General features: G+C 36.5%; 3 protein-coding genes across 6 annotated transcripts in view; 2 read left to right on the top strand and 1 right to left on the bottom strand.

The window, feature by feature from the left end:
* Nucleotides 1-16,277: 16,277 nt before the first annotated feature.
* LOC108986753 (5'-3' exonuclease) lies at nt 16,278-38,757 on the bottom strand. 3 transcript variants are annotated; one of them, XR_001995414.2, is made up of 7 exons: nt 38,238-38,757; nt 36,926-37,096; nt 24,220-24,454; nt 18,522-18,744; nt 18,200-18,355; nt 16,670-16,821; nt 16,278-16,552 (listed from the first exon to the last, which is right to left on the bottom strand). XR_001995414.2 is itself a non-coding variant. In XM_018959494.2 (6 exons), the coding sequence occupies exons 1-5, from the start codon at nt 38,610-38,612 to the stop codon at nt 18,226-18,228; spliced, it is 1,134 nt and encodes a 377-aa protein (XP_018815039.1). In that variant the 5' UTR covers nt 38,613-38,757; the 3' UTR covers nt 16,278-16,552; nt 18,200-18,225. The 3 variants fall into 3 exon arrangements, 1 of the variants encoding a protein (XP_018815039.1); XR_001995416.2 differs by having other exon boundaries at nt 16,670-16,731; XM_018959494.2 differs by lacking the exon at nt 16,670-16,821.
* A 4,763-nt stretch (nt 38,758-43,520) lies between these two features.
* Nucleotides 43,521-49,989, top strand: LOC108986750 (dihydrolipoyllysine-residue acetyltransferase component 5 of pyruvate dehydrogenase complex, chloroplastic). Its single transcript, XM_018959487.2, has 6 exons — nt 43,521-44,633; nt 45,397-45,588; nt 45,690-45,777; nt 48,963-49,033; nt 49,218-49,301; nt 49,386-49,989. The coding sequence occupies exons 1-6, from the start codon at nt 43,758-43,760 to the stop codon at nt 49,488-49,490; spliced, it is 1,416 nt and encodes a 471-aa protein (XP_018815032.1). The 5' UTR covers nt 43,521-43,757; the 3' UTR covers nt 49,491-49,989.
* Nucleotides 49,990-71,468: 21,479 nt separating this feature from the next.
* Nucleotides 71,469-72,089, top strand: part of LOC108986741 (histidinol-phosphate aminotransferase, chloroplastic-like) — a 10,664-nt gene continuing 10,043 nt past the window's right edge. The window contains exons 1-2 of one of the 2 annotated variants that reach the window (XM_018959458.2): nt 71,469-71,883; nt 71,975-72,089. The exon at nt 71,975-72,089 is cut by the window's right edge and continues 149 nt beyond it. In XM_018959458.2, coding sequence (XP_018815003.1) covers nt 71,981-72,089 — 109 coding nt within the window. In that variant the 5' untranslated portion in view covers nt 71,469-71,883; nt 71,975-71,980. The remainder of the gene's footprint in view (nt 71,884-71,974) is intronic. The other variant, XM_018959459.2, reaches the window with a different exon arrangement.

Raw genomic sequence — 72,089 nt, 5'->3', positions numbered from 1 at the left:
CTCTTGAACCCATAGGCTTCCTAAACAAGCTATTGAATTCATTTTCCTTCCCTTGCACTCGTCAGTTCTAAGGCAAGCCAAGAGAGAAAATTTCTCAAGCCCTAAGTGAAGCCCCTTCGTTCACACGAAAGACCCTCTCATCGAACGATTTCCTCTTCCTTCTTCAAGCCAATTTCTTCCATTTCCCAAGCTTAAGATCCAACCAAAGCTTCTTCAAGGAGGACGATTTTCGTAGTCGTGAATCTCCAGATTTTCGTAGTCGTGAATCTCCAGATTTCCTCTCCATTTCTTGTTTGTTGCTTGTTTCTGTGTCTTGAAAGGAAAACCAAGTCAGGTAATTCTCTATCCTCAAGATTTCTTAAGGATTGAAACTATGCTAAGCAAACTCATGCCATGTATTTGGGGTTTTTGAATTTCTGTGCTGGCCGATTGTTGTGTGGTAGTTTCTAGACTGATTTCTCATTTGTTTCCTCTAATAGTTGTTCTATTTGGGTGGTAACTGAGTAGAGGAATGATAGCTTTTATGTGTTATGCTCTATTTTTGTGTTCCAGCCGTGTGTTTTTGCAAGGCATTTTGTTGTAGCCCTTCCTTGTATTTTCTTGAGTTTAAACCATGTTTTAATTATGTTAAGTCTTGTCTTTATGTGTTAAATTAATGGAGTTGAAGTTTATAATTTTAGACATACTTTCTTCAAGGTTTATGGCCTAAGTAAGCCACCAAGAAATTTAATTAAACTAGTAAGCTTGCTTTGGGAATTCTAAGTTGCCGAGTGTTGTATCCATTATTTATGCTATGTTTTCAGAAAAATGTGATGTTTTTCTTAAGTTTTCTACAACTTTAGTATTGTTTAATCATGTAGTTGAGATTGTTGGTTAAGTGAGGGATGTTTAAGAGCATGAATGTACTAAGACCTGCTTGTTGCCCATACACTGCAGAATTTTCTGCAATGTGTTCTGTTTTGGGGCTTAAACCAGCCCATTTCATCATTTTTGATCAGTTTCACATTTTGTTCAACCATAGTTAAATTTTAGTATGAAGAACCATTAAAAAATAAGTGACAAATCAGCCCTCTTATAAGCTTTAGCCCTTTTGTTGGATTTACCTTCCATACGATACTACAAAGTTCAAATGCCCTCCTTGATGAAAGTTTCAGACTTGTAGCAATTCTTTGTTCATTTCCATTTTAAATAAATTCCTACCATCTATGCATTTCTAAACTATGATTTCCATCTACCCTTCATGTAGAAAACAGTGGCCTTTAAAGGGACAGCAAGCATGCTATTGACTTTCATGAGTTTCTTTAAAATGTTTGGAATGAGGATTTTAATATTTTGGCCTAGTGCCATGTATGGTGGGTAGCTAAATGTGTTAAAGTTGTACCTTGTGGATAATGTTCATTAAGTGAGAAGGGGGTCTAAGAAAACACTTTAATTCCACATTGGAATTAAAGTAAGTGTGTAAGGGTGTCGATTAGTAAAGTTTAAAGTGAGATGGGTATTAATGTGTCCATTTCATTTCATTGAATATGAGTTTATTTTCAAGTTCAAAGAAACCCATTAGTACAGCTCGCAGATAAATAGCTATGACCATGTTTCTTACACCAAGTTCTCTTTATAAAAGAATGTTTCTCTCTCTTATTGCAAATGTTCTTCTAAGGAAAAGAGTAAATAAATATAGTATGTACAAGCTCTTTCTTGATAGCCCTTGTTAAGAACCACATCGATTATAATTGTGTATATGTGTATAAGGTAATGCATGCATGTAGATTCTAAATCATGGGATTTTCATACATGCTCTCTCAAGAAACTTATTGATTATTCCTATATGTAGTATAACATGAAAATGTATCTTGTTCATTAAAATGCATATGCATCGAACTAAGAAGGATGATAAAAATGTTTTAATTGCAAAGGAAATGAAAGGAACGTCTCATGCCTTATGCTTTAAGTAATGCTTTAAATGCTGCGAAGAAAGCATTTTAAAATGTCATTATGAACTAATGCTTTATGGATGCCATGGAAAATGATGTTTAAACTCATGCTTTTAAATGATTTTTTTCCCATGAATGCACTGTTAAATGAAAATGACTGAAAAGAAATGATTGAAATGAATGAATGAAAGAAATGTAAGAATGAATGAAATAAATGTGAGAATGAATGAACGTCTTATTGTATGAAATACGTAACGGCCATATGAATGAAAATGGTACCAAAGGAATGGGCAGATTGCAATACCGAGTTAATAGTACTGGTAGTGCACCCAATGCTGCCCCCTGACTGAAAGGGATTCCCAACCTGTGGCCACGAGCGGAATCCAGGTCTAAAGGAAGACCGCTAACCCTAACACATGAGGCGTAATAGTGTGTACCGGCCAAAGAAAGTGAAACACAAAAAGCATGGTTATTTCTTAAAATGTTTATACATAAAAAGCATGGTTATTTATTAAAATGTGTATGCATGAAAGTATGGCTTATTCCTTAAACTGTTTATGCATGAAAGCATTGTCACGATTAACAAATGTCTATGTATGCATGTTTTCAAAAAGAAAAGATTATGTCGTTAATAAGTTAACAGCATGGTGTACTGCTTACTGAGTATTCGACTCACTTTTGTGTTTATATTTTAAACGTCTAGGCCGTAATGACGAAAAGGCTAGGGAGCAAGGCATTATTGCAGAGAGAGAGGCAGACACTTAGTATCTTCCCTGTTGGTTCGACTTTACATGGATGATGGGTTATGTTTATGGGTGTTACTTTTATGTTGGGACGGAGTCTCTTCCTAACTAGAACAGTTATGTTTTTATGAACATATGATGGACTCTAAGAGTCTTTTATGGATGGATGTTTGAATAGGATGTCTATCAGGTGTTCCTATTTATTAAATTAGAAATTTAAAGTACATATGTGTTATGTTCATGCTGATTGCATATTACTAGGAAAGAAAAAAAAATAACAAAAGAGAAAAGAAAGAAAAGGATAGGTATGCACGTACCAATCCCGCCCATCCCGGGGCGGGGTTGTTACAATTGCCCACTCGAATTTGATCAGAACCTATATACTCATCGGCACGAAGGCTCAAACTATTAAGATCAGATGTAAGATGATGGGTAGCAGCCGTGTCAGGATACCAAGTTTGCTCAGGAGGAGACTGGGTAGATAGAAAAGCTTGATAATTATTTGATTACTCTCCTTGGTATGCATGATCAAAGAGATGATAGCATTTTAAAGCAGTGTGTCCAAAACGGTGGCACACTTGACAAGTGGGTCGTGATCAATTGGAGGCAGAGAAGTGACCTTGGCCACACCCTTTTCCACATGAGCAGAAGTTTTGCTGAGGAAAATTGCGAATGGAAGAGCCCGATTGGTCTCGACCTTTGGTAAAGAGACGAGTATAAATTTTTCCTTTCGACATTGTGTTGACAGAAGTTGTAGTGATATCAAGTGTGGTGTTTTGTTGTTCCAAGCGGAGCTCGTATCTTAGGAGATGACCATACACTTCTTGAAGTGACATAGGATCAAGTCGAGTGGTAAGGGATGTGATGAGTGGATCGTATTCAGGACTGAGACCCGTAAGGATGTAACTAACTAATTCAGTGTCAGTTAATGGCTGACCAATGGCCGAAAGGGTATCACTAAAAGACTTCATTTTTTGGAAAATTTGAGCAATTGAGAAGCTGCCTTTCTTGGTAGAGGCAAGATTGAGTCTAAGGTGCATGATTTTGGCATTGGATTGGATAGAGAATGATTGTTCCAAGGATTGCCACGAGAGGTGTGGAGACTAACCACTTGAGCAAGAACCTCTTCTGAGAGAGAGGAGTTTATAGCAGAAAGCAAGAGTGATCCTACTAATACCAGTGAATATATTCTGGGTTTGGGATAGGGGCTGAGTTGGAGGTACCTAAAGACCTGAAAATTAGTGCAGGGGTGGCATTTTGGAACCATCAACGAAACCAAGGAGTTGTTGTCCTTTGAGATATGGGAGGAATTGAGCCCGCCACAAGAAGTAATTGTCAAGTGTGAGTTTGAGTGTAATGAGATGATTGATGTTTCTTAAGTGGAATGGTAGATGAAATTGGAGTGGTTGGCATGGTTTGAGTACTAGAAGAGGATGAAGAGGCCATCAGGAAAAAAAAAGGATGTTTGTCATTGTGCTCTCTGATATCATGGAAAGGTATTATAAAAAAATATTTTTCATTGATTAGTCATCGTATACATGGAAGTATATATATCCACAAAAGGAAATAAAAGCAGATCCCATAATATGTGGGATGTTTGACTTTGTACAATATAGAAAGGAAAGAATACAAAAGTTGTCAATATTTATGGAGGCCGATTCTTAGCTATCACATTACGTCTTGTAGAAGTCTTGCCATTAGTCTTGTTGTGATTCCTGTTAGAGTAATTATTCTTGTCGTGATGTGTGATATAGTGATCTGAAGGAGATACGTTAACACCTACTAATGAGCACTCTCAACAAAGTAGGCAAATGCAAATGTGAATTGGCAACTGTGAATTTGGGTCTTTAGAGCTAATAACGAGCACTCTCAACGGAATAGGCAAATGCAAAATAAAAAATAAAAAAATATGCAAATAGCTAATAGAACATAAAAACAAGTGGCATTAGATTAGGCAAAGTGATGTAATAGTGAGTTTTAGCTATAGTATATGCAAAATCAAAGTCATATTTGCTTTAAACTGTAGATGGAGCATTTTTTTTTTTTATTTCTTTTGGGAACACTCTCTCTCTTCTCTTGATATTTTCTCACAAAACTGCCATCAGTTTCTTTCCCTCTAAATTTTTTCAATCTTTGCTTCTTTTTTTTTTTTCCGTCCAATCTCTTTCTCTCTTCTCTCATATTTTCTCACAAAACTACTTCTTATTTTTCGGGAGAACATCACAAATTCATCATTGCACTACCGACAATGGCTTCGTCTGGTCATCGTGATGCCACCACACCACCCTCTCCCCTCTCTCTCTCTCTCTCTGATCCCACGTGTTCTCTTCCTCTCCCAGTTCAAGCAGGTAGTTCTTCTTCCTCAACACAAGCATTTCTCTCACACATCTTAACTCTCTCCTAAAATTTGTGTGCTCTAACTCTCCCTCATTTTGTTAATTAATTTATCATTTGTTATATGGAGAGAAGTTTGAGACTGAGGATTTTGGGGCTTACCATCTGTGAAGATCTTTTTGAGGTCTATGGGGGGTTTCCAAGGTCTATGTTTGCATCTGTGTTCCTTGTCTGGTGTTACAAAATTTAGGGCTTACAAATTGGTTGAGTTCAATCGGATTTAGGTTTTTTTTTTTTTTTTAATTTTAGAGGTTGATTTAGTTCTATGTGTGTGTTGATTTGCACATCGTATGGGTGGCACAGAGTTGTAGGAAATGCAATCACTACAATTAGGAATGAATAGAAATTGGGATGTTAATTTTTTTTTCCCATTGTGGTTGGTACCGAACTAAAATAGATTGGCAAGCTCTTTTCTATGCAATATTTATGCTCTATTTTTGTTTAGAACAGTGCGGAGTTGTTTCTTGTAGTTAGGCTTTCTTTTGCCTAGCATAGGTGATTGAGTTTAAATATCTTACATATTACTATTGTGATTGCTATGTGATTGAGTTTCATGATAGATAAGGGGAATGAGATTGAGACGATTTAACTCAATAGCTTGTTGTATCAAGGTTTTTAGCTAAGATGGTATCCAATTGTTGTAGCAGGTCTGAGACTCCGGCAAAAAATCTTAAGCTTTCAGCCCTCACACTTTGAATTTTAAGCTTTCAGCCCTCACACTCTGAATCTTAAGCTTTTAGCCCTCAAACTTGTTGCTTATCCTTTGGCAGCATGCTAGAATCCCATTGACATGCTTCTGTACTTCTTCATTATACTATATGTGGGTAGCACAGACATTATTAGATATGCTATATTGGATTGAACTCAGACTGTGACCAGTTACACTTTTTTATTATTTTTTTGAGGAGGGGAGATGTTATTCCATCTGATGACCATTAGTAAAGTATATACTTCTTTTGTAATGAGTCATGAAATTCCTTTCATGTATGACTTAAGAGTCTATCCTTGATCTCCTTTACCAGCTAAGGATGTTTAGTATTGTAAGCCAACTTTATTAATTATATTAACAAAGGGTACAAGGTCTCTTTTTGTGATATATTTCGTCATGGGGTGATTAATTACAAGTTTTGTGGTTTTGTTTTCTAGCCAACCATACAAGCTTTTTTATGGACAAAAGATTATATATATGTGGCTATAAACAAATTAATAGTTAGAAAACTATTAAAGTCTGTCTCATTTAATTTATCTTGAAAGTAAAAGAGATTGATTTTGTTTATCTTATTAAAGTCTGCATACTTTCTTTGACAAACACTGTGTCATGTTTGATAGCTGACATAATTTGCATATGTTGCTAAAGGGGTTCTCCTCACTTCATGGCTTAATGATGAAATCTGGTTATTTTGTATTCATGCTAAGGATGATTAAGTTGCTTCATTCTTATACTTTCTGCTATTGGCACCAATTATAGATGGTTAAGTTTTTGCAGGTACTACTCAGAACACTCAAAGTGGTTGGCTGACATTGTTGAAACTCTTTAATAACTATGTTTTATGCTGCTATTATGTGTTGTTGGAAGTGCAGATTTATGCGAATGTTTTTGTAACTTAGTATATGGATGTAACTTCTTGTTGGAAGTGCAAATTTATGTGGATGTTGTGTGTAACTTAGTATGTTGTTGTAATGGTAGACTTCTTTGGGTTGTTTTTTATAACTTAGTATAATGCAGATTAATGTCATACCGATTGTTGTTGTGTCTATTTCTTTGGGCTGTCTTTTTGTAACTTAGAATTTTACATGATTTAAACATTTGTGGTTATTAGTATAAATGACCATTGAAAATATAATTTTTTAAACAATAATTTAATTAGAATGTGTTTTTTTTTTTTAGAAAATAGAATGTGATTATTAAGTAACATATATTCAGTAGAAATATAAAAGATGAAAAAAAATTAAAATAATTTTTAAAATAATAATAAAATAATAATATTTTGTTATTATAAAGAAAGTAAATGGATAATCCAATGTGGGGATGAGATGTGAATGGAATAATCAAAGGCAAACTGAATTGTCATTAGCCAAAAATTGAGTTTGGCTTTAGTTATTCTAATGAGAGGGCTCTCATAGGAGTTCCTATCAGAGAAAAAGAAGATAAGGGTGTGTTAATTATTTCGGGAGTCTAGGAGTTGAATTAATGGTACTGGTGCTCGATTTCAAGTTTCTAGTTACATTGGGTTATGGAATGACTGGTTTTTCCTTAATGTGTCATATTTCTTATTGATAAATGTTATTCTTTATCATAAATTTTGTCATTCACAATTATACATGGTAATATATAACATTTTAATATCTTATTTATCAACCACATAGATTAATACATACATTAAATATGACACATCACTCTATGTCATTGGGGATGATAAGGATTAGGATAAACAATAGTATTACTCTTTTATGTTTCTTATCTTTGCATTTTAGTTTTCAATTTTAGTTTAATGTCAGATCTTGAGATCTTAGAAAAATAAATTTAGAAAATGATGTAATTTGATGCAATGCGTTGAATCTACTTTATAATAAAATATACATTACAATCAGACATACAATATCAAGATATGTCAATTTACAAGTTTGTTTGTGTAAGATCTTTATATAGACAAACATTTCTCATTTTTCATTTATAAATCAAGTTTTATTCCAACTTCTTTCACAAACATATAAAACTCTTAGAAACATCTCACTTAAAAGCTCTTTTGCTTCTCCAATAAAAATAACATAAAAAATACATAACTTAAAAAAAGAAAAAGAAAAAAGGCATTCCATATTTATCCAAGTACACCGAGTCAAATGTTATAGTATTCCCAAAATACTCGTATGTTAACCTACTTTATGCGATAATCTAAAATATATTAATCAACCGGTTTTCTTCATCTAAATCCATTACCGAATATAAACCATCATTCATCTCCCTCATTCAATCAAATTAACTTTGTAGTGTCTCAGCCAATGTTTTAAATTCCATTCTGATAATCATTCCGGTTTAAGTATTAGAACGAAATATTTCAGTACCGGTGCATTATGATGTACTGTTTCGGGATTAATTATATATTATACATAAATATTTATATGTATATATAAACAAACAACCAATAGAATAAATACATATACATATAACTGTGTATCATATATGTGTGTGTTTATATATATATATATATATATGTGAAAGAATTGAACATCTATAAAATGAGTTGAGACACAAACCCAAAGAAAAAATAATAAAAGAATAGATAAATTATTAAAAATAATGATATTTAAAAAAAGAGAGAATGATGAGACATATTTAAAGTTGCAAAAAAACTAAAATTATATAAATAAGTTTTATATTCTAGAAATAATTAAATATCATCTAGATTTAAAACTTATAAAAATGTCATCTAAGAACAACAAAATTACAAAAACAATCCAAAACGGAATAGAGCCCAAAATGCCAATTTTGGCCGAAATTTGATCAGAATGGCCGTAAACGTGCCGGAACTTGGAATGAAATGGAACGAAGAGGTATAGTGTACTAGATACTATATTGGAATGAAAAATTCTTGCCGGAACGGAACAAAATTTAAAACTAAAATATCTGCAGTCTTTCTCCATAGATAGAAGATTTTCATACCTCCCCATCTTCAACCATCAGAATATTAAAATTCTTGTTCATACGTATTTCAGCCATGTCATTAGCTTCTACCTTTTTTCCAACAATTTCATCCACCTCTTTACATCATCTAAAAAATCTTGATTTTCATAAACTTAAAGGATAATTATGGGTAAGTTTAGTTGTTGTGACACAACATTTTAAGACTGAGTAAAAATTCAAAAATCTGACTCCAAATCCGCTCAAACTCTTACAAAATGGAGTTAAAGTCGAATTTCTTTTTAATTTTTCAGTCAGAGTCGAAGGTGTCGTTGGACTAACTTTGACTCCGACTTTATCCGACTATGACTTTATCGTCCGACTCCAACTTTACTCTCCGACTTTGAATCCAACTTCGATATCGTACATATGTTATAAAAATATGTATTTACCTATATATTTGTCATATATACCAGTATAGCTATATAGTTATATAATTAGAACTTATAGAGTTAAATTCAATAATATATTAGTATGAACTAATTATTATAAAATAATATACTTATACTATAATATAAATAGATTAATGATAGTTTAGTATATGTAAACATCATAGTATTATCACCATATATAATTAAGTATATAACTAAGTTAGACACTAGTATTTAAATAAGTCTAGTATAATAAGTTAATAATACATATACTAATTTACTAAAATATAATAACATGTAATTAGACACTATAGTATAAATCTAGTATAGAAATAAATTAGACACTAGTATAGAAATAATTAATAAGTCTAGTATAATAAGTTAATAACACATAATACAAATTTACTAAAGCATTATAACATGTAATTAGACACTAGAAACAAGTCTAGTATAAAAATAAATTATAAATAAGTTAAACACTAGTATAATATAATAACATGTAATACTATAGTATACTAATATGTAATTAGACACTAAAAATAATATTTAATACTATAGTATGAACATGTAATTAGACACTATAGTATAAATATAGTATAAAAGTAAATTAGATTTTAGTATAAAAGTAAATTAGCAGTGAATGATTTAGTTTTAGTTTTTATTTTTTTATTTTTTTGAAAAATTGATATTTGAAAGCCCACAAAAGATTCTTTTTTAAATGAGCTAACTATGAAACTAAAAAAAGAAACCAAAACTGAAAGTTTAAATCCAGCTCAGCTTCAACAAGTTGGAGTTGGAGTTAGATCGGAGCCTACACAAATCAGAGTCGTAGTCGGAGTTCAAATTTGAACTCCGACTAAAGTTGGTGCTCACCCCTACATCATTTTCCATCCCCTACATCATTTCCCATCAATCAGCCTAGCATTAATCTTGGCCGTTCAATCCATTTTGACGTTGGATGTGGCCTAAAAACATTACTCCTACTACTCCTAACTTTACCTAAATGAGCACAAGCAAGTGTGATTTTTTTGCACTTTTATCCACATCTCGTTTACATCTTTGACATAAACATAAAATCCAATCTACTTACTATAATGCTTATAGTAAACATATAATCCATCCACGATAGCAAAGGTCATTAAGAATTTGAGTCTTTAATAATATTGGCATTTTAAACCTTCTCAGCCACATCACTATCCCATCCATCCACCTCTAACTCAACTTCAACATTAGTATCATCCTTTTCATTATTATCATTAACTACAAGTTCCTTGATATGATATGCATCCTAGCTCAAATTAATATTTTTACTTTTACCAATATTAGGTAAAAGTTGGGCATTAATAAGATATTTTTAATCATATACAATTTTGTAAGTAAAAAATAAAGAAGTGCATGAATTATTCATAAGTATTTATTATTCATGAACTTTACGTAGGGTGGTTGATGGTATGGACAAAAGAAGGATTTGGAGGAGGTTAAGATACCATGAAATTGTATTGGTAATGTTGTATTTTGGATAGAAGTATGTTAGGATAAATGGGTTATGCAGTGTATATTATGTGTGGTTTCTGCATGTGTCATGATTTGGAGATATGTATGAGTTGTTAGGAGGCATATGGATTGAATAAATGTATTCATAAACGTTGGATAGATTTGAAGTTAAGGTTACAACTTCAAATATATGTATTAGTTTATTGTATGTTGGGTAAATAAATGAGTTGTATTGTGTTGCGTATGGATAAAGCCTGACAGGCCATGTTTATGTATTAGTTTGTTGTATATTGAGTTTAAGTGGTAGATGGATTGAGTATATATATGTATGTATTGATTGTCTAATGTTGGACAAATTTTGTGAAGTAATGTAGGATTTGTCTTTATGCATAAATGCTCAATGTTTAAGTATCAAAGTTTGTTTAGAATTGTACATTTATAGTTGATTTTGCATTGTTATGTAATTAAGTGTAATGAATTGAATGAAGGTTGGAAGAATGTGTGAAGTGTGGAAGTATTGGGCTAATTATGTATGTATAAAAAAAGGGTTCTGTGTATTGAAGTTGGATTAAAATGTTTAGTACATTGGATGATAGAGTTATTGAATTGATGTATGGAAGCTTACTTTGATAAGTAAGAATGAAAAGAAAGTGTGATTAAATGATGTAAGTGAAGCGTGTGGCCATGAAGTTAGATGTAGCAAGTTGTAAAGTGTGATCTCAAGGGGTCATAATATAACACCATTTTCCTTAGTCTGGGGATGTCACATATTTTTGTAAATGAAGCCAACAAGAGATTGTATAATTATTTATTTCATAAAAAGAATTATTAAATAAATCATGTCTTGAATAAAAACATATTCAAAGTTTCCAAGAAAGTTCAATTGGAAAAATTGTTGTCATAAAGTAAAATTAAACTAAGACGCCTAAGACTAAATTTCATCATATTGCCCCATCAGGCCTACTTACCAATCACTTGGATAGTCAAAAACATAAAATAAAATTAAAATCAATAAAAAAACCCACCATAATAGTAAACATTAAATTTTTCATAAAAATTTGTATGCTAAAAAGAATGAAAATTTTAACTATTCAAAAATTATGCATATGACATACATGAAAGATGAAAACACACCTTTAACTCATTCAAAAAACTATTCAAAAATTTTGAAAATTCTTTTATCTTTTTTTAACTTATCTTGACGTGTCAACACAACTTAACCTCATGTGCAAGGTTATGCACCGGTTTCACATTCTGCGATCACAATGGAAACTGTTGATTATATCATAACATATTATGGTGGATCACACTTGGTCTGTGGCTTGCGCATCTATCCATAACTGCATTGGTATCATGCATCTCTATAGTAATCTTATTAATTTTACTCAATATCTTATAATCATCATATAAAGGATTACATATATTATGCGATGTGAGATGCATGATATGCGTAATGACATGTAACACCTCCTTCCCATAGGTTAAGGATGTCACATGTTTTCATAAAATAGTAAGACAAAATATTTCATAAAAAATAATTATTGAATAAAACATATATAGATCTCCAATAATCTCAAATCAAAGACTTCAAATCTTCAATAACTAAATAAAATGTCTATCATACAAATAAACTAATCTAAGAAATTTGAAACTAAAAAATTCTACAAAAATCCCCACCACATCTCAAACATCATCCTTAGGCTGTCCTAATCTCCCAACATCATTAAAGTGTTTGAGATATTGCATGTCCTCATCATCCAATAAGTCAAAGACCTTTCTATATTGTTGGGCTGTCTCCAACATAAAAAATGTTGAGTTCCATCTTGTAGGAACATCAAAACACAACCATTTTTTGCATTCAACACCCGCAACCCTCACAACAACTTTGAATTTATCAAGCCTAGCCAGTGAAGATTTCACAAACTTCACCACACTTCTAACTCTTGCAACTGAATGATTCACATATTTCAAACCATCGGTCACAATAAAATTTAGGATATATGCAGTACATCTCACATTATTGTCCTCTCTAACCTTATTCTTAAGATACTCCAAAGTGGTATCGTTAAAAAAAAGTATTATTAACCATTATTGTCACAACACACTCCAACTCACACTCCTTTATTGCAACTTCCAAGGCCTTTCCAATGGTCTCACCCTTGTGTTTGAAAATTAAACAAACTTAAGAATCAACAATCACAATCTACAAAATGGGCCGTCAAGGACATATAGTTCAAATTTTGGACCAATGTCCATGTATCGGTGGTGAGGCCAACTCTTTGGCCCCTTAATTGATTTCTCAACAATTATCTATGTATACCATATAATTTAATAATATTATTCCCCACCGTGTGACTAGAATGAAGGTTAAACCTAAGTTCCAAGTACTTAGAATATGATTGGAACCTTTTACCCTCCACAAACCAAAGGGGTAACTCGTCTATTTTGACCAAATGAGCTAGGTGTCTCCTACACTCCTTTAGATCATATTTTGTATACTCTTTCAATGTTTTTTTAAACCTAATCTCTAATCTAGATTGACTCTTTTCTTGTAAAGAATGTCTAATTTGACTCTTTTTGCATTGTTCTTCTAAGTAGGTCTTTAGGCTTCAATTGGGATGTACTACGTCTTTTATAATAATATCCATACACCTTACCACAATGGTCACACTTAACTTGAAGGTCATTGTGGTCACCACCCTCTAATTTGATGAAGTGAGTCCACACAACTGAAAATTATTTCTTCTTTTGTGGGCCCTTGAGTGTAGGGGTAAGAGTAAAGGAGCTACCACTAACGTTAATATTTAGACTTGACTCACTATCCATGGAGTTGACTCACAAGTACCTGACATGATGCACAAATCACATAACAATTAAAATCATACAATCATAAACATCACAATTGATTGGCGTGTCAAACTGAAATCCCAAAATTATTTGGGGTTTTAGTTTAAACAAATTGAAGTTTCAAAATTGAAAACCCAAAACTGATTGAAATCCCAAAATTACTTGGGGTTCTAAAATTAAAACCCCAAATCATATTAGGTTAGGGGTTTTAGTATGAGCTCCTACCTATTAAGATAAGATGAGTTGATATGAAAATTGAAAATTGAATAAAATATTGTTAGAATATTTTTTTTAATATTATTTTTGTTTTGAGATTTGAAAAAGTTGAATTGTTTATTTTATTTTGTGTGAAAATTTGAAAAAATTGTAATGATTAGATTAGATGAGATGAGTTGAGCTAAGAAGAGTTGTGAAAACAAACGAGGCCTTATAACATAAATTATGGTTTCCTACACTAATTAGACACCCTAAAATCATCTGAGGGTTCAATCTGAACTCCTAAACTAATTTAGAATTTCATATTGAAGTCTTAAATTAACAAGCACAAATCACAATCCAATCTCCACAGCACATAAAAGACAATCTCATCCTCTAAATCCATTGATCAATCTCATCCTCCATAGTTCAATCTATTGAAAAACTAAAAAAAAAAATTCTAAAGGGGTTTCAAGATACTTACAAAGGTTGAGAGCAAACGCAAAAATTCGAGAGGTGCTCAGAGATGACATAAGTTGCGGACGGTAGCGGTAGTGGCTAAGAATTGAGAGCGGATGGGCGACAACGTGAGAGTGCAAGAGAGAGGACGACTGAGAGATTAGAGAGTGAGATAGGGTAGAGTGCTGAATGGGTCTCGACATAGGGGGAGGGGGAAGTTTAGGAATATTACTGAAACGACACTATTTAGTATAAGTATAATATATATTTATATATATGCGAGCCAAATGGGGGAAAATATGGGCAAGTTTGGGCCCAATCAGCCCCCCGCCGCCCACATCTGATGGATGGAGCCCCTGCCCCGCCCAAGTGGGGACTGAACGGTTGAGGGCAGAAAGACGGGGTGCGGGGCCCCGCCGCTCACCCCTAAAATCCATAACAACCAAATGACTTAATAAAATGTTATGGTACCAATGAATGGACTAATTATAATGCCAGGACCAACGCATTGGTTGTACCTAGTGACACCCATTCAATGGACTGGATTCTTAGCTCGTGACCATGAGCAGAATCAAGGTCTTAGAAGGATCTCTAACCTTAACACACAGGCGTTATACTATGTAATGACCAATGAAAATTATAACAGTTAAATGCATATAATCAAATTTTGTAGAATTGTTTAGCTCTTTACAAGGAAATGTACAAAGTGAAGCAAATGTTTTTAAATGACCAATGAAAAGAAGTTAATCTCTTAGAAATGTTTTTAATAACAATATGTATGGGAATGAGTGATATTTGGCTAAAATCTATGCTATTATGTTTATAGGATGAAATAATGCTTATTAAATATTTGACTCATTTTAGTTTTATGCATGTCTCACCCAGAAATAAAGTGAGGACGAAACTACTAGATAGACATGGCTTAAGGAAAATGTGACAAAAACCTATATCCATTTTATATAATTCGTAAACTTATGAATTTATAATTTTATTTTAATGAATACAACTGCAATTTCTATTTTAATTTTTTAAAACATACTTGAATTTATTTATAAATTCTTTTATACCTTGGTGCACATTTAAGTCGGATAAATAGAAAATTCAACAGAGCTTTTCTTAACAGTTTAAAAAATCTGAAAGCTTCTTGCATATATATGAGAGCTAAAAGATTTTCTAGGTGGTTGTAAAACGATGAAGAACTTTAGAGAGAGAAAGTGTTGCCGGCTTTTAACACTCCCCCAGAGTCCCCCCTCAACACTGTCTCCTCTTATTGAGTAGTCATATCGACTTGGTAATTCGTTCATGTCTTGATCATCTTCATTTCTCCTTTTTTGTGACTCTTGATCTTCTATCTCTCTATATTGTCGCTTTCTTCAATAATGGTTGCACTCGCATACTCGGGATTCGGCCTTCGTTGTCTACCTGACCTTCTACTTCGTGGTGAAGATCCAGCTCTCCACTATCTCTGTCTTGTGTTCTATTTACTCGTTTGCCATGGCCTGCTACTCTTTCTCAAATTTTAGAAGAATCAGGTTATTGCTCACTTTCACCAAATAAGGGTACATGTTTCAGTTCCTGCATAGCTTTAGAACCTGATTGTACATTGTCTTTTGGCTCCCCTGATTAATCCCTGATAATTTTAGAAGCCTACAATGTGACTAAGGTAACTACCAAGATGATGCTTCACCAAACACTACATTTCTAGAAACATAACAATAACAAGTGGTTGCATCACAACATATCCACCATTTTCTTTTCTCATCGTATCCCAAAAACAAAAATGCATAGGCCCGTGATAATGAGATGAGAAGAGATGAATTGAGATGGTTTGTGAATAGTAGTGAGATTATTAGTTGAAATTAGATGAGATGATATGAGATGTTTCATCTCACCTCTGTATCCAAACCGGAAAGATTTACTCTGAAGATGATCAGGTACCAAAGACTTTGTAGTGACATACTGTAGGCTAAAGCTCCATAGTTTTTTTGGTAAGGTCAGAGAAATCTTAACCTTGCTGTGATGGTCTGTTATTCATGTAGGCTGTTGGTCCTCGTGCACTCTACCGAAAACCACTAACCGCCATGCAAAGTGAAATGGGTAAGGAAACACTGGCCAAAGTGAAGCTATTGGCATCCTGATCATAAGAAACTGGAAAAGAAAATCAGAGGAAGCAACATATGGAGCTATTGTCCACCCATACATATTTGGAAAAAGTTCCAAGTTTAATATATACATTGAATACTGCATCTGCAGGTATTACTGCATTAACATATTCATGAAATTCACAGTTCTTGATTTCCAACAGTCTAGAATTGTCAGAAATTGGAGGAGTCACTCAGCCTATCTAAGTTCTTTTCTTTCTTCCAAAAGTAAGAGTGACCACACTTGCAAACCACCATGCCCAGCAGCTTCTTCCTTCCCCTTTGTATATTAAGAATCCTGTGAAGAAAATAAAATATATCAACACATAAGAAACCAATTGCTTACCACTTGGAGATGGGGCCCAGATGGAGAGAGAGAGAGAGAGAGAGCATTAGTAAACAAGTGTAACCACACCTCACAGCGGAATCTCATCAAATTTCATTAACACGTTTCCCACCTTCAGTTTGAACTACTCCCTGCTAGAACATGGCAGTGAACTTTAAATTGCCAGTTACAGGTCCCTCAAGCTCTTGGTTATCGATAATTTTTCATCTGGATACATCAGACTGAATGACAAAATAGTTACTCTACGTAAGCATTTTATAGTACTACTAATCATGCAAACCCCCCTCCTGGTGTCTTCGTTCCTATATTCTAAATGAAATTTTCAACATAACATAAGAAACCATGACTTGCTTGTTGATGTGTAAAGTTCTCAATTTACGTGACTATCTAAACCAATTGATCAAATAACAGATACGAAATTGCTTTCACAACGTAGACATACCCTAATAATAGCCATCAAACAAATGGTGTAATGTTAAATTCCAGTTAGATACAAACCATCAAATAAGACAAAGTCCCAACTTGTAGACCCAAGTTCATAGCGATTACATGTATTTCCCAATGCACTTTGTGGGACAGGTATATTGTCGTACAAGTCATAGGGAGTATACTTTAGTAAGATTGAACAGTGTTAGGTATCTTGTAAACAAAACAAGATACCATCAACATTAAATATCAGAGAAATAATAAATTCGAATAATTCTCAAAAGAAAACTAAGTGTTAAACTTTTTGTTGTATTTTTATTTACGCCCTTTTAAGTAAATAAAGTAGGACACTCACGGTGAAACATGTACAGCGACAAATGATTATCAACAAGAGGCAGACAAAAATTGTTAATTCGGAAGTGCTACATACCATCACTTCTTCCCATTTCATATAATATAGGCAACAGTGCCTTGTTATTCCAGCCAAACTCACAATAAATTTTAAGTAAGAGATGAATTACATTACTCAAAAATATTTATACTAGACTAAGATTACTATATTTCATAGATAATATTTGAGCAGAAACAATAAAGATCTTTTAGTTAAACTTTTTTTTTATATAGGTAATTTTCTTGATAGTTAAACTAAACTCCTTTTTTAGACTATATTTCATAAATTTCTAGTAATATGTTCTTTTAAGTTTATGGATCAGGTCTCTTTTTTGTAAATTTTTTTTTTTTTTTTTTTCAAAAGCTAATGCTCAAGGTTTTAATGAACATCCTGGAGGATAGAAATGTGTACATAAAAGGTGAGATATGAAAGCTGTGTGACTATATTAACTTGTCATTTTCATGCATGACTTTTATCCATGTATTTTAGTGTTTTGGGCATTTGATTCGAGCAGATTGGCCTTAAAGTGCTGTATTCAACCCCATAAAATGGTTTGCACAGGAGCCATTTAGAGTTTCTTGCATGCTATTCCAAGAGATTTACAGAGTACAGGAGACCCCCATGATAACTTTAGCAGCCATCCATTTTGATTCTTTAAAGTTTTATAGCATAAACTTAATGCAAAAATAGGACCTCCACGAGACTCAAAATGATCCAAAAGCATTCGATTCAATCCCCAAAAGAAGTCTTAGCTCATCCTTTGAAAAGATGAAAGCGATTACCAGTTGGATCTTAACCATCTGAAAAATTAGATCCAGTTTGATGAGTGAGCTTCCGAGTTTCTTCCAAACAATTTGAAGAAATTAGATAGAATGGTCAAATCATTGTGTGTTTCTCTCTCAACTAACCACTCCTCCTTAAGTTGAATATCAATGTCCCTGCATAAAAGAGTGATTCAGGTAATGAGATACTAATGATGATTTAGGAGGAAGCAGAGGGAACAAGGGGACCATAATTGAAGCATTTTCTATTGTAGAGCCTCCAGGAAACAAAATTTCTCACAAGAAAAAGGCGAGGGAAAGATATAAAAACAAACCATGTTACCTCTTAAGGGCAAGAACCTCGTAATTCCTTCGCAGGTAATCAGCATACTTTGTAAGGGCTTCTTGTGCATATTGTTTACCCACAGTTCTCACTGCAGCAGCATTTAATAAATTTTCCAATGAACCATGCTTTTTTAAAAGCTTTAGGGCAGTCTTTCGACCAAATCCAGGAGCCATATGTTGGATCCCAGGAACTCCATCAACCTCATCACCCACAATGCATCCTAGCAGAAGCAGCTCTAGTTAGATGATAAAGAGAAGATAAAACACATTTTACCAGCAGTTTCAAATAATTGCAAGTGTGATCAGTCTTATTCGATTATGCGAGTGGTATATTCGATCTCTTTTCTTATTAGGTGCAATACAAATAGCGAAGACAGTTTAGAAAGAGGAAAAAAAGGTACGAATCTAATCTTCCTAATGTTTTTCCTTGTTTCTATCATACTTCACTTCAATACACACTAGAAGAATTCCAAACTCTAGGTTTTTGTATCATACCCGAGTGCCTACAATTTGGAGTTTTTGAAATTAGGGTTCCCATTTTCTGGTTTGTGTCATACTCGTACCTGAGTGCCCAAGTTACCAGCATATTAGACTTTTAGGGTTTTTGCTATTTTTTGTCTTCTTGTAGTTGGGTGTATCCTTTATATACTTCATGTGTACTTGGATTGAGCCCCCTTGAGCTTTCAATAAAATCTTGCATAACATATCCATGTAAACTTCTTTTGTACTTGGCCTTTGCCTATGGAGTGGGGAGAGTCCTCTTTGTCTGGCTTTCTCAGTTGCTTTTAATTTGGCTGGAAATCAGCAAGCCCCAGTTTCAGAAGTTCTATGCCATGCCAATGGGATGGTCACTTGGAATGTCACTTTTACAAGAAATGCTCAGGACTGGGAATTAGAAGAGCTGGCAGATTTTTACAGTTACTTGTATTCAGCAAAGCTAGGGGCCAATGGAGGAGACCATATGTTGTGGACTCACACGAGGAAAGAGAAGTTTACTGTTAAATCTTTCTATAAGGTTTTGACAGTCCTACAGCCCACTTTCTTTCCATGGAAGAGTATATGGAAGGTTTTAGTGCCTTCTAAAGTTGCTTTTTTTACTTGGACAGCTGCTCATGGGAAGATATTGACGGTTGACAATCTAAAAAAATGAGGTATGGTGATCATGGAGTGGTGCTACATGTGTAAAAAGAGTGGGGAATCGGTAGATCACTTGCTCTTACATTGTGAGGTGGCTGGGGAGCTTTGGGCTGGTATTCTTAGTAGAGCTGGGCTAAGTTGGGCTATGCCCAAAAGTGTGGTGGACCTATTAGCATGCTGGAATAGACCTCATAGTAGTGTCCAATTAGCAACCGTGTGGCAGATGATTCCTTTGTGCTTAATGTGGTGTTTATGGTTGGAAAGGAATGACAGGTGTTTTAATAACAAGAAGCGTGCAATGGGGGAAATCTGGAACTTTTTTGTATTCTCTATTTTCCAGTGGTTCTTTGCTATTGTATTGAAGGGAGGGAATGTTCATGAGTTTTTATCTTCTTTCTAGTCTACTAGAATGTAATTAGGTGCCTCTCTTAGTATATTTCCTGTGTACTTGGGCATCGCCTAATTTCATTCACATCAATAAAGATTATTACTTATCAAAAAAAAAAAAAAATCTTATTTTACCTATCAAAAAATTTTAAAAAAAAAAATCAAACTTTTTAATTCCAGCTGCTCTTGGACTGTTTTAAGGTGTTAATCAATGTCACCGGTTGCCTCAATTGGAAACAGACAAAAGGAGCTTCCTAGAAGCGCTACAAACCCAGTTTTTGTCAGCCTTAGGCTGTGTTTGGGTAGTGCACTACTATTCAATATTTTGTCATTACTTTTTCCTATCTTTTACTACTATTCACTACTATTCAATATTTTATCATTACTTTTTCACCACTTTTCACAGATCATCTGATACATCTCACTATCCAAACGTAGATTTAATGTAGCCCAAGAAAACCCAAACTGTTTCTATGAAAAAGACCCTAAATCCCATTACTTCAACTTAGCCATAATTCAGAAAGCATTTCATAAAATAAATCCAATCTATTGGCCTCCCTTTGGTAATTTAGGTGAGTTTTCCTCAAGTTTTCTCAATTCTTTTCATCAAAATTCAAGTTTAGATATCAAAAAAAAAAAAATTCAAGTTTAGATATCTTTTTTTTTATATATAAGTAAAAATATATTAATATCAATAGGAGTAACCATGTACACTGGGTGTATACAAGAGAGAACACCCAACCCATAATAGGGAGCCCCTAATGAACATTGACCAAGAGGGAGAAATTAGAAACCTATCCAATATACACCAAGCCCTATTGGGACAAAACACGCCTCCCCAAAGCAAAGCAAGTCACTGTAACTACCCCAACCCCTTATTTCCCACACAACGAATACTCCACCCAAATAATCCTACGAGGATGGAGGATGGCTTTATGCCCTCCCTCTAGTCCTCCCTTGACTAGTACTACCTCGCTTTGCATCGTTGATTGTCCAAGTAAGACGCTTTAACTCCCTGCTCTTCTTAAATCTTGATTTTGTTTCAAGCGAGTGACCTGCCTCAATTGCAGTGAGTAGTGCTATGAATTGGTCGTCAAATCCTCCATATGTAATCCCCACATACTGTTGTATCTCATTAACCTTTTGCAAAACTCAATCCGATGATGATCCAGCTATATTGTTTATCGAAGGAAGATATAACAAGGGGACAACATCTTCCCCAGACGCAGCTCCCAACTGTACACCAGGCCCTAAACATTCATCCTCACAAGGCACCAACGACAAACCCATATTTCCCCCCCCCCCCACCATATCTTGCATTCAAATCCCGTACCTCCTCAACAGCTCCATTGTTTCACTACAATAGTGAGGTCATGGCCACCATTGGAGGTTCTGGGTTGGCAGCAAGTCTTGGCAGTACATCAAGTTCCTTCACCTCCGGCGACCCTTTCTGTGCAGCTTTGACGGACCCTACATCTCCCTCTGACCTCGGCATTACACCATTTTCCTTCAACTCCAACATGTGATCCATAGTTTCTTTGGGGAGAACACGAACCAAAGGTGTACCACCGACTATCGGCCTTTCCTGTGTCACCTGTGGCGAAAGGGCATTCCATTACAGATGTCTCTATGTCGAAACTCGATGTAGAACCCACTTTAAATGACCATGTTTTCCTTTTGACCCGCCACACTCTCCTGGATCTAGTTATAGGGACTGGGCCGAAACCGATTTTCTGTTTTCCTTTATCTGATTTTAAAGGATTCGGGCCTATCTTGGGCTTCTTTCTTACAACCATGTCGCCTCCAGCTGAAAGCAAGTCTATTTTAGTAGACAAGAAAGCAATCGCTGCCTTCAACTCAACAAGCTGGGTTTCCATCTCCTTTAATGTATTGTGCATCTCTTTTTGAGCCATACCACCATACTCCTCTTTTTTAGAGGAATTGTACTCCTACTAGTTCTGAGCTTGCGTAATCTGCACACCACTTTCATAGTTCCCCTTCTTGGCCCTGATATCAAACTGAGTCATTGAAGCATGACCCGTCTTTAGAGCTGCCACATATGATTGCCTCACCACCATGGTTGTGCTTGGGTCTTTTTGTTTCAACTCCAAGTTGATGTTCTCATGACCAGATGTCCTCTTCTGGCTTTCCTTCCTTGACCCATCAACATGAATGGAGAAAAACATAGTAGTGGCTCTGCGTAATTCAACAACAAACTTCTCCCAACCCAGTCCTTCATACCCTTTAGGAATGACTACATCACTCCGCCGGACGACTCCACCATATTCGGTAACAGTTAGATACCTACCATGCACGTTGGAGCATCATTAAGCCATGAAGGCTCTGTTTCCTTCGAGCAAATGTTTTGTGAATTCTGAATTTCTCCCCGCCTATAACATTGCTTCCACCATAGCCACCAGCCACCTTATACCACTACGACCCATAGCTACAAACCTCCAAACCCTTATGCTCGTCTCCACAATTTTTAATGAGGACCTCCATGCTTCTAGTAAAATCTCAAAAACCTTCAATTCCACCCAAAAGCGCACCAACTGACCCATATTAATATCAAACCTTCGATTTCAGATGCAGGGGCTTCCCAAGCTTCATTCCTCTCAAAATTTTATGCAAAATATACGAGCACAAGCCTTTGGTGCAGATTTGAGGCAGATCTAAAGAACAGTGGAAAACGCGAGGAACACGGCTGAAGAAGAAGGATCTGCATGGTTTATCGATAAAACAGAGCCCAACTGCAACTCGGTGGCCCAAGAGTGTCAGATCGGCGATTTCAGTGGCCCACAAAGTTTAGATATCTAATGACCCTCTAATGTATTTCTATATCTATCTTGAATGGTTTCTGTCATAAAAATCAGTGCAGGATCCAATCTCTAATACTACAATTCGTAAAGAAATTAATACATAGCCACTGCATGGTGAATAAATTCAACGTTTTCTTCACTTTTGAATGAAATAATCCCCGAGTTCATTCTAGTAGTGAAAAAAGTACTCTAACCCTATGTTTTTCCCACTAACTTGACATCTCAATGGCACATCTTTCAAGTCCAAAAGGGTTCCTAGGGTCTGCACTCCATTGTGCAACCTGCAAACTGAATTTAATGCAAGTCTTTTGAAGCAATCACCTAGAACTCTAAAATTCATATCTTTTTCCACATCTACCCTAGTCGTCATTGTTTTTCATGCCAAAACTCGGGATCATAAGGCTAGATAGTGCAAGAGGCTGATAATCAAGGAAAAACACGTGGACACTTGATTTTCCCCAAGTAAATGGCTAAAAGGCACTAGGTATGAACTTGATTAGGCTTATTTGTGGTTCATGAATATTATCCTACGACAGATTGTAATTAGAAGAAATACTTTTTATCGTTTGTTTGAATTTCTATAAATGCTGTCCATAGTCAGCAAAGCTATTTCCTTGCAAGATTTGGTTTGAAAAAGCTGTTTAAAGAGAATATTTATATGATACATGCATGATTCATTTAATTAAATGTGTAGGAGGTTCAATTTCACTTGTTAGTTTCATAAAATTGTGTCTCGGCCCCTGCAGCAAAGTAATAGCCCATAAAGGCTGCTGTAGGGCTTTCCTAGGAAATCGCAAGTAGTCCTTAAGACCATGGCTTTAGCCCTTGATGAGTCACCTTTTCAATGAAACTTCTAGGAAGCTACAATGAACCGTCCAAAAGAGAATCCAACTTATTCTTTAACAGCAAAATGTAAATCTACTCATAGGTGAGTCTTTCTCTTTACCATTGACCTCATTGTTGGGAGCATATAAAAGAAATGCTCTGTGAGATATTGCTGCATAACCATTGTCCAAATAATCATCTTGCAGATGTTCTCTCAATTGACTGCTATCTCAATTACCGTCTCTAGACGATCATTGGTGAACAGAAATAACAAATTTTCAAACAAAACCAGAGAACACCATAAGCAACATAACATCTTTCAAAAGAGGTAAAGCCACACTAAACAAGAATATATAAGCAAAGAATACTCTCGAGGATGACATACATCAATCTGCCTAAAATGGAATGATCAATTGTACAAATTTGTTGGGAGAAAACATTTCAATGTCTATCAAAATAACACCAAACAGAGAACTTCAATAGATAATGGATAATATAATCTTCACATGAATTGTACCTCATACTTACTAAGGCTCAAATCACAGCGTGGCTCACAATCATACTGAGCAATGTAGTGCTTTATGGTGTAAAAGGACCATCGGTCTAACTCGTCTAAAGGCATAACAATTTGAACATCTTCTGAAATCAATTGCTTAAAGTCTTTATCAGGAGAAGCAATTACCACCCGATAGCCTTTTTGTAGAACTTGTCCAGCAAGTGTAGCTACAACATCATCTGCTTCATGGCCTTTAATTTTTATGACCTGCATGATTATGTTCATAACAGTAAAAATACAAACAACATATATCCATAAAATTGTGTACATGGGCCTCACGTATACATTTGTTTCTAATAAAATTTCTTCTTATAAAAAAAACATATATCCATAAAAAATTTGATATCAGTCTTTTTCCTAAGAAAGAAATCTAACAATATATGAGATAATATTCAAGCTTTTCTGGTCCACTTAAACATGCAAATCCCACATTGGGAAAAGGAATAACTCACATACGGTGCGTAAGTCATAAAGGTAGTAATAGATGCTAAACCCCAAATTGAGTCCTTACTAGGTGAAACCAGGCTTTATAAGTGATTTTAGGGTATGTTTGGATGTAAAATTCTTGGAAGTTTTTAATTAACAGTGAAGAAATTAAGAAGAGATGAAAGTTCTATAGGTTTTTGTGTAAATGTGGGTCCCACCTTAAAAATCTATATAAATAATAAATTTTATAATATTTATTATTTAAATTACTTATTAAAAAACTTACTAAAAATTGGGGTCAGATCAAGCAGCCCTGATTTTTTATGTTCTTTTTTTTAAAATTTTAAATTAATTTTTTTGTATTAAAATGATATATCTTAATGAAAAGATGAAATAAATTGAGATGAGTAGTTTTGTATGTTTGGGAAGAAATTAAGAAATTTTTTTTAATGTAGATGAAATTCTACTCTACTGCAGATGACTTTCACCTGCATCCAAACATAGGCTTAATACCTGACAAACTCAACCCATTCTCCCATCCAAATAACAATGCTAGGCACTGTTACTGTTCACATCCCTCTTCATTCAGCCCTTAAACAGGTGACTGATTTTCACTTTCTTTGCTTTATCTTGATGCCAAAACTTAATCTTTTGGTTCATAGAAGCTCATATTGTTGAAAATATAAAAAGTTGATATGTTGTATCAACTCTGTTAGAGGACATGGCTGTAATTAGTATAGTTTATGAGTATACAATGGTCATTTGTATGTAGTATGTATAGAATGTTGAATGTTAATGAAAATACGTATTAATTCTCTCTCTCTATGTTCGACTACATGGTATCAGAGTAAAGTGTAGTCAATTAGTGGTGGTTGTGCGACGAAGCTAGTGGTGGTTGTGCAACGGCGCTGTGGTATCACCGTCGTTGTCTGTGGTGGTTAGTGGTCGTTGTCCTCTTTGTCGTTAGTGGCTGGTATCTGATCAAGGTGTTTCCGGTGACCTCAGGTGTCGTCTCCGGTACCGGACACCAGAATTGAGATCGCCGGCATTTTCTGTGCACACCGGTGTGTCTCCCATCGTCATCGGCTGCCGGAAGCCCTGTTTATCGCCGGCGACGTCGACGTCTAGGAGCGTTTGGTGGCAGGTCTCTACTATTATGTCCTTGACTACGTCTACCCCCAATCCGGTGTAAGGTCTTATTTCTATCCAGGATAATGTATGTTTGGTAACACGTATACGGTAAACTTATTCCTGTTTAGGATAAGTTATCCTCATTTGGTATAACCTATTCCAGTTTAGGGTTAGTTTTTGAAGCCGGTACTGGCGATACCCGATACATACCGGTTCAGAACCGAAACAGAGCGGTTCAGACCCGATACAGGCCTGTTCAGACCCGATACAAGTCGGTTCAGAACCGATACTTGCTTGTTTCAGCCGGTACAGGCTTGTTTCGACCAATACAGATCCGAAATTTGGGTTTTTAATCTGGTTTTCTACTTTTCCAGATTGTGTCTCCCAGTTTTTCATCCATATTTCATATTTTGTGTGTATTCTTGACTCCAAGTTGAATTGTTGTGATACTTTTCTCCATGACAACTAAATTTGAGTCAATGTCTCTTGCACCAAACATTAGAATGCCTATAACTTCGGTAAAGTTGAATGGAAAAAACTATCTGTTGTGGTCAAAATCTGTTGAAATGTTTTTGAAAGGCAAGGGCCTTCGTCGTACTCACTTGATTGATCCAATGTCTGACTCAGCTAGTTCTACATTTGCTCAATGGGAGCAAGAAGATGCTCAAATATTGTCCATAATGTTGACCAGTATTGAGCCTAATATTTGCACCAGCTTAATACATTTTGACACTGCTGAAGAGGTGTGGAAGCATATCAAACATATGTATTCGGGTGCTGGGAACATAACCCGTATTTATGAGTTGTGTCAGCAATTCTTTGGGTTGGAACAGGGTGCTTTGGGCTTGGAAGAATATTATTCTCAAGTGATAAGCATATGTAAAGAGCTCAGAATGTATCAACCGATCACTTCTGATGTTTCAAGTATGCTAAAACAACAAGAAGATTTTAATGTTGTTCGGTTTCTTGTTGGCTTAAAACCTGAGTATAAGTCAGTGCGTTCTCAAATTTTGGCAAGTCCACAACTTCCCTCATTTCTTGATGTGTTCTCCCGACTTCAGCGAGCCACATTATCTGGACAAGGATCTCAGTTTTCTTCAGATCAGAGTAATGAGAGATCCGCTTTAGCTGCCTCCTATATTGCTCCCGGTGAGCGTGGAGAGGCCAGAGTGGTAGAGGTGCACGTGGAGGGCGTGATGCCAGAGGTAATCGCACTCGAGGTCGTGAATCTCATAAGTGCACTCATTGTGGTCGCACTAACCACTCGATGGACTATTGTTGGGATCTCCATGGTAGACCATCTGGATCTGCTAATCAAGCTATTTGCCAAAATGTTACATCACCGTCAACGAGTTCTGACCTGACTCCAGAGATGATTAGCATATCAAAGGATGAGTATGATCAGTTTTTGGCTCGCACACGAGCGACTTCATCTTCCATAGCTACTCATGCCCATTTAGGTACAGCGCCCGCCTGTCTTGTCGCATCTACTCAAGATCCACGGATTATCGATTCAGGAGCTAATGAACATTTGACCGGTTTGTCTTATTCCTTATCTAAGTTAGATACTTTGACATCTCCAAAGAGTGTTACTCTTACTAATGGTTCTCTTGCTAAAGTTACAGGCATTGGATCCACTAAGCTCACTGATTCTATATCATTGTCATATGTTCTATATGCTCCTAGTTTTCCCTTTAGTTTGTTGTCCATTAGTCAAATTACTCAAACTCTTCAATGTTCTGTCACCTTTTATCCCTCTGTATGTATCTTTCAGGATCTCAAGACAGGGAAGAAGATTGGTTCGGGGCATGAAGTTGGTGGTCTGTATTACCTTGATGTCAAACAATCACCCACTCGAGCCCTCACATCCTCATCATCTGCTTTTGAATGGCATTGTCACGTTGGACACCCATCTCTTTCTCTTTTGAAATGTCAAGTTAGGAATCTTGAAAATGCATCTTCCTTTCCTTGTGAAGCATGTCAGCTTAGCAAACACCATCGTGTGTCTTTTGTACCTCGAGTTGATAATCGAGCATCTAGTTCTTTTGAATTGGTTCACTCTGATATATGGGGACCAATCAACATTGTATCAAACAAGTTTCAATATTTTGTTACATTTGTTGATGACTATTCTCGTATGACATGGTTGTTTCTAATGAAGGCACGATCTGAACTTCTTTCCATATTCAAAGTCTTTCGGAAAGAAATTAAAACTTAATTTAGACAAAAAGTTCAAATTTTGCGTTCTGACAATGCTAGAGAATACAAATCTAGTGTCTTTGCTACTTACTTAAGTAATAAAGGAATTGTTCATCAAACTTCATGCTCTTATACACCCCAACAAAATGGGGTGGCTAAACGCAAAAATCGCCATTTGTTAGATGTAACCAGAGCACTTTTATTGCACATGTATGTTCCTAAACGTTTTTGGAGTGATGGTGTTCTTACTGCATGTCACCTTATTAACTGTACGCCTTCATCAGTCATCGATGGTTTCTCTCCATTCTCCATCTTGTTTCCTTCGTCTCCACCTTTTTCTCTCTCTCCAAAAATCTTTGGGTGTATTTGCTATATTCATAACCTTGGCCCAGGTTTTGATAAGCTTGATCCACATGTTACCAAGTGTTTCTTTGTTGGTTATTCCTGGACTCAAAAAGGATATTGCTGCTATAGTCCTGCTCTTAAACGTTACTTCACTAGTGCTGATGTCACCTTCTTTGAGTCCATACCCTATTTCTCGACAACATCTTCAGTTGTTGAGTGTGATCCTCTACCATTACCTACTCTTACCTTTTCTCCTGCACACTCACCCACTTTTACCCAATCCTCCTCAGTTCCTTCCCTTGTTCCTTTACAGGTGTACTTGCGTCGCGTGCGGCCCCCGGCTCCCATGCCTTCACCAATCTTGTCTCTATCTTCAAATCCTGAGTTACCTAGTGCTTCAGACTCTCCACCTATTGCTCTCCGAAAAGGTACTCGGTCTTGTGTTACTCAACATCCGATTGCCCAATATGTCTCTTGTCATGCCTTATCTCCATCTTTTTCATGCTTTACTTCTCAACTTTCAAAACTTTATGTTCCTAAGACAGTTCATGATGCTTTATCTGATTCGGAATGGATGACAGCTATGAAAAATTAAATGGATGCTCTTCACCATAATGGGACATGGGATCTTGTTCCTCTACCACCTGGCAAACACCTTGTTGGTTGTAGATGAGTATATACAATCAAATTTTATCCTGATGGGTCTGTTGAACGTCTGAAAGCCAGCTTGGTTGCGAAGGGTTACACTCAAACTTATGGCATTGATTATGATGAGACTTTTTTCCCAATTGCCAAAATTTCTTCTATTCGAGTATTGATCTCTCTTGCTGCTAACTTGGATTGGCCTTTATTTCAATTGGATGTTAAAAATGCATTCCTACATGGCGACTTAAATGAGGAAGTGTATATGGAGCAACCATCTGGGGTTGTTGCTCAGGGGGAGTATCGAGGTACTGTGTGCAAGTTAAAAAATGCATTATATGGTTTGAAACAATCTCCTCGAGCATGGTTTGGGAGGTTCTTTGATGCTGTATTAGCATTTGGTCTTCATAGATGCCAAACAAACCATTCGGTATTTCACCTATACAGTGATGCAGGTCATATCTTGTTGGTTGTATATGTTGATGACATTGTAATTAATGAGAGTGACTCAGCTGGAATTGCTAGGCTGAAACAATTTTTACATGATCAGTTTCAGACAAAAGACTTGGGCAAACTTACGTACTTTCTTGGAATTGAAGTCAGTTGATCTAAAAAAGGCATTAACCTATCTCAGAAAAAATATGTACTTGATCTTCTGGAAGAAACTGGCATGTTAGATGCACGACCTATTGACACTCCTATGGACCCAAATCGTAAACTCTTGAAAGATGAAGGTGAGTTGTTTGGAGATCTAGGTCGGTATCAAAGACTTGTTGGAAAATTGAATTATCTTACTATCACTAGACCTGATATCTCTTATGCAGTGAGTGTAGTGAGCCAATTTCTACAAACGCTCAGGGTCTCACATTGGGATGCTGTAATCCATATTGTTCATTATCTTAAGCGAGCTTCTGGCCTTGGACTATTGTATAGACCAAATGGACACCTTAGAATTAAAGCTTTTTCAGATGCTGATTGGGCTGGATCTCCTTCAGATAGAAGATCGACTACTGGATATTGTACTTTTGTGGGAGGTAACTTGGTTACATGGAAGAGTAAGAAGCAAACAGTAGTAGCTCGGTCTAGTACAGAAGCCGAATACAAAGCAATGGCTCACACTACTAGTGAGCTGACATGGTTGCAACACTTTCTTCAAGAGATTGGGTTTCCAGCTCCTGTCCCTCTTCAGTTACTTTGTGATAACCAAGTTGCAGTGCATATTGCGTCTAATCATGTATTCCATAAGAGGACTAAACACATTGAGATTGATTGTCACTTCATTTGGGATAAAATACTTAGTGGTGACATTTCTACACCCTTTGTGAAGTCTGCTGATCAACTTGCAGATATGTTTACCAAACCATTGTGTTGTAGTTGGTTAAAGTTTATTTGTTCCAAGCTAAGTTTATATGATATATATGCCCCAACTTGAGGGGGAGTGTTAGAAGACATGGTTGTAATTAGTATAGTTTATGAGTATACAATGGTCATTTGTATGTAGTATATATAGGATGTTGAATGTTAATGAAAATACGTATTCATTCTCTCTGTCTATATTCGACTACAAACTCCTTTACATTTTTGCTATGTGCTGCCTCTTTCTGTTCCTGTTTTTCCTCCTCCAAAAGTTTCGAAAGTGCATCCATCAGGGTCCAGCTCAGAAGCAATGCTCTTTAAGGCTTACTTCTATTCTAATGTCGTACCATCATGTTTTCCTAATACACATCCCATCAACGTATCGGTCACTGATATATATAATAACTCCACTCAAACCCCCTATAATATCTATCCTAGCTTCCAGCACCATATTGGACAATGGAGTGCAGACCCTATAATATGACGACTAGGGTAGATGTGTCGGTCACTAATATATCCTAGTCGTCACATCTACCCTATAATATCTATCCTAGGTTTTGTGACTATCTTGCTCCTTCTTTATATCTTTCTAACTTATGGTACTTTACTACACGGGTACTGCAAGAAGGGGAAGATATCTGAAGCCAATAATATTCGCCATGAATGCTAGGATTTGCAAAAAGGAGTAGTGAGATTTGCTTGAATAGGAAGGAAAATGGGTCCTTCAAAATTAATTGTGATCGAATCAAAGGCGTTTGAGGTGATAAGGGATGGTAGATATGTGCATCTTACTGAGAAGAGCTAGAGAGTTGAGAAAGGCATGAGCTTGGGGTTAGCCACGGCACTCTGGTTCACCAAGGCTTTGGAGGACTATCTGAAGGTTGGAAGAAAGGAGTTCTATACGTACATTGGGAAGGAGATAGGAGTTTTATTGTGCAGTGGTGTTCTAACTCCCGAAGCTATTACATGGCACTAGTGGAGTATGGAGGTGGTGATCAACAAAACTTCATTTTCATACCAGAGGATAGGGACAGCAAAGGATGGAGGAAGTTGGCAAAGGTAATGTGGGAGGCTAGAAGAGAAGGTGGACCTACTTGTCTACCATCGCCAGTGACGACGGTGGTTTTGAACCAACCTCATACTCGTTCGTACTGAGAGGTCCTCCAACAACTGCGGGTATCGAAGCAGTCCCATGACCATGTCAGGTTGGGTGCAAGGTTTGACAAATAGGCCAACCTAAGAGGAGTTGTAGGTCCAAAAAGAGCATGTAGTGACACCGGTTCAGTAGGTGTATAGAGACCTGATGGTGATGGCAGGTGTGATGTCAGCCTGCAAGAGAAAATGGTGCATCGTGCTCTAACGGATATGAAGAAACAAATGGATGAATTGCAAGAAAAAATAGACTGGCTTATTCGGTGCGTTAAGAAGAATAAAGGGGAGGAATTGGGCCTAGGCCTGGGCTGTGGATTGATTAAAGAAAACATAAAGGGTAGATACAAACGGGAAGGCAAATACCAGTGGGCCACATCCTGTATACATAAACAAAGGGAAGGCAAGAATAGGCTCAAGCCCAAGTGTTGGGCCTCAATCCATGGGACAATTTAAGACCAAACAACAGGAGGGCCCTGTTTGGAGGAGACAGAAGCCGAGTGACGCAGGCCCATCGTCTAGTGGGTTCCAGCCACCGTCGCCGGTGACGACTTGGGTGGTCTTGCCACATGTAGTGGAACCACCGACGGTGGAGGAGAGGGAGGATCCGATGGTTGAGGAGTTGACAGAGAGGATAATCCCGACACCAAACATGATTTTCAACACCCCTCGCTGTCAGCCGTCAGTTCCCAGGCCTGGTGTCCACAGATAGGACCGACGGGAAGTTTTGTTGTAAGGGGGTGGCGCTTCCAACAGCATCCCTTCCGATGGGTATGTTTGCAGGGGATCTGTCTGTATTGTACACAGTAAACTCATCTCCCTTCACGGCAGTTGGTCGTGACCATGCAGTGAGTGAATAGAAGGGGCTGATGGGTAGCATAGAGGAAAAGGAACTGGAGCTTGCACTAGGTGGGGGTATCTGGGGCGTCGATGGGAATGCAGGTCCTCTTTTGCTGAGGAGGTGACAGGGCTATTGTTGTCATCACCGTGGGCATCAAGGGAAGGGGCTGAGATGGACGGGGAGCCTATGTCGTTGCAGGCTTTACCTCTGCGCTAGAGCATTGTTTCGGACTAGGTCATGGATAAGGTGAAAGAAATCCAAAGCTGTGTGGGAATTGAATGCGATGGTTTTGAAAAACAATTTATGGCTTTGTTAACTTCCATTGAAGATGGAAATACTCAGATCAAGAAATCGTCGAAAAAACAGCAAGAGCTCAAGAGGTTGACTTGGTCTATTAATTATGAGGAAAGTTCAAGTAGAGAAAGGTCCAAAGGGAAGGGGTCGGCATTGTGTGTTTGCAGGAAACCAAGATGGAAAATATTCCAAGGGACATTATTAGAAGTTTGTGGAGTTGTCCGTATGGTGACTAGGTCTTTCTTGCTTCAATTGGGGCGTCTAAGGGAGTACTAGTTATGTGGGATAGGAGAGTGGTGGACAAAATGGAGAAGTATATCGGAGAATACATAGTGGCTTGTTCTTTTCAAAATGTGGAGGATCGTTTTAGATGGGATTTTGTTAGAATATATGGGCCAACCGTGGACAGGAGTAGACAGTTTCTATGGGAAGAGCTAGTTGGGTTGCATAGCTGGTGGGACATTCCTTGGCGTATAGGAGGGGACTTTAATGTTGTCAGATTCCCAAGTGAGAGATCGGGAGATAGCAGGTTGAGGCCAGCAATGTTGAGTTTGTCGGATTGTATTTTTGAGTTGGGATTGGTGGACATTCCTCTTATGGGCGGCACATTTACATGGTCCAATAACCAAACATGGTCTAGATTGGACAGATTTTTAGTCTCCCCGGAGTGGGAAATACATTACCCTGAAGTATGCCAAAAAAGATTGTCTCGCCTATGTTCTAACCATTTCTCTATTTTGTTGGATTATGAGGATATACAAGGAGGGAGGAGGTACTTTAAGGTCGAAAATATGTGGTTAAAAATATAAGGCTTTGTGGAACGGGTAAGGCAATGGTGGTCCTCCTATCAAATCCAAGGTACCCCTAGTTTCATTCTTGCAGGTAAATTAAAAGCTTTAAAACAAAATTAAAACTTTGGAATGTGCAGTTCTTTGGAGATTTAAGCAACCGCAAGAAGTCACTATTGGAGGAGCTCCATCAACTAGAAAGGCTGCAAGAGGAGCAGGGCCTTTCATTGGAGGAATTTGCTCGACGGACAGAACTAATTTCAGAGCTAGACAAGGTTACCCTATTGGAGGAGATCTCTTGGCAGCAAAAATCTCGAGCATTGTGGCTGAAAGAAGGAGACCGTAGTACCAAATTTTTTCATAGAACGGAAAATTCTCACGGGAGAACTAATGTCATTGAGATGATGAATATTGGCGGTGTTGTTTCCACGAATATCCCTAAGATCCAAGAACATGTCATTGGTTATTTTGAGCAGTTGCTTACCAAGCCTATGGAGTGGAGGCCAAAGATTGACGGGCTAGCTTTTGAGTCAATTGAGCAGCAGAATGCTACTTGGCTAGAGAGGCCGTTTGAGGAGGCCGAGGTCCATGAAGTAGTGAGAAAGATAGTAAAAGACAAAGCACCAGGTCCAGATGGATTTTCTATGGGCTTCTTTCAATCTTGTTGGGAAGTGGTGAAGGAGGACTTAATGAAGGTATTTCATGAATTTTTTCAGTTGGGAAATTTGAAAAAAGTCTCAATACCACTTTTATTGTACTTATTCCCAAGGAGGTGGGGGCATTGAAGGTTCGGGATTACCGACCTATTAGCCTTGTGAATCGGGAGTATAAGATTATTTCCAAGGTGCTTGCAAATAGATTGGGAGGAGTGTTGGGGCAGATCATTACAAAACCTCAAAATGTCTTTGTACGGGGAAGACATATCTTGGACTCAGTACTCATTGCTAATGAATGCTTAGACAGTAAATTAAAATCTGGCAATCTGGGTCTCTTGTGTAAGTTGGACATGGAGAAAACTTATAATCATGTCAACTGGAATTTCTTGTTGTATTTGCTTGGGAGATGTGGTTTTGGAGAGAGATAGTGCACATGGATTAGTTGGTACATATCAACGGCACGATTTTTCAGTTTTAGTGAATGGTTGCCCAATGGATTTTTTTAACAGCTCTCGAGGTTTAAAACAAGAAGATCCCTTATCCCCACTTCTCTTTGTCATAGTGATGGAGGCGTATAGCAGAATGATTTCAGAACTGGTTAACAGGGGGTTTTTGGCGGGATTTTCAGTTGGTGATATACGTCAAGGTACTTTTCACATCTATCATTTGTTGTTTGCAGATGACACCCTTATTTTCTGCGGGGAAAATCTAAACCAGATCCAGGCACTAAGGGCACTCCTACTTTGCTTTGAGGCGGTATCGGTATTGAAAGTGAATTTATCCAAGTCAGAGCTGGTTCCAATTGGCAACGTTCGTAATATCCGGATGTTGGCTGACGTCCTTGGTTGTAAGGTCTCCTATCTCCCTATGAACTATCTTGGCCTCCCCTTGGGGGCTACTTCCAGGGCTAAAACTATTTAGAATGCAATAATTGAGAAGATAGAACGAAGATTGGCATGATGGAAGAGATTGTATCTCTCGAAGGGTGGAAGGATTACTCTAATCAAAAGTACTCTTTCTAATCTACATACATACTTCGTATCATTGTTTCCATTTCCTGCAAGTGTGGCGGCACATATTGAGAAAATGCAGATGATTTCTTTTGGAGTGGACTGGGGGATGAATTCAAATTCCACCTGGTCAAGTGGGATAAAATATGCTCCCCAATCTCTTCTGGCAGTTTGGGAATTAAAAATATGAGGGTGTTCAACAAGGCCTTATTTGGGAAATGGTTATGGTGATATAATACAGAACAAGAAGTTTTATGGAAGTTGGTAATAGACTATAAATATGGAGGTATGTTTTGGAGGAGGGGAGAGGTAAGTGGGGTTTATGGCGTGGGTATGTGGAAACACATCAGACGAGGGTGGGAAGTATTTGTCCATCATACCAGAATTGTGATTGGAGATGGCACAAGAATTAAATTCTAGCACGATATATGGTGTGGCGATAGCACTCTCAAACACTCATTCCCTATAGTATTCACACTTGCGCGTGAGAAAGAAGTTTTAGTGGCAGGCCTAATGGAAATGGATGGTGATGTATTTCACTGGAATGTGAACTTCATTAGGGCGACCCAAGATTGAGAAGTCAACAATTTTGTGAACTTCTTCCAACTCTTATACTCCACGAGTCTGAGCACACAACGAGTTGATGCGTTGTGGTGGAAACCAGCCAGCAAAGGTATATTTTCAGTTTGTTCATTCTATAAGGCCCCCACACAAACGCAGAATAATCACTTCCCATGAAGAAGAATTTGGAGAAACAAGGCCCCTCCTCGGGCGGCATTCTTTGCATAGACAGCATCTCTAGGAAAGATCTTGACAATGAATAATCTACGGAGACGGGGGTGATAATGGTGAAATGGTGCTGCATGTGTAAACAAAGTGGTGAGACAGTGGACCATCTTCTACTATATTGTGAGATTGCTAGAGCGTTATGGATCGATGCATTCGGAAGGGTAGAATTAGCCTGGGTTATGCCTGCAACAGTGGTCGAACTCCTAGCATGTTGGTCAAGTATGGCCGATGTTCCACAAATCTCAGTTGTGTGGAAGATGATTCCTATTTGTATTCTTTGGTGCATTTGACAAGAGCACAATGACCAGGCCTTCGAAGACAGAGAGAGATCACTGGAGGAGATTAGATTATTGTTTGTTAGAACTCTATTTCTCTAGGCCAATGCTATAGATTTCAATGGCCTAGATTTTCATGATTTTCTTGCCTCCCTCCCTTCTTCTGAGATAGGTTTAACTCTTGTATATCCCCTGTGTACATGGGCTAAACCTATTCTCATTAATATAATATAATCGTTTACCTATCAAAAAAATTAATCTCCCAAGAACCATTTTAAATTCCTTTATTTGCTGAGGGACCTCCAGCAAGGAAGAAACCAGTTTTCTTTAAACCATCACACAACTGCCACCACCTTTTATAATCTATAGCATTTAGCAAGGCTTCCTATGCCAATAAGATTCAAGAACTATATGCAGTCAGAATCATTGTAAGATTTGAGTGCCATCTTTTGTGGTCTTTCTTGCACTTGTAAATGATCATTACTCCAATTACTAATTTCAAAAGATGGTTTCAAGTAGGAGTTTCACAAACTACAAATTTTCAAGTTTATTTAGCTATATGCAAATGTGGTCTATCTAAAACCTGTACAGACAACAAAGACAGCAGTTGTTATCAATTAGAAATTGTTTAATAGAACATTCCTTTTGAAGTTATTGAAGCATAATAGAATTGGCGAACATTCCTTACAAAAAGTTACTTCAAATATATTAGACTATCAAGCATATTCATAAAATTTACAAAGCATGAAAAAATAGTCAGAAAGAAGATTCACCCACTGGAACATTGCATTTTCCAAGTACATCAGCGATGATTCCATGCGACCTTCCAACATGGCCCCTTGAAAATCTTTGTGAAGCTGGAAATTGTCTTACGAATTTCTTCCTGTGTGCTTTATATGAAGGCAATAGCTGTCTGCGATGCTCGCTGCCCCCTTCCCCATCAAGAACCTGAACCACATATTTTATCAAGTATAAACACAAATCAGCCTACATTCTTTTTCTATCTTTTGGGCCAGAATTCATCTTCATTTCTGAGAACAACCACAGTATCCTAACATCTAACTTTAGAGTGACAGACAAGATCAAGAATATTTTTTATAGGTATTTCTTAATGACATGGTCAAGAACATAGAAGATAAATAATTCTAATTCTAAATCTTGTACATAATACAAACATAAAAATATTCCACAAATACATCAGGCAACAGTTAAGTGCTGACAATCAGGATACCAGCTTCAACACCAACATATCTACTGTGAGATACACTCAACTGTCACGACCTACAAAAGAAAACAGGGAAACAAAACTTGACATTGACAATTCAGCAGCATCCCTATTATCTAACACTTAGTGAGTGAATGAACTAGAACCCTATATACATATGCTAGCACATATTTGATTGATTGATTCCAATAAGTGACAGGCACTATAAAGCAAATCCATTGTCCTTGATAGGATAAGATAAGTTCTTTATAGGTCATCCTTATTTAATGAAACTGATAAACGCATCCTAATAAAGTGATATTCTTATTCTCTTTACTTGTAGTCTTATGTTCTTGGTCTCCTACATGATATAGATGAAGGAGCTGCCAACTTTTCACTTCAAAAACAAAAGGAATTACAGGTTTGCAAAAAGTGACACACAGGATGCAGTGGAAATAGTAAGGATCCTGAAATAATGAGAAACAGGCTCGAATCTTGAGCTCTATTTTAATCACAATTATACAGTTAACTGTGATCATAATTGGAAGATCATTGAAGTAAAATTTGACATGATCTAAGACGTTACTTCCTTTTTCAGCAATTAAAATACAGTTAATATTGGCGCCACCTAGAGGCAGATGAACATTTGCAAAATAAGATTAATACCTTCGTTGTGCCATCAAAAAATTGAAGCTCACAACTAAAATGTTCCAGCAGAAATGCATTCTGTCTATGTGCGTATGTAGGTGTGCACGCTGCGAACATATGTACCACGGTCCAAGTACAAAGTATATGTAAATTGCCATCTGTATCTGTGTATGAGTGTGTGCACACTAGAGGAGATACAAATAATAACAGGCTTAGACATTAAAGAAAAGAGCTTACGGCAATGACAGGGTCGCTAAGGCTGACTTGAGAGAAGAAAAGAGAGACCCAACGACCAAAAGAACGTAAGCTAGGCGTGCTTCCCGCATAGCAGAGAGGATTAACGTCCAAGAAGAACACCCTCTTCTTGCCTCTCTTCTTCGCTTCGCTTTCGGGTACTAATTGCCCATCAGCTGCTTGATTAAACGACCCAGAAACGGAAGCAGTATGAGTGATAGCAGAATGCGTCGCTGCTTCCGTTTTCCTCGTTTTCGCAATGGTTGCTGCTGCTGTTTTGAATTTGAGAGTCCTATACGAGAAATAAACTGGTGGTGGTGGGCTGGGAGGGAGAGGAGGATGGATGTGAACATGGGTAAACATCGCAATCTGCACCATCTTCGAACGGCACGCCCACCTGATGTCTTTATAGTTTATGCAGCACCTCCTCAATTGGGAGCTGGAACCTCGTAGGGGTGGACACAGGCCTAGGATGGGAGGAACTCGGCCTAGCCCTGCCCGAGTTGCCGCAGCCTGCAGGCCCATCTTCTATATTCCAACAAATAGGAAATTTTTTAAAACAAAATTGTGGAATGTTTATTGGGTTAAATACTAAAAGAACAGTCATTGTAATTTTTCGGAGTTTAGTATACCCTAATTTTGATTTTTTTTTTTCTTTTATAATCATGGGTGTCTGGGCTAGCTTGCACACGCATCTCGACTAATCCTATGGGACTCTGAAGTTAACGACCAGGTAAATCTCTAGTGGCCCTAAGGGAACTCGAACTAGTGACCATTGAGGAACAAACCCAAAGCTGGACGAGATTTTGAACTTTTCTCTCTCTCTCTCTCTATATTTTAGATTTTGATTAAATTAAGCCCATTCTATTGTTAATATTATGTTAAAATGTAACTATTCCAAGTGTTCGGGTACTATTTTTTTTTTATAAGTAAAAAGGGAAGGCGGGGGTAACCAACGTAACAACCCTCATTGGACGTGATCATAACAGGAGTGGTAGGACCCCATGTTTTGTGATCCATGGTCAAGCCACTAGTCATGTCATGACAAGACTGGACAGCCCCACAGCAGTCCCATGGGCATGTCAGCCACATGCCAACAGCCATGCTAGCCATGCCAGCCATGCCCATGGGCCAGCCTAGCCCACCCATGGGCTCATGCATGCCATGGGTCAACTTGGCTCATGCCAACCATATTATTTTTTATTATTAATTTTTATTTAATTATTTATTTTTCAATGGACCTATTGGGGGTTTTCAAGTTGTAATCCTTATAAATAGGACCCTTGGGCTTTGCATTTACATTTTTTGGCAAATTTCCTAGTGGGTAGATTATCTTGTTCTTGAGATCATCATTCGATGCTAAGGCACTTGGGTTCTTTGGGATGCAATACGTGAATCCCTTAAAAGAGGATCACACTTTACAATTTGTGAATATGTGTGATTCAATCTATCTTGTTATTGCAACTTGGTGCAATTCGTGAATCCAAGTTGTGTTTATCAATATATGAGGTTTATTCAATTCTTGTGCAATTCATGAATCAAGTGTTGAATTATCTTATTTGTTCTTTTGTTCATTTAAGTTCATAAATATTGTTACTTTTGTTCTTAAGTGTTCATCATAGTGTTCTTGGTGTTCATCTTATTTTTTTGCTCTTCCAATCCATCAAATCCATAAAAGTCAACCAACACTTGTGTTAGTCAACTTTTCATAAATTGTTTGTTTCATCTTTGTTGCCTAGCCGAATCCTACTTCCATTTGAATTTGAATTCAAATTTCGGCAATCCTTGCGTAATTTGAATTGTCCTAGCCGAACACTCCACTTGCCTAATTAAGGTTCCTATAATCTATGAACCCTAATTGACCAAAAGTCTTACTAGCCACCCAACACTCTTGCCCTAAGTCCAAAACCCTAATCCTAAACCCTAGCCGTCCATCATCATCTTCCCAACACTAAACCCTAAACTCAAGTGGCGCCAACCCTAGTGTTCCCATCTTACCATCTTTGTCACTTACCATAAATAACCTCATCATCCACATAAGCCCTAGCCGTCCACCTCGAGGCTCCATAAGGTGATTCTTTCCTTTTAGAAGTCTTGACTTCCTCACATTCAATTTAAATCCCAAATCAAATTCCTTAATTTAAGGACTTGCAAATCCTCTTTAATTCCTTAAATCACTCTTCCTACAATCTCTCTAGTTAACTATTGACTAGTCATCTTAATTCAAATTCAAATTCCCTTATTCACTCAAAGATTCTCTCCATCTTACAAACTTCCATATCCATTTTCAAATCATCCAAAATCTAGCCGACCTTCCAAAGACCAAGTCAACCCAATCCCTTCATCTTAGCCACCCAACATCTAAAACCCTAATCCCACATTACCATTTCGGCAACCCTAGCCAACCAAACCCTAGCATCACTCTTCCACCTCATTCCTAAACCCTAGCATCATCCTAAACTCCAACCTTATGCCAACTCTTCCAAATCTCGAAATCCACTCTAGCCACCTCACAAAATCATAGCTACACTTCACCATTCATACCCTAATCATCATCCAAGTGGCCCAAACATAATCCTAAACCAATCTTCAAAGATCACACCAACCCTAATTCTACCATAGCCCACGACATCCCTAGTTGCCTCCAACCCAAACTCTAACCTCATCTCATCCATTCAATCCTAGCCTCCATCATCTTGGCATTTCACTCAAGAACAAGTCTAGCCGCCCACATTGATTTGCCTTAGCCTAAACACTTAGCCTACTCAAATACATCATCATACCATCACTTAAACACCATCCTTTTGTGGAAGGCCAAGCAAGTTGGCAAGAACACTCGGTCACCATTATCACCAAGACAAGCTCGTAGACCTTAGTATTAGGGACAAGATCGGGGTCCCTAACAAGAAGCCCCTCCTAATTGTGGAATGTTCAGTTTGAGCCATAAAATACCAGTTTGGAAAATATTTTAATTTAAAAGAAGTATTACAGCTACAAAGAGATTTTATTAAAATAGATTCACAAACTGATATAATTTCATGTGATTAGTTAAATCTACTCTAACGCCAATGACAAAGTATCTCATGTCGTTGGTGCGATTGGTTCATGCTACTTGAAAAATGCTTAGGTTGCATCTAGGTGACAACCTAGATATTATTGGCTCAACCAAGGCAATTAGGTTTTTTTTTTATCTTTTTGTCTTGTTAATGATTTTTTTTCTTTCTAATTTTTAATTTATTATATGAATACATGGCACTTGATAATTGATGCTGACTTGAAATTTCAACCAGTTATGAATTCAACATTTAATTCCTCTCCCTTTAAGAATGTCAAGGGATCTAATCTTCATATCTTCATTTTACTTTGAACACTAAAATGGTTTAAATGATTTGTTCAATGTAAAAAATGAAAAAACAATAAGTATTCTCAAAATATGAATAACGCGATATTCTCATCTTATCATAAAAATGTATATAATTAAAATTTGTTATGTACACATTAATTTTTAAAGACATAATATTTTATGATAACACGACTTTCACTTGTTAAGAGGATCATCTATGATCTATAGTTAAATGCCCTAAAATTATATATAGTATTATTTTTCTTCAACGTGCCATATCATTTCATGTAATTGTCAAACAATAAGTGGGCCACATGCCCTTTTTAGTATTTACATCGTACCATGCCTTCAGTCATCATAAACTAAAACTCTTCAATTTCGCAAAAAATGATTAATTTCATACGTAAACATATTGTAGGGGATTTTTTTCACTAAGCCTATGAAGCCTATAAATGGAAGGAAGCAAGATCAAAAGCCCAGCTTAGAGTAACTAGTCCCTAACCCAGTCTACAGGAAAACTTATATGTAAACAACCTGCAGGAGGGATTGTGCTGTAAAGGATGAGATTCGTCGATTTGAGGCCCTCTCAAATAGTGTCTAGTCCTCGAATGTCTGCCCGCACAGCAAGCGTTATATACATGGAGCCCTTGATCTACTAACAGGAAGGGAATAAAAGGACCAGAAGGAAGATAGACTGAGAGAAGGAAGTCAGATAATCACGCTGCATTAATGGCTCTACTATCTGGACAATACGCCACATTAATGACGCCATCGCAGAGCCATGTTGCACTTAAAAACCCTGACAAAAGAATCAATACGGGGGACATAGACGTCATGGTAGCAGGCAGTATCTGCTCTTCATGCTTGTAGTATAAATAGTAGATCCCATATACGAAAATATATATCTAATTTCTAGACTCTTTTACGTATTTGTTACTCTCAAAGAATATTACTAACTTTGGCATCGGAGGTTACCCTAGCCCTTAGGCCACCCTCTCAAAGCCGTAGTCTTTTCTACATTATGCGGGCCCATTTTCGAATACCTAAATTGTCAAAATTTGACCTAAAAGTATGTGAAACACGACGTTAACATATATCCTACAGCCTACAACACATATACCTTCTATGGGTTCTAATAATGTAATTTAAACAAGTCATTTCATGTATAATAAACTATCCATTTAATTAAAATGTCATCACAATTAATAGGTCGAAATTTATGCATGCTAAAGTATTCATTCATTACATTGCAGTTCTTTTAACTTGTCGTATCATTTCTTTTTATTTTTAAATTAAAAAATATTTTAGTCACAAATTCTTTTATAAAAATAAATTTATAAATTGAGTTTAATGTAATACATCAAATTGTTAAATTATTTTTATTTATTATAAGATAGATTTGATGTATCACACCAAATCATATTAATTTATAATTTAATTTTATAAAATCTCTTTATAATTATAGCACTTCTAATTAAGTGAGCATATACCCGTTTTCACCTCCATACCAGGTATCAAGTCATCGTTAAAAAAAAAAAATTCTCAATTAAAGAAATCGGTCCTAACATAATAAAGTAATAAACTATCCAATCTAAATAAAACTTATTCACAATTAAAAACTCATAATTCATGCATGATACAAAGTATTATTGTCAACTTTGTTTTGAATCGTTGACGGAAATGGTAGTGATAATTATTTTTAAATTTTAACAAAATAATATTTTTAATTATAAAAAATAATATTTACAATCATAAAATAGTAAGTGTCACATATTTTTAAAATAAATAAATCAATATGAAATTTACATAAAAAATAACTTTTTAATAATAAATTATATTTATTTTAAAAAATACACGTTATTTACTTATGACATTTTGCGGATTACCGAATATGACATTAATCCTTTGTTATAATTAGATAATTTAATATACTAATCTAAATCATGAAGTGCTGACCGAAAAAGGTTTGGTTCAACCAAACCGAACAAAACCAAACACATCGGCATACTAAACACAAACCGGTAACAGGTGGTTGAAACATCCGCCCTCTTTCGATGCATTCGAGAAATCGAAACCCAACCCACGATAAGATCACTCGCACACTCTTCCTCTCCCCTGCATTTCTCTTCCTCTCTTCTCCTTTGCAAAACCGAAGAACACAGTATTGAGCGAGTACCCAAATGGCTCATCTTCTCAACACTTCATTCATCCCCTCCTCCTCGACCCTTCGCCGGGTGAGTCCCAGTCTCCAGTTTCCGGGTCACCAGCGAAGCAGAGTCCCGGCCCGGATTGATGCAAAGATCAGGGAGATCTTCATGCCGGCGCTGAGCTCAACAATGACTGAGGGGAAGATCGTCTCTTGGGTCAGGTCCGAGGGCGACAAGCTCTCCAAAGGGGAGAGCGTTGTCGTGGTGGAGTCCGACAAGGCCGACATGGACGTCGAGACCTTCTACGATGGTTACTTGGCTGCCATTATGGTGGAGGAAGGCGGCGTCGCCCCTGTGGGCTCCGCCATCGCCCTTCTTGCCGAGTCTGAGGCCGAGATCGCCGAGGCCAAGTCCAAAGCAGCGTCCAATTCGTCGTCTTCTTCTTCCTCTTCTTCGTCGGCAGCAACCGCTGTTGCGGAACCGGAGAAGGTTTCGGAGAATCCGGTTCCGACAGCGGCTGTCAAGGTGGCTCCTGTTGTGTCGATGCCGGTGGCATCCACGCACCCGGCGTCGGAGGGAGGTAAGAGGATCGTTGCGTCACCGTACGCCAAGAAGCTTGCAAAGGAGCTGAAGGTGGAGTTGGGGAGAGTGGTGGGGAGTGGGCCTATGGGGAGAATTGTTGCCAAGGATGTTGAAGCTGCTGCTGCCACTGCGGACGTGGCGTCTGTAGGTCCCGTGTCGGCTGAAGTGGGGAAGAGTGCTGCAGCGGCGATTGAGTTGGGTTCTGTGGTGCCTTTCACGACAATGCAGGCTGCGGTGAGTAGGAACATGGTTGAGAGTCTGTCCGTGCCAACTTTCAGAGTCGGGTACACCATTACAACGGATGCGCTTGATTCTCTCTATAAGAAGGTAATGCTTTCGGTCATGAAATGATGAATCTCGTAGTGTTTTCTGCATGGGTCTTAGGTGTTTATAAGACCAAGATGTATTTTTTAGGAATGATGAATCTTGGTTTGTTGTCTAATGCTCTTTACGCTTGGAAGTAAACTACTAAAAGAATGCAATATTTTGCTTTAAACTGGTGACAGACGGATTAATTTTTACTTTGGTATGGATGCATAGAAAGTTAACTTTTTCTACCTATCAAAACAAATGTTAACTTTTTCTCTTTTATATTTCAGTCAGCTACTGCTCAAGAAATCTTAAATCTGATATTTGTACGAAGATAGTGTGAATAGATGTGGTGGGAAGTTAGTATGATGATCTCTTGTTTGTTTCATTTGAATTTGACCACTAAGTTTGTATTTTTTTTTAATCTTTGTAATTAGTATTTTCAGAGTTTGTCATTTAGCTACTGCTTGACACATATCGTCTTCATCTGTGAGAAGATGATGACATTTGCTAGAAGTTTAGATTAGGAGGGTTGACATGAAAATATGATTGTATTTTCATTTACATTAGCCGCCCCTTGAGACCGTGCTTGATAATCTCCTGTGCGCTTTCAATTTGCTCTGAGACAGTTAACTCCATCATTAATTTCTTTTTTTTTTGATAAGTCACTCCATCATTAATTTCAATGATACATGAGAAGTGCGCTATTGTGTAATTAATTACTTTTTTACTGTTACCTTCTCTCTAACGATTAATTAGTTGTGTAAATTATGTTCACTAGATCAAGTCTAAGGGAGTAACCATGACAGCATTGCTTGCAAAGGCAACGGCGCTTGCTTTGGTTCAACATCCTGTTGTCAATTCTAGTTGTAGGGATGGTAAAAGCTTTACGTATAACAGCAGCATCAACATTGCAGTTGCTGTAGCTATAGATGGTGGGCTAATTACGCCAGTGCTTCAGGATGCTGATAAGGTTCTTTTTATTCTACCTTTGGCTGTGATGTGGTTTTTTCCTGGATATAAATAGTTATCTAATGATTCTAATAGTAAACGGTTTACGTTGATGTATGTCAGGTGGACATATATTCATTGTCAAGAAAGTGGAAGGAATTAGTTGATAAGGCCAGGGCCAAGCAGCTACAGCCTCATGAATACAATTCAGGTATGGTTTTACATGCTTTCATGCCTACTTATCCATACAAGATGTCTCTGTTTGAAGAAGTATTTATTTTTTCTTTCTAATTTTAAATTTTAAATCTTTGTAATCATTTATATTCCATTGCATGGATATACTTCTTCTGAGTCATATGCATTATTTGATCTTCTCATAGTAGAAGACCTCCACATGTACAAGGTTTTGGTCTAGTACAAGAAAATTTCAAAATATTATATTCAGGAGGACTTGGATGAAATCCAGACAAGATTTTTCTTTGATTCTTTACCTTTGATGAAATTGGAATAGTTCCTTTCATACTTGGACAACTACATTTGGAATAAATCATATTTTATAGAGACTAGAAAAAATAATTTGGACATGTCAGAGTGACAAACAAAATGTGTTAGTGAAGGATTAAGTATATGATGTTACGGAGGAAGGAGGAAGGCTTATGAAATTTTTATTTGTATGCTTCATGCAATGCTAAAATAGTGAATAAATTAACATTCTTGACATTGTTTGGCTGAGAAGAGGCTTCAAGTTCTATTTTATAATTATAATTCTTGATGAAAGCCGGACTTTGAAAGTCTGGTAGTTCAAGATGAGTGCAATATAGAGCATTTAATTTTCATTATTTACATTGATTTAAAACTTGAGGATTACTTGTTTCCCGGAAATTTAACTTTGACATATTAGGGAAAAACAATTTTGTGCCTGGACACACGATTTGGGCATGGAAGAAAACACAGGGGAGAAGGGAAATGGGTTTTTTCTTCATATGTGGTCTGGGTTCAGGCATAGGTTCACGTGAACTGTCCATCTGAGTTCTGGCTGGACTTGGACAGTACCAAACAGCCCGGGTAATCCTGCCATTTTTGTTCATTAGGAATGATAAATTGGTCCATTGAAGTGTCCATGGTGTTGTTTCTACCTCATTTTGCTATTTTATGCTACTTCGCACTTTCTAAGTAGTGCTGGGTTTGCTTTACTTTGTCCCAATGGCTACCAACTAACTAAGTGCAAGGTGCCATCTGCAATAGCAATTGCAAATAACAAGTATTGCTTGCTGCCATAAGCACCAAGACAGGTCTTTAACGGTAGGCTGTATGATCAAGTGAAAGTTGTGGGTATTTTTTCCTTTTGTTTTCATCGTGGGTGGGATGAGTTGGTTTTCCCCCGGGGGGGGTTGAAGTGGGTGTTGTGACTCACTACAACTGAAAGGGGTCACTAGAATCACTACAACTTGTGAGTAAGTGTTTAATTGTAGTGATCCTCACTTTTCCCTTTGAGTTGTATTTTCATCTCACTTTTCCACATTGCCCTTGGATATAGCCCGATTTTGATGGACTTCCTGATTACTATCTCCTCTGCTTTTGCATGATTTAGGTTCTCTGACTACTATCTTCACTGTGAGAATATATGCAAATGCAAGAGAAACAAGGGTGAATATACTTTTGTGTCTTCATTCTATTTTTCCAGACAGATAGGGGACACGTAAGGACAAACTACAATAGACTCCTCACTATGAAATCACATTATGGACAAGCACTTTCTAGGAAAACAAACTCACTCCAAGGCTCCCCATTCAAGCTTGAACAGCTTGGAGCACAAGCAAAAAGACATGCTTTGTAAAATAAAACATTAAAAAGTAAAAACACTAAAATGAACATAAACTAGCTGAAATTAGCCTAAAGAGCCAATACCCTCTACAAATTCATTTAAAAATGCTGATTCTGGTCAAATCTTGCCCAAAAATGTTATTGCCGGTTGAATATTGCGACAAAAACACCAAAGACTTGGCCAGATCTCACTGCAAAACACCATGGTCCGGTTTGACTTTGTTTTGATCAGTCTTGAATTCGGATCTGGGCTTTTTGATATCAGCCCAAACCAACTAAAATCAAAACAAATTTCAGCCCAACTGGACCCAACTAGATTAATGCCGAAGGTGCCCTACCAATAACTAATTATCTGAGCCCAAATCCAAGTAAACAATACTGGAATATCCTTATCCAGGATTAGCAAACATGGCTCTTCTTTATCTTGGAGGCGCTGGCAACCATGGTTCCTGGCAGCAACAGCAATAGTGACCACCATAGAACCAATCGGAATCACCAATTGCGCCACCAACATCAAAGACTCCTCCAGAGACCATAGAAATTACCATTAAACTCCATACGGCCATTGGAGACCATGAAAATGACCAGTAAACACCACAAATATTGCTGGATGCCACATAAATCAATGAGAGAAGCAACAGAAGGAATAAAAAAACACCACAGAACACCAAACTAGACTACCTCCATATTTTTATGTTCTAGACTTTTTCTGGGTACCAAGAGTAGTTTGTTTAAATCTTCATCAAGGCACTGCCTGTGTGATCTAAATGCTCACATAGGCAGTGCTGGCAGTAAGTAGTCCTACCACAAATTATCTAAAAGCTTAACCAAGGAGACCCAAAAATGATAAGACAAGGAGGCTAAACAAGAATTTCAATTAGAATCTTGCTCCAATATCATGTTGGTTATGCAAATGCAAGATGAATTAGGGGTCTGAATATCCTTACTTGGTTCCTTTGTTCTATTCTTCCTAATATATTACAGACACATGAGGACAAACTTAGAAACCTCATTATGGACTAGGATCTTCCAGCATGAGGACAAGTGTCTGGCACGTTTGACTTTCTTCCTAACATAGATAAATTTGCTAAATCCTTGGATCGATGGGTCGTAGGACTCATAATGTTTATTGTTTATACCATTGATTGGATTTTTCACACCCCATTACTAAATTTCTAGCATCTTTTCTTTTTGCCACTATGAGGAAGGCAGCACAGACTGTTTGGGGATCTTGGGATGTTGATATTTAGGCAATAAAGCAGTTTTGCCAGCTTGCAGCTTGCAGTGATTACTTTGAGGTGTTACTTTTACTTTGACAGTCTATGCTGCAACTTGGGTTACTAATTAGCAACTTACAATACTGATATGATTAGCACCTTGCTAACTTGAGATTTGTTTGTTAATAAATGCTATGTAGGATTCATGATATGGTGAGGTTATTCTGTAATTTGTTTCAATTTATCTCTGATATTTTTAAGGAAATGTTGGTTTCTCGCTCCCCGATCAAACAGGTTAACCCATCCTTGCTATTTTCTGACACTTTCCTATTGTGTTCATTTTCTATTTATGCAGGTACTTTCACTCTTTCTAACCTCGGGATGTTTGGAGTTGATCGGTTTGATGCCATTCTACCTCCCGGAACGGTAATTTTTTTTTTTAACTATGCTTAGGACTCTTTGTGAGAGAGTGACGATTTATGTGGATTAATTGTGTCAATTGAATACCGATAAAAAATTGTGTCAATTTAATAAATCCCAAATGCTTATTTCTTTTCTTTCCTAGATTCCCTAAATAATCATTACTGCACTCTGGATTTAATTGCTGCAGGGAGCAATCATGGCTGTTGGAGCATCTCAGCCCACGGTTGTTGCCAGCAAGGACGGTAGGATTGGCATGAAGAACCAGATGCAGGTAACAAACTGAAATTCACATTTGTCAATTACCAGTGCTGGAATGTCTGCAAATTCTTATGCTGGCACCATGCAAAATATACAGGTAAATGTTACAGCTGATCATCGTGTAATCTACGGTGCTGATTTGGCTTCATTCTTACAAACCTTGGCAAAGATTATTGAGGACCCCAAAGATCTTACGTTCTAGTTTCATGTTCATTGTCAAATGTCCTTCCTAGTGTCCGAGGTATTTCCCTCCTAATATGCACCAAAGGGCTTGAGGTTGGATAGGCTAATGGGAGGATTTAGACGCTATTTCCCCTGTTCAAAAACAGGAACAGAATTTTGAGGAGCAAAATTCATTTGAGGTTCTAGGTTCTTCAATTCAACTAATCTGAAATTTTCAGACAATTTGGATTTTTTAACTTTGATATCATAAATGCTGGTGGTTCATTGTTTTCATATCAAAATATTCTACTGGTCATTGTTGTCTTGTGCAACAAGTTTGCTGAAGCATGTATCTCTTTTGAGTGTAATGCTCCTGGAGTTGAATGGATAGATTGCAGAAATTCTGCTTAAGGGAGAGGATGTCAATTTGTTCCTTCAATTTTGCTATATTTGCTATCCCAGGCTAGAAATGGTGTTGTTATTCCTGGAAACCTGGCAGACTATTTTCTTCTGCAAAATATTTCATTTCTGTTGTGAAATTCCACTTTGTCAAACCTGATCATTGGAAAGTAACCATGTCATTCTAAGGAACGGACATGAAGTTCTAATATCAAGTCAGTTCTAGTACGTAGTTTGGCTTTTTTTAACTGAGGGTATAAGCTGGGGAGGCAACGGATGAGAGGTTGTTCTATGATTTGGGCACAAAAGGGTGTGAGATTGAGTTATAAAAGTTGAAAGTTGAATAAAATATTATAAGAATATATTTTTTTAATATTATTTTTATTTTAAAATTTGGAAAAAATAAATTATTTATTTTATTTTATATGAAAATGTGAGAAAATTATAATGATTAGATGAGATAAGTCAAAATGAATTGCGAAAACAAATGAAGCTTGTCCAAAATAATTGGGTTGTGGTCTGAAGCTGGCGGCTAGGGAGACGTGTACTGCAGCATTTTGAAAGAAAAGCACCCATTTTGGATTTGCAATGCAGAAATGTAGCCTCTTTCTCCGATCTTTGCAAAGCCTCTAGTTTGATTATACAAAATTAAAGTATCTTATCTTATTTTATATAATCATTACAATATTTTTAAATTTACACATAAAATATAATAAATAAATTAAATTTTTTAAATTTTAAAATAAAAATAATATTAAAAAATAATATTTATAATAATATTTTATTCAACTTTTTACAAAATATCTCATCTTATCCGATTGCGTATCTGAATTGTGTAATCAAGCGAGATAAAACTTAATCCTTTGAGGCCCTTGTTGAAGGCCGCCAACAGAGAAATTAGATAAGGATATGCCACCTTTTATTTTTCTTTCAGATTATGTTTTGAGTATAATTAAAAACAGGTAAGAAGAGAGATATAGTCCGTCAAATGAGTGCACAATATTGTCCAAAGAACAGGATAGACTATAAGTGGGTTCATGAACAAAATTGCTAATTTGCTAAGGAAAAAAGACGAAAAAAAAAGAGTACTTGCTAGAACTAGAACCATATAAAGGGCATCTTATAATATAACAATAAATTAGTAGGATGCCTTTTCATTGACACAAAATATATCTTGATCTGGAAGTCTGTTACATCAAAGAAATATTGGTACTTTTAACTTTTTTTATACATATAATTAGGGTTCACTTGGACATTTAGAATATCTCATAATTCTATAAATAGTCGTGAAATAGTTTAAATTAATATGTTTTATTCGGTTTTAAGAAATAAAAGAGAAAAAAATTGAATAAAAACACTTAATTACTTAGTAAAAAGAAAGAAGAGGTCTTGGTAGAAATGCTCGGGACTCTGCATTTCTCTTTATGTTTATAAAATTGTATTGATTTTTGTATTTGGATAATGATTTTGTAATAATTAGATGAAAATGTTAAAAATTTGAAATTAAAAAATGTTGTATTTGAGTGATGTACGAGAATGAAATTATAAAAAAATTATAAAAATATGTTTTTTTATTTTCTTTTTCTTTTTTCCTAAGCAAGCTTGCATATTATAAATAAAATATAAAGTATTACAAATGATTAAGGAGGGTCTTTCCCACTATCGATATACAAAATAGTAGAATGAATAATTTCTAATAGAATGCTATCAAACAAAGAGTTTGTTGCTACTCATTGCGCAACCGAGTGCGCAAATCGATTTTGAAATCGATCAAACTTGTTAAAACTCTAGGCTATGTGAGATTTCAAAGAGTTTGCAATATCTTCTGAAATTGGTGCTATTTGTCAGATCTGTTCCTCTTTATAAATAGAAGAAATCACCAATTGAGAGTCTCAAACTAGAGAGATAAAAGGATGGTTGAGGTGTTCTGCCATTTTGAAAGCTAATTTTGCCGCAAGTGCCTCTGCAATCACCCGGGTTGTAGTAAAATTTGTCTCGGTTCAGATTTCAATGACTTCTCCTATTGAGTTTCTGCTCATAGCTGAAGCCAAGGAGAAAGAATTTCTGACTGCTGCATCAAAGGATATGCATATTTGATTTGTGAGAGGTTTTTGTCATTCATTCTCCACTTTGGATTTGATCTTTTCTTTTCATGCATGAAGATTTTCTTGATAAGAGAGATTTAGCTATTGTGAAAGATTGTGAAGAGAGATTTTCTTGTGATTATGGACTTGGTCATTTCGAAGCCTTCAAACCAACAAAGATTTTGAAAGGATGTTCTTCTTGGGAGGTAAGACCGAGTTTTTTCTGGGGGTATAAAATGAATTGGAACCAATCCTTCATTGAGTTTACTGCCAAGGAAGATAGATTTAAAGGCCATTTGCTATAACTCCAGAGAATTCTAGTTATGAGGTATTCAATGAATAGGTGCAGGAGAGTCTCTTCTTTTCCATCATAGAGTGGGCAATTTATAGAAGGAATACTCGGAATGAACCTTTTTAAGGCGCTCTCTTGTTGGTAGAATATCCCAAAGTATCTTCCATAAATGCAAGATGGTGGGCACTTCTAACTGAGAAAATCTCATTTTGGGTTTTAGTCCAAATGATGCAATCCGTAGTTTAATTGGAGTTGGGCAAATGAATTTTAAGAATTTCCTTTATGCTTTCTTGTTGGAACATGGATGTTAACATTGAGAGATTCCAATATCTATTATTTTAAATAATCAGGTCTGAGACTTTGAGTGTAGTCGAGAGATCAGTTGTGTGGGTGAGAGGGAAATGTTTAAAATTTTTCAGTCGAAATCCACGGATCTAGCCAAGCTCTCACAGACAAACCATTTACAATTTTGAAATATGTACATTTTTTCAGCAATGGTCTTGTCTTTAGAATTCCTTTCTAGAGACTCGAGTCAGTTACCTTTTTGGTTGCTAATTCAAAGACACTTGATTTCAAATATTTCTTGGATAAAAGCTTGTGCTAGATATTGTTGCTTGGTTGGCTCATTTCCTATCCTGTCTTCACTAACAAAGCCACATTCATATTTTCCATCAGTCTTAATCCCAATCTACCATGTTTTTTCGATTGACAAATAGATTTCCATGATTTTAGACAGAGCTTGTGCTTTTGGTTATTTGCTTTTTCCCACCAAAAAATTTTGAAACTAGTGTTCAGTTTCTTGTAGATTGATTTTGGAAGCATGTGCGTTGACATTTGATATGTGGGGATGACGCTTGCTACTAATCTGATGAGCATAGTTCTACCGGCTTGAGAGAGCATTTTTTTTTCTAACCATTCAGCCTTTTATTTATTTTCCCTAACAAATCTTTATAGTCCTCTTTCCTGGATCGACCAAAGGTTGTCAGCATTCCCAAGTATTTTATTTTTGAGGTCGACTCTTTGTATGACATATTCTTTGAGATTACTCTTCTTGTTGCTTGACTAGTATTTTGAGTAATGTAGATGAAGGATTCGCTTTGATTGATGCATTGGCCAGACCAAGCTTGATATTTCTCTAGAGTATTGTTGATCGCCTGAATCGACCTTCCTTTTGATTTTGCAAAGATAATTAAATCATCTGCAAAAAGAATGTGAGATATTGGGGGACTATCTCTGCTAATTTTAATACCTTCTAGCTTTTGCAATGCTTCTGATCTGGCCAATGGCCTTGAGAGTACCTCCGTACATAGGATGAACAGAAAGGGCGAGATGGGATATTCTTGCCGAAGACCCTTTGTGCCTTGAAGAGACCTTTTGGGGATCCATTAATGAGAATAGAGAAAGAGGCCATAGAAATGCATTCTTTAATGAGAATTATCCAAGTTGAGTTGAAATCCAAAACTCTCATAACAGCATAAAGAAAATTCCATTCAATAAAATCGAAAGCTTTTTTCATGTCTAGCATTAAAGCTATCTGACCTTTCTTCTCCTTGTGATACTTTAGGTGATGAAACATCTCATGAGCTATTACAGAATTTTCCTTAATATTGCGACCAGGTACAAAGGCTGTTTGGAAAAGGGGAAATTATGGATGGAAGGAATTTTTTCAACCGATTTTCCAGAATTTTTGTGATGATTTTATAAATGACATTTTTCAGGCTTATTGGTCGGAAATGTTGAGGGGAAACTGGGTTTACTATTTTTGAGATGAGAGCTATGTGGGTGTGGTTTATTTGTTTCAGAAGTTTCCCACTTCTAAAGAAATTTTGAACAGCCGCAACCACATCTCTTTTGATAATATGCCAGTAATGTTTGTAGAAAAGAGTTGTCATCTCATCTGGTCCTTATACTTTATGATTTGGGACTTGCCTAAGTGCACCAAGAATTTCCAATTCCAAAGGCATCGCTATTAAGAGTTTATTTTCATCTTCTGAAATTTGTCTTTCGAAAAGGTTTTCTAGATACTCTGGGAAAATAGGATTTGTAGAGGTATAAATGGATTTAAAATAATCTATGAAAGTAGATTCAATTGTATGTTGATCCATTGTCCAAATACATGGGCTTAGCTTGATTGAGTTGATCTCATTTCTTCTTTGACAGATAGTCGTTGAAAAATGATAAAATTTTGCATTTTGTTCAGTTGTGGTGAGCCAGTTTATTCTTGATTTTTGTCGCCAAAGAGTTTCTTCAATTTTGAGTTGTTCTTGAAGCTTGCAATGAAGAAACTTCTCTCTCTGTAAGCTCCACTGGTTCGACGAATTACTCTGGAGATTACTTAGCTCTGACTCGAGATGCTGGATGTTGGTCTGGATCTTCACGAAATGGATTTTATTCCAATGCTTGAGTGCCTTTTTTGTTTCCTTAATTTTATTGCACAGAATAAAAGATGGATTCCCATAGAATTGATGGTTCCATACCTCTTGAATTATAACATTATTGAGTGGCTCTTGAGTCCAGAATTCCTCAAATTTAAAAGGAGAGAGATTCTTCCTTATCTTCATAGTGTTAAGTAAGAGGGGATTATGATCTGAGGTTGAATAAATTATGTGTTGGATAGTGGCATCTGGAAAAAGTAGGCGCCAATGTGCATTAGCTATACCACGGTCCAGTCGTTTTCTAATCATTGCCTTCCCCATCCGATTATTTGTCCATGTGAAAATAGGTCCTCGAGAAGCCAATATTGATGAGGCCATGAGAATCCATTAAACTTTGTAGGCCGCCTATGGATGAGGACGTTATTGGTCTGCCACCATATTTATCTTGTTGGCCTAATAAGTTGTTGAAATCACCTATGTAGAGACAATGACCATTAAAGGAGCCATGAGTTGAGTCCAAATGAGTCTAGAAATTTGCTTTTTGTTGCCATTGTGTTGGGGCATAAACAAAAGTTACTAACCAAGGATTATTGAGAGGATTAGAATAAACCAAAATAGAAATAACATTAGCATTTATATGAACCGGTTCAATATCCACACCCGGTCGTCATAATAACAAAATGCCTCCTTTTTTTCCCGAGGTCGGGACGTGTACAAAATGGTGGAAACCTAATCTATTTACAATAATAGAAGTGTTATCATTAGACACCATGATTTCCGACCAAAAAAGATAATATTCGGATTAAACTTATTTATAAAAGCCCTTGAACTTCTAATTGCTTTCGGGCGGGCTAGACCCCTGCAATTCCAAACCAGGGACTTCATGGAAGAACTGGAGGCATGGTAGAGCCCGCCTCGTCAACTTTCTTGGATTTTCTTGGTAGTGATGCCTTGGATGAAGCTCTGGTATATGGTTTTGATCTTGCAGCTTCCTTTATTTTTTTAACCTTACCAGATGATGCTCCTTTGGTTTTAATAGAAAGTAACAAAAACACTGCTTCTTTTTCGTCATCTCCAGTTTCTTTGATAATGCTACCTTTATGTGGGTTATCAACCTTAATTATTTTCTGCACTTTTGTTCTCGGTGGGTTAGAACCTTGGACAGAAAGAGGAGCCGCCCTTTTGATGGGGATTAGTGAAGTTGAGCTATCCTGGCCACCAGCTTGAGAACCATCTTGAAGAGGGGACCCAGCAAGTCGCATGTTGGGCTCTGGCTTTTTTGAAGCAGATAGGGGGCTTGAGTCTGCTGAGGGAGCACTTAATTTAATTGGATGATAAGTAATAGAAGGCACAAAATTTAATTGTTTTGGTTTTGGATCCAACGAGCTTGATGCATTGATTGGGGGGTCAGACTTCCATTTATTATTTTGGGCCATACCTTCCAATGAGCTTTTCATGCTCTCTGCTGTCTCTTGTGGGCCCTGTAAAGAAGGACCAGTTGAAAACTACTGTGAAATATTGTTTCCCACCAATGAGAAGCTAGTCAGTTTAGTTTGCATAAAGACTTCCGCACTTGTCTTCAACCAACTAGAGACTCATTCTTTAGTGTTTATAGATGGGGAAATGATAATATTCTTCAAGTCTGTCCTTGTGAGGTTATTGCAGAGGACTTGTGGAGCGATTGATTCAGAATCGTGTGCCTCTTGAGTGATTAATGGATAAAATTTTGGTGGAGAAGAATTAACACCCGGAGTGAATAAGGGATTTTCGGTTGTTGGAGGGCCATTTAATTCAGTTAAGGGACTACTGTAGACTACAGTCAACGGAGCCATCCTCACCATCCAATCTAGAGGGAGTTCGCACGCTGGAACGCCGCTGTGAATGCCATTATGAACATCATTGCAAGGGGCTGGAAACATCTGTGGAGATGTCAATTGTGGCCCGGTTTCCTTCTGCCTTATCGAAATTCGGGAGGTGAGTTGATTTTTTGCTAGTTTTTCCGTTGGGTTGCCTTTTGGTTTTCCACTTGCATTTGCTTGTGGTTTGAATTGATACTCTTTTGGATTTTGGCTTGAAATAAGCTTATAGGGAGAACTAACTCTAATCGGAGGTTTGAGTGAGTAATCTTTGTGTAAGGTCTAATTATCTGCTTGATGAATATCCTAGTTATTTTCCAAAATTCCTCTAATGAAAGAATTTCCTCTTACAAATAGGTATTCTTCTGTTATAACAGCTTTCCATTTTTCATATAAATCATCTGTTATTGGTTCGTTTAAAGGAGACATTGGTAGAATGAGGGCCGACGAACCAAAACTCCTATTTTTCAACATTTCAATGTTTGAAACGCTCCCTCTTTCTTAACTCTCTTCTTATGGAGAAAAATTCATAGAGATTCGAAGACTCTTTCTTGACCTCGATGAATAGGATTAGCCGACATGAAAATAGGAGATTCTGCACGTAGCCAAGGCCCAAATGGCATCTGTTCTGTGTTGGATTTTAGAGAATTACAGAAAGTTTGAGAGTGCCCAATCCTTCCACAGGCATAACAAAAATCAGAAAGACGTTCATATTTAAACGAGACCTATGTGTTAAAGTTGTTGTCCCTTGGTTCCCATAGTCCTTGCTTCAGAGGTTTGGTGATGTCTAAGTCCACCTTTATTCTGATAAATTCCTTACAAGCTAAACCAAAAAGATGATCAACATCCACACCTAGGAAGGTTCCAAGCACAATCCCTATTTTATAAGCATTTTTTTTTTCTGTCATATGGTTTCTGGTAAGCCTATGGATTTGAATATGGAAGGGTGATGTATTGAGACGAATCTTTTTCCATGTAGTTTCTGCAAGACAATTTTTGAGGATGAAGATATGCCCTTTGAAGTTCCAAGGGATTTGGCTCAGGAATCTCTTTTTGTCAATGGCATTTTGAAAAGTAAAGAGAAAAAAGTTTACATCAAGATCTTCAATGTAAAACTTACTAAAGAAGCTCCAAGTAACTTTGAAGGAAGCATGTAAGGAAATTCTGTTTAGCGGAAGAGTTGCAACAATTCTACCAATGAGAAGCTAATTTAGAGTCACCATTAGCATGTTCATTTTCAAGGAATAGGTTTAAACCTTCCTAAGAATGAGTTTCTATTTGGTGAATCAGCTGCTTCATATCCATAGATGGAGTGACAAGAAACTTTAAGAATTTGAAGAAAGTTTTCGAGAAACATTACTAAGAGGTGCAGAGACCACTATAGCCTATAGGAGAGAGAGCGAGTTTATATGACTTTTTTATAAAATAAAATAAAAAAAACTACGTTTCATCTCCATGTCCAAACGTCTCATTAGTAAGTGATATATTATATATACTTTCCTTTTGGGTCAAAAATTTAGAAATAGTCAAGCGAGTAAAGAACGAGTAGTCTACCTAAGTAACATGGACCCATTGAAATAAATTCCTCAACCCAAACAAAACCCTTTTCATGCCTGAAAAATTGGTTGGCACAATTGAATCTAGTCAAGTTACCCTTTGCAAGGAATTGAATTCGTCCTTTTGATCAGGGGTTGGCCAGGCCCATAATTAATAGCATTCACTCTATACCATGCCACTCAAGACAACTTTGGTGTACAGCTGGACCCACCCTTGATTTCATAGAAAGTACATCCTGATTATTACATAGTTTTCTTTCCTAATTCTTCTCAATTAAATTCATCTGACTTAATTATTATAAATTTTTTAAATAAAATAAAATAAATAATTTAATTTTTTTAAATCTTAAAATAAAAATTATATTAAAAATATATATTTTAATTTTAATTTTAATTTAATTTAATTTAATTTTTATTTTATTTTATTTTATTTGTAAAAATAAATGAGGCGTTAGAGTGTTGAAGGGGTAACACAATCCCTTTCATCCCAATATTTGTCAAGGATACTGTGGAAAAATGTTAGCAATAGGAAAAAGGGTCACTTTCTCGGTTTCTCCTATCAATCCGGCGGTAGATGAGATGTCTTATTCTTCTTCTTCGTCTTCCCTTTCATGGGTTTTGGCTGTTTCTAGGCATTTCAATATTTCAGTATCCACCCACTTCTTGCCATATCACCAATATCAAAATTGACCTATCATAACAAGCAACCAATTCAAGTCAGTTGCTTCTTTCTTTCACATTTTTAATCAGAACCAAACAAAAAAAAAAAATATAAAAAAAAAAGATTTATTATGCATCAGTCACTATTCACTCTCACATCTCACGCTTATAATTTTTTTATAGAGCGTGAAGATATTTTTCATATGGTGTGAGGTGGTGACGAGAAGAATTTTTTTTTAAAAAAAGTAGCTACATCTAGACTGATAAGTCATTTTCCAAATCAAAGTTTGAGGAAGAAAAAAAAAACTTTGCGTAAAATTTAGAAATAATTTCATGGCTAATAACTTAATGTTTCATCATCCACATGCATGGAATTTTGCAGCCCTTCTACCACGTTGGATTGAACTCATCTTTCTTAGTATTGAAGATATCTTTTTTTTTTTGTAAGTAGGTGGTAAATGATATTTATCATCATTATTCTAGACATTTGTTCTGGTCAACATATTTAAGAAGAGAATAGCCAAGACGTTTACACATGCATCTTATTATTAATTTTATTTTTCAATATTAGAGTATTGATATAATTATAAAATTATATACTACTTACATGATATAATTTGATTTAGAATATAAATTTTAAAATTTGAATCTTACAAATTAAATCTCACCATTTAAATGATGTAGATTGTATGCTCTACACATCGACTTGAAAATAGAATAATTCATATATATATATATATATATATGGAAAATGCTAGTGGATCCCCTCAAATTTACCGCTCGCTCAATCTTACTGCTCATGCATTTTAATTTTTTTTAATTTTTAATTCTTTACTTAATGGTTAAAAAAGTAATTATTAGTGAAATTATATATATTTTTTATTTTTTCTTAGTGATTAAAAATATTAAAAAAATATTTGAAAGAAAATCAAAAGAATAAAAAAACAATAAATTTATAAATAGTGATATGCCCAACCACAAACGCTGGCAGCTTGCTAGCATCATTCTCTCTCTCTCTCTCTCTCTATATATATATATATATCTATATTTATCTATCTATATATATAAAGTGTGTATGAGACGGAATTTCTTGTTTTAACGTTTTTTTTTTTTCGTTGATCACAAGGTGCAGAATGTATTTCTTTGGACATTTAGAATGAAATACTATTAATTAAAACTTTTAAACATTTTAATATATATTTATATCTTTTCAAAATTTTTAATACCATTTTGAAGATCGTTTGGTTAAAGCACTGCAATAAAATAAAATGAGATAAAATTATTAGAATATCTGACTATCTAAAACATAAATTTCACAACTTAGTAATCATAAGTACCAAACTTTTATAAACAGAACCACAACAGTGAAATATCCTCAACGAGGTTATATAGTTATCCAGCAAAATATAATACAAAGCCAAAATATATAGGAAAAAAGAGAAATAAATCTCATTTGACCCAAAACATGACATTAAATACCATCATCTTGATGATGCAAACTCAATCATCTTGTTAAAGTACTGATTGTAGTAGTTAATTTGTTTGTTAAAATTCTTTTGTAATATTCTATTAATTATATTACTTGTATAAAAGTTGAAGTAATGTCTTTTAAGTTATATATGTCATCAACTATTTTTATAAATTTTATAAAAAAATATATTATTTTTATAAAATAACTATTTAATCTAACTAGACAAACGTATTTTGCACGTTACTTAGACTTAATATATATATAATACACACATTATTGGGTGAGAAAAATATGTGATTTTTTTTTTTTTTTTGAAAATAGAATTATCATTTTATTAGATTTATGGGCTAGTTGGGAGAGGGGCCAAATCTGCCTTGAAAATATGAATATAGTGGCCCCCTCCAACCTATATTTTTCTTCAAATAAATTGACAATAAAATTCGAATGGTAACTTGTGGAAGCAGTTGACCTAAAACTTCGAAACAACAACAACTAGGCCTTCCCAAGACCCTATTATTCATTATTCCCATCTCTCCTCTAACATTGATACAAAGAGCTGATTATGCAAACCATGGCCACCGAAGATTTCAGCTTCCCCATAATTGAAGACAACTTCCCATGTAGCATTGATTCTCCACCTTTGTGGCATCTCTCTCCTGCAGCCTCTGCAAATTCCTGCCATGAAGAAAACAATGAAGAAGAAGAAAAAGAAGAAGAAGAAGAAGAGGAGGAGGAAGAGGAAGATTGTTTTGCTCCAAAACCAATACAGAATACTCAAAGAAGAAGCTTTTCACACGTAAAGGGTGGCGGAAAATTGATGAATGATGAGAAGGAAGATGATGATGAAGAGGAAAAGATGGACATGTTGTGGGAAGATTTCAATGAAGAGCTCATGTGTAGAATTACTTCATGTAGTTCAAGATCTAATGCATATGCGTCTTCTTCGAGAGATGGTATGGTGGAATTGGGATGTGTTAAGGCAATGGCAGCAACGCCCAAAAATCCAGGCACTGCGCTTTCGACCAGGAAGCCAGGCATGTTGGTGATGATGAAGGTCTTGAAGAAGCTTTTCTTGCTCCAAAATTCTCATCGGAAGCTCAAAAGAAGAGGGCCACATAGTCATCAATGACTCGAAAATTAGCTACACTATTGAAGAATTCTTCTTTTGTTTTTGATATTTCGAGGATATTTGGATTAGTGATTTGTAAGTAATCATTTTTCTTTTTCATGAATATAAAAAGGTAAAAGCAACATTAGTTTTGGGTGTGAGTTTTGGGATGCCATCAAGGCATGGGATCTTCGCCCAGTTGAAATAGTGACTCGTTTGGGAATTGCTTCTGATTTGGTGTTAGATGGAGGGGCGCCCACGTGTGGCTGACCCCTCCTCAACTACATTGTATTTAAGCCATGAGTTACTCTGCCATTTAAATCGCAGATTGAAGGCTAGTCGTGTGGGGTGGGCTATATATAGCCCCCCTCAGTTGGTTTTTTGGATCCATTTGAAACACAAAGTTCTCTCTCTTTTTGTTATATCGTGAAATAATATTTAAGTTGTGAATTTGTTGAGTGTTACTTTAGTTTACATTACATAGTACACTTCGTTATTAAGAGGAGACCCTTGAAATTTGCTAGACTGGATAAATTTTTTATGCAACTTAATAAGATGTGCTTGAGGTATTTTCTGCTGTGCTTTCTTACAATTGGGTTTGTGAGTGACATAAGCAATAAGCTGAAATCAAATAGTTTATTAATTGGGTTTTGGCTATTTATTATTGGAGCTAGTTATTAGAAGTTTGGTTGAGGTCTTTTGAGCTTACAAACAAAATAAAGACTCGATGGTACTAATAACATTGGCAATGACGGTAATATATTGGGAGACTTTATTGGATTTGTTGAGTTTTTCAAGAAAGGAAATACCATTTTTTAAGGGTGGGCAGCGGGGCCCCGCCCTCGCTCCCCCGCCCCGCTTCTGCTCCGCCCCCGCATGGTGGAGCGGGCAACCTGCTCCTCCCATGCGGGGTGGACCCTCTCGCCCCGCATCTAGGGGCCCTAGCGGGGGCGAGTGATGGGGAGGGCCCAACCTCGTCTCGCATTTCCCCCGCCCTGCCCCCATCCCCATTTATATATTTATATATATATGTATATATATACATATATATAAATATAAATATCTATTTATATTTTACAAATTATATATATATATATAAATATATATTACAATTTGTTGGACTTGTTCACAAAATATACATTGACAAATTTAAAAACTACATAGTTTAAAAATTAATACACTACAATTTACATAAAATATGCACTAACAAATTTAAAAATTATATAGTTTTTAAATTATATTCATATTTACAAAATTTTTATTTAAATCTATTTTTAAATTATGCTCTCTCTCACATCACAACCTCTATTCTCTCAGTACTCTCTCTCATCGCACCACCGACAAGACATCGATGAACCGTTTAGAATCACGCCGAAATAGAGCATGCTGATTTTCTCCCCCTTAACCAGCCGGTTCAACCGGTTGTAAACTTGTATGAAACTAGTCGATTTAGTTTCAGACCAAAATCGAACTGTATTTGTAGGTTTTTACCCCTAAGTAAACGTGTGGCTCTGTCACTCACATCCCTAAATTCCACTAACCCACCATGTGCCAACCGTCCCTACTTATCTCACCGTTTATTTCGAAACCATCTCATCCCTGTAATTTTTGTGTAGTGCGTGAGCCACACCCCCGATGTCAACACGTGTGACTATCACTCACTGCCATCTTCTCTCTCAGAAATTGACCCCTACTCTCTCAAACCACCCTTCCATTTAACAACATATGCAACAATACAAAAAAAACCTAGCCGAAAGCTCTCTCTCCCTTTTCTCTCCAAAGACTCGCTCCCAGCAAAAACCCAACCCGGGGGGGAGGGTGCTTCAGCTCCTCCCATCTAGTTAGACCAGAGATTGTGTAACCTCTTATTTTCTACTTTTTTTTTTTGTTTTTCTGTCCATAATATTGCGAATTGTCGATCTGTTATTTTTCGAAACCCAGTTTCTACCATGTGCCCCTCCGCAGGATTCTCAGGCTGCCGATCCTTTGGACAACCGAAGGCTTTCATTGAACTGAGCGGCACATGAGCCACACGCGCAGGTCATAGAAGTGCATGAGATCCACGCGCCCCCATACCAGGAAGGTTCTATTGCTACCACGCGCGGCGTTTTTGGGACCAAGGACCTCAGTTTTCTTAGACTCGACTGGCCACCACACTCCTAGTGTGGCTCATGTCACTCATGCGCCAACACAGTTTATTTGTTTCTTGTATTTTGCTCTCATTCAAACTGAAAAAATCTCTGCTTTAGGCAGAATGTGGTCTCTCAGACGGTTTGTCTGTAGAGAGTTATAGAAATTAAGACCATACCAATAACAAAAGAATTTGTGTACTGGTGGAGTCCCAACCGTGAGTAGTTGGCTTGTAATTTGAGATTTTCCATGTATGTATCAGGTAACAGCTGTAACTTCGCTTTCATAATGAATGAAATCTATTTCCAAAAAAAAAAAATCATATCCAAGGCTCTTTATTTATTTCCTCGGATTTTTATTTTTTTTATAGGTTCGTGGGAGCTTGATGTACATTAATCTTTGAGATGTCTAACTTCTCGATCACTTTTTAAGAACTCGTTAGTGCCCTCTTTTGCCCAATAGTGGCTTTAAGCCATTGGTTAACCTTATCTAAGATAAGAGTTTTGTTACTTATTATTCTATACATCACATTTTTTTTATTATTTTATTTTATTTTTAATTTTATTCTTATTAAACTAATTATGTAGTTCTTCTACTCATTATCTCATCACCACATATTTATTAAAAAAATAAAAAGATAAAAACTCATATGTAACGTGTGGTATAAAAATATCATTAAAAGTTTTCATTTAAGAATGCAAAGGAAGTAGAGTGAAGATCATTAATGACCATCTTGACGAGGTCAAAATCAATAAACATTCTTGCTTCGAGATCGCTAATGAATGTTTTAATACAATGCAAAAAGAGTAATATTAGATTTTGTTTGGATTCATAAAGTGTTTTTATCTAATCTCATCTCATAATTATAATTTTTTTAAATTCTTACATAAAATATAATAAATAATTTAACTTTTTTCAAATCTCAATTCAACTTTTTCAAATCTCTAAATAATAATAATATTAAAAAAAATAATATTCTAATAATATTTTTTATAATTTTCATATTTCATCTAAAACCATCTCATATCATCTCTGAATCCAAATCATCCCTAAATGTACTTAAAAATGGTTTTTAAGAGTATAAAGTATGCAAGTATCGTGTAAATCATTTTAAAAAAAATGAGACCCATATAAAAAAATTTACTTTTTCACGGTAGATTCTATTTTTTTTCAAAGTGATTGTGTAAGATTTGGCTACTAAACCATAATTAGAATTTAGCTACAGTCACTTCTAAAATTATTTTTAAATTTAAAAGGAACTATTCATTTATCAAATACATTTTATATTAATTATTTATCTTTCCCTTTTATATTAATTATTTCTCTCTCCCTTTTAAATGACAATTGAAAAAATATAATTAAAATATGATTACTAATTAATATATAATATTATGAATAGTAAATATGATAAAATAAAATAAATTTATAATTAAAAAAATTAAAATATTTTTAGAATTATTAATTACTCATTACTATATAATAAATAAATGGATAATCCAATGTAGAGATTTGATGTGAATAGTCAAAGCTAAATTCATCTTAAATTATTTTATTGTTATATAATGAAAAAATAATTATTCCAATGTGGAGACTTGTGTGAATGTAATAGTTAAAAGCTAAATTCATCTTATATTCATAAAAAATATACTTTAACTTTAGCTAATCCAATAAGAGTGCTCTAAGTATATCTAACATTAGTCCATATAAACAATCATTTTCATGGTTACCAATTATTTGAACTCATTTTGATCTGAACTCTTTTATATTAAATTCAAAGTCGTTTATTTTGTATAGTGTATATGTTGGGTTATGAGTCATGTCATAATTGTTAACCTTAATTAGTATACTAGACTAATTATTCATTACCCTTTTTTTTTTTATATAGGAAATAGACTTCATGCATTCATGAAAGTGAAATTATAACTGTGATCTGATACATATAGGAAAAATCTCAAATTACAAGTCAACTACTCACTGTTAGAGCTCCACCAATACACAAATTCCTTTGTGGCTGGTACGATCTTAACTTCTATAACTCTCAACAGACAAACCGTTTGAGAGAACACACTTTGCCTAAAGCATAAATTTCAAATGCCACCTCCAGAGGAGGAGAGAACTTTCACTCTATGGATAAAATATCCAAGATACTATTTCTTTTTTATTATTACCTAAAGAAAAGGAAATAACAATAAACATAAAGATAGATGTGAAAATGACAGATTACAACTGTCTGAATTTTCAGCTTGAAGGAAAGCAAAATCTATGAAACAAAGAGATTGTGTTGGCGCGTGAGGGACACGTACCATGTTAGGAGTGTGTGGCGGCCAGTCAAGTATGAAGAAATCAAGGTCCCTAGTCCCAGAAACGTCGTGCGTGGTGGTAGTAGCAGCTTCCTGGTGCGGTGGTGCGTGGATCTCACGCGCTACTATGACTCGCTAGTGTGACTCACGTGCTGCTCTGTTCAACGAAACTTTCGACTATTTGAAGGATTGACAGCCTGTGAATCCCCTGCAGAGGGACGCATGGTGGATGCTGGGTTTCGAAAAACAACAAATCAACGATTCACTATATTTTGGACGGAAAAATAAATAAAAAATTGAAAAATAAAGGGCTACACAATTTCTAGTCTAATAGAAAGGAGGAAGGAGAGAGGGAGGAGCTTCGGGTTGGGTTTTTGCTGGGGTCGAATCTTTGGAGAGGAGAGAGGGAGCTTTTTCGGCTAGGATTTCATCCCTATTCATTACCCTTTTTAAATTGTTTGTTGTTTTAAATTTTAAGCATTTATCTTTGTAATGGCTCTCTCTTTTTTTAGAAAAGTTTATAGAAGACTTTGTTGTGAGTGAGTTTCTGAAGAAGCAGTGGGTAGCAGTAGTAAGTATTGGGCTTAACAACTATTTAAAGGACAACGGTTATTTGAAGATTGAAACGGTGCATTGCGTTTAAGTTTGAAGAAGGAAATGGCTACTTGAAGCAGTGCGTAGCGTTTAATGATACGGGGCGTTTTGGCAAATGTAAATAGCCATTGTTTTTAGTTAATTAGTTAAATTAATCGGCTGCGTTTTACTATGTAGCCTTAGTATAAATAACAGACTCTTGTAAATGGAAGGGGATTGGAAAATTTACGAAGTGACTTTCATTGTTTGTAAGGAGTTTGGAGATTACTCGAAAATCTCTCTCAGAGAATCAAAAGCCGATTTCCTGGTTTTGATCTTGTGTTCTTTGTGTTTTCTGTTTTATTGCCTTATTGTTCTTGTTCCTGCACATTACTGGGTTCTTAATTTAGAAAGACCATTACAAGTGGTATCAGCTAGGTGGTCCTCACATGGTGGATAGTACAAGGGCAGCAGCGGCGGCAACAATGAAGGCACAACAAGAAGAGTTTTCAAGGCAGCAAGAAGGCATGCGTCAACAACTAGAGGAACATCATGCTGCAATTTCTAGGATTATAGACATGTTAGACCAGTTAACAGATATGCTTCAATCTTTAATTGAATCTCACCAGCTAATTCTGGTTCTTTGGGGGGTGTGAATCCTGAAGAAGGAACCTATGGTATGCCAAATAATTTTAATGAAAGGGGTTCCTTGCCTTGGGGAGTCATATTGGACTTTCCTCACTTTGAGGGAACCAATCCTTCTGCTTGGGTGTTTAAGGCAACTCAGTATTTTGAGTTCCACCAGATTTCTTTAAATCAAAGGCTTCTTATGGCCTCTTATCACATGGAGGGTGAGGCCTTCGTGTGGTATCAAGATGCTGTGGATGGGGCCATTTTCAATAGTTGGGATTCATTTGTAAAGGCCTTCCTGATCAGGTTTGGGCCTACAGCTTATGATGATCCCATGGAAGCTTTGACTTGTCTTAAGCAAACTTCCACTGTGGCTAGTTACAAGGCACAATTTGAGTCTTTATCTGATAGGCTTAAGGGACTGTCAAATAGGCTCAAATTAAGCTGTTTTATGAGTGGGTTGAAGGATGAGATTCAATTGCCTGTTCGAATGTTCAATCCTATCAATTTGAATGCAGCCTTTGGTCTTGCAAAGATTCAAGAAGAGTAAACTTATGGGCTTCTAGGAAATCTTGTAAAAATAATGGGTTGAGTGGAGGCAAGATTCAGCAAGAAAAGAGTGTGGATGGTACCATAGTGCAAGGAAGTCCTATACCAGTCAAAAAAGTTTTCTTTTCTCAGATGGATGAGAAAAGGAGGAGGGGACTTTGTTATCATTGTGATGAGAAGTGGAATCCTACTCATAAATGTAAAAATCCCAATGTTTACCTTTTGCAAGTTGATCAAGAAGTTTCAGACCCTTCTAGGGTGAATAAGGATGAGTTGTGTATAGGAGATGAGGATGGACATGCTGTAGTTCAAGAAGAAGGGGAGGAAGGTATTGAGGTGTCACTTAATGCCATCTCAAGCTGTTCTACCAGTAATGCAATGAGATTGCATGGGAGAATTGGTGCCTGTGCTGTTGAAATTTTAGTGGACTCAGGAAGTACTTATAACTTCTTGGATCCACTGGTGGTTTAGAAGGCTGAGTTGAGGATTGAAAGGGATTCAAGCATGCAAGTAAGAGTTGCTGATGGGACTAAAGTACTGAGTCGAGGGAAAGGTGAAGAAGTAGTCAGGATACAAGGGTCTAAATTTTCTGTTCCATTTCATGTGTTATCATTAGGGGGTTGTGACATTGTTCTTGGAGTGCAGTGGCTCAAAACTCTGGGGTCTATTCACTGGGACTTTACTAAGATGTCCATGAGTTTCAGGTTAGGAAAGGAAGATGTAGTGTTGCAGGGAATTAGTACTAGCACTGTTGATGTGCTGATGGGAGACAAATGACTTAAACCTAATTTTGTTAATGGTCAAGGGTGGTTCTTACAACTAGTGGGGGTAGATCAAGAGGTAGAACCTGAGTCCACTCCTGAGATCATTACTAAGTTACTGAATGCATACCCAAGGGTTTTTTTCTGAACCAATGGGCTTACCACCTAATAGGGCTTTTAACCATCCTATTAATCTTAAAGAAGGGGCAAACCCTGTTTCTGTTAGGCCATATAGATATATCCCCACTACCAGAAGGCAAAAATTGAGAAATTTGTTCAAGAATTGTTGGCTTTTGGGGTGGTGAGACCCAGCCAAAGTCCTTTTTCATCACCTGTTTTACTAGTAAAAAAAGTTGATGGTACTTGGAGGATGTGCATTGATTATCGTGCACTCAATCAAGTAACTATCAAAGACAAATTTTCAATATCTATCATTGATGGGTTGTTAGATGAACTCTTTGATGCACAAGTGTTTTCTAAGTTAGATTTGAGGGTTGGGTATCACCAAATCAGAGTGAGAGAGCAAGACATTCCCAAAACAGTTTTTAGAACTCATGAAGGGCACTATGAGTTCTTGGTAATGCCCTTTGGGCTTACTAGTGTACCAACAACTTTCTAAGGGATGATGAATGGCATATTCAAGCCCTTTTTGAGGAGGTTTGTATTAGTTTTCTTCGATGACATACTGGTCTATAGCATAAATATAGAAGAGAATGTTCATCATTTGAAATCTGTTTTGCAAGTATTAGAGCAACACACCTTGTATGCTAAGATGTTAAAGTGTAAACTTGGGGCCTCTGAAATTGAATAGTTGGGCCACATCATCTCAAGTAAGGGGGTACAAGCTGATCTTTCCAAGACTTTAGCCATGGTGCAGTGGCCTAGCCCCAAAACTTTGAAATCCTTAAGAGGGTTTTTGGGCCTTATAGGCTACTACAGAAAATTCATAAGACATTATGGATCCATTGCAGCCCCATTGACCTCCTTGTTAAAAAAGAACTCATTTCATTGGGATGAAATAGCTGCAGTTGCCCTTGAAGCTTTGAAAAAAGCTGTCAGCAATCCTCCAGTTTTAAATTTACCAGATTTTTCCAAAATATTCATTATTGAATGTGATGCTTCAGGCATTGGGATGGGAGCTGTCCTTATGCGAGAGGGCCACCCAATTGCCTTCTACAACAAGGCCTTGAAAGGTAAAGCCTTATTGTTGTCCACTTATGATAAAGAGTTGTTAGTTCTTGTCTCTGCAGTGATTCGATGGAGGCCTTACTTGCTTGGCCATACTTTTAAGGTAAAGACTGACCAACAAGCTTTAAAGTATTTGATTGAGCAAAAGGTAGGGACTGAGGCACAACAAAAATGGATCTCCAAGTTGATTGGATATGATTTTACAGTTGTTTATAAGAAGGGCAAGGAAAATGTTGTAGCTGATGCACTTTCTAGAAGAAATGAAGAAGAGTTAGCCACAGTTGCTCTAATATCTTTCCCCACACCTTTGTGGATAGAGGAACTTAATAATATTTACTCCTTTTGTCCCAAAACTTCTGAGATTCTATCTAAGTTACAACAAGGGCAAGAGGGTCCTAAACACTATTTTTTGCAGCAAGGGTTATTATTAAGGAAGGGAAGATTGGTTGTGATACCATCTTCACCTTTCCAGGCAAAAATTTTACAATTCATTCATAATAATCCACTGGCAGGCCATGTAGGCTACCATAGAACTCTTAAAAAGGCTAGGTTGGATTTCTTTTGAGAAGGCATGAGGCGAGATATTAAGAAACTGGTGCAATGGTGTGAAATCTGTCAAGTTAATAAACATGAAAATGTGCAATATCTTGGCTTACTACAGCCATTACCTGTTCCAAATCTTCTTTGGCATGATATCTCTAAGGATTATGTGGAAGGGTTGCCATCATCCAACGGCTATTCTGTGGTGTTTGTGGTTATTGACAGGTTAACAAAGTTTGCTTATTTCTTTCCTCTATCACATCCTTACACAGCCACTAAGGTTGCACAAGTTTTCTTTTTTGGAGTTTTTAAACTCCATGGATTGCCTAAATCTATAGTTTCAGATAGAGATCCAGTTTTTACCAGCTCCTTTTGGAGGCAATTGTTTCTTTTGCAGGGTACTTCATTGGATTTTAGCTTAGCCTACCATCCACCATCATGTGGACAAACTTAGGCATTGAATAAAAGCTTGGAAACTTATCTGAGATGCTATGCTAGACAGAAGCTTAAAGAATGGTCTGCCTGGTTGTCCATGGCTGAGTGGTGTTATAATACTACAACTCACTCTACTACAACTATTACTCCATTTGAAACTCTTTATGGATATTCGCCACCTAAGTTGCTGTTGTATGTGCTTGGTACTACTCGTAATCAAGCTGTGGATCTTCAGTTGAAGTCTAGAGAGGAGATTTTATCCTTGTTGAAGGAAAACATGCATAAGGCTCAACACAGAATGAAGTTCTATGCTGACAAGTGAATTTCTGAGAGGAGTTTTCAAGTTGGTGACTGGGTGTTTTTGAGATTACAACCCTACATACAAAAATCAGTTTCTTTGAGGCATAATATGAAACTTGCTCCTCGCTTTTATGGACCTTTTTAGATTTTGGAAAAGATAGGATTTGTTGCTTATAAGTTACAGTTGCCATCTTCTTCTTCCATACATCCTATGTTCCATGTGTCATGTTTAAAAAAGAAATTGGGTCAGGGCATTGCTCCACTGCCAACTCTTCCTCCAACTGATGTAGTTGGACAGATTCAACTAGAGCCTGAATTAATTTTAGAGAAGAGAATGAAGAAACAAGTTAATCAGTCTATTACTGAGGTCCTTATCAAGTGGTTGGGAGCTCATGTCGAGAACAATTCTTGGGAATTCTTATGGAACCTCAGAGGCCTTTATCCACACCTAGTGGGTAAGGTTCTCTAAAAGAATTTTTTTTTTATTTTTTAATGTCTTGTGGACAAGAGTCTTAAGAAAGGGGTAATGTAATGGCTCTCTCTTTTTTTAGAAAAGTTTATAGAAAAATTTGTTGTGGGCGAGTTTCTGAAGAAGCAGTGGGTAGCAACGGTTATTTGAATATTGAAACGGTGCATTGCGTTTAAGTTTGAAGAAGGAAACGGCTACTTGAAGCAGTGCGTAGCGTTTAATGATACATGGCGTTTTGGCAAATGTAAATAGCCATTGTTTTTAGTTGATTAGTTGAATTAAACGGCTGCGTTTTACTATATAGCCTTAGTATAAATAACAGACTCTTGTAAATGGAAGGGGACTGAAAAATTTACAAAGTGACTTTCATTGTTTATAAGGAGTTTAGAGATTACTCGAAAAGATTTCTTGATTTTGATCTTGTGTTCTTTCTATTTTCTGTTTTATTACCTCATTGTTCTTGTTCCTGCGACTCACGTTAGTGGGTTCTTAATTCAGAAATATCATTACATTTGTCCAAAATTTATTTGGAAAAAGAAATAAGACTGTAGACTGTAGTATTTGGTTTTGTCGTATTGAAATTTTGTGACATTTGTCGTTAGGGTTTAGGAGGTTTTTCCTTTTCTTTTTCTTTTTCTCCCTCCAATTTTTCATATCAGTTCATCGCTCTTTCTCCAACTGTACATCGTACCCCTTCCTCTAGTCATCGACTCTGCTCTCTTACGTTCTCTCCGGTGTCACAACAAACCATTTCTCTGTATTTCAGTCTCTATTCCTAAAGCCCATTCTTTTTTATTTTCGTTTTTTATTTTCCTCTTTTCTGATTTGTATGGGTTTCAAACATGCAGAGATTCATGGGCGTCATTGAAATCTACAACGCCTCCTTTGCCTGCTTGATTAAGTCAAGCACCAGCTCTCAACGGCTTGTGGCGCCTCAATCGCACAGACAGAGTTATTCGATCG

Source organism: Juglans regia, chromosome 15 (assembly GCF_001411555.2).
Source record: "Juglans regia cultivar Chandler chromosome 15, Walnut 2.0, whole genome shotgun sequence".
Taxonomy (NCBI): domain Eukaryota; kingdom Viridiplantae; phylum Streptophyta; class Magnoliopsida; order Fagales; family Juglandaceae; genus Juglans; species Juglans regia.
This window is presented reverse-complemented; position numbering and strand designations above follow the sequence as displayed.

What these genes read in the sequence shown, in the direction of transcription:
- LOC108986753 (XM_018959494.2), bottom strand. Translation starts at nt 38,612, where the DNA reads ATGGTGCAGATTGCGATGTTTACCCATGTTCACATCCATCCTCCTCTC. An exon ending in TTAGCGACCCTGTCATTGCC is followed by an intron (nt 37,097 to 38,237) that starts GTAAGCTCTTTT and finishes TATGTGGTTCAG; the next exon opens with GTTCTTGATGGGGAAGGGGG. An exon ending in TTGGAAAATGCAATGTTCCA is followed by an intron (nt 24,455 to 36,925) that starts GTGGGTGAATCT and finishes ATAATCATGCAG; the next exon opens with GTCATAAAAATTAAAGGCCA.
- LOC108986750 (XM_018959487.2), top strand. Translation starts at nt 43,758, where the DNA reads ATGGCTCATCTTCTCAACACTTCATTCATCCCCTCCTCCTCGACCCTT. An exon ending in CCATTCTACCTCCCGGAACG is followed by an intron (nt 49,034 to 49,217) that starts GTAATTTTTTTT and finishes TAATTGCTGCAG; the next exon opens with GGAGCAATCATGGCTGTTGG. An exon ending in GCATGAAGAACCAGATGCAG is followed by an intron (nt 49,302 to 49,385) that starts GTAACAAACTGA and finishes CAAAATATACAG; the next exon opens with GTAAATGTTACAGCTGATCA.